The sequence below is a fragment of the Drosophila suzukii genome (assembly GCF_043229965.1).
Source record: "Drosophila suzukii chromosome 2 unlocalized genomic scaffold, CBGP_Dsuzu_IsoJpt1.0 scf_2c, whole genome shotgun sequence".
NCBI lineage: Eukaryota > Metazoa > Arthropoda > Insecta > Diptera > Drosophilidae > Drosophila > Drosophila suzukii.
In genome coordinates, this window is record NW_027255896.1 from 33343025 (window position 1) to 33415113 (window position 72089).

The 72089-nt window shown below is 36.5% G+C and overlaps 2 protein-coding genes across 2 annotated transcripts; one reads left to right on the forward strand and one right to left on the reverse strand.

Moving 5' to 3' along the window:
* Window positions 1–15737: 15737 nt before the first annotated feature.
* Window positions 15738–17684, forward strand: LOC139354418 (uncharacterized). Its single transcript, XM_070998649.1, has 3 exons — window positions 15738–15745; window positions 15820–17548; window positions 17601–17684. The coding sequence occupies exons 1-3, from the start codon at window positions 15738–15740 to the stop codon at window positions 17682–17684; spliced, it is 1821 nt and encodes a 606-aa protein (XP_070854750.1).
* Window positions 17685–28884: 11200 nt separating this feature from the next.
* On the reverse strand, window positions 28885–30263 carry LOC139354419 (uncharacterized). Its single transcript, XM_070998650.1, has 2 exons — window positions 29013–30263; window positions 28885–28957 (listed from the first exon to the last, which is right to left on the reverse strand). The coding sequence occupies exons 1-2, from the start codon at window positions 30261–30263 to the stop codon at window positions 28949–28951; spliced, it is 1260 nt and encodes a 419-aa protein (XP_070854751.1). The 3' UTR covers window positions 28885–28948.
* Window positions 30264–72089: the final 41826 nt, after the last annotated feature.

Consider the following 72089-nt stretch of genomic DNA (forward strand, 5'->3'; position numbering starts at 1 on the left):
AAACATATTTCAACCAAAAGCAAAGACAACAAAACAACAATTACAATAACCAGCGAAATAGTAATAATTTAAGGTTTAACCATGACAACAACCAGAACAAAAATAATTATGGTTATTATAATCAGAACAAAAATAATTCCTGGAACCAGGGTAGATTTAATAATAACCAACAAAATCAGTGGAACACCTATAGGCAGCCACAAAATAAGCCAGAACCAATGGAGGTAGACGAATCTATCCAGGTTCAGAATAGGGCTAACAACGGCAGTAGTAGGGAAAGACGGGTTCTGGGACAATTAGCATATTAATGCCCCCGGCCGCCCCTCCCCCCATCATTAACGTATGCGGGTTCTGGGACAATTAGCATAATCCAATAAATTTTAATGGGCTTTGAAGTCATAAAAATGTCACGATCATGTCTATAAAGAGTATACTTAATTGCCCCCATCGCCCCCACATCCCCATGTGACAATATTGATCATGTATCCTTCCCCTCATTATGTGCAATTAATAGTCAGGTGAGAAAGGTGCACGTGAGAAAGGTCGCACAACCATAGTATCCAAAGGTTGTTATCTTAGAGGAACATATCCGATCATGTTGGGGAAAGGTGTGATCACGTACCCTTTTGCCTCATTATCACAGGTGTTGCTGTGCAAGTTATATGACACATTATTTAGGGGCTCTTACCCAATTTATAAACAACTTTGAGCCGAGAGCTAATTTCCAAAGAACTCTGACAGACCCGAGATAAATCCGTGGTCAGCTATTTCTGCCAAGCAGGCCTCCAAATCATTCCCACCCAGATCAATTTCACGCAGTCCGAATCAAACGGATGCTGTAAACATCCAAACCGATATTGTAAACAATCGGAGACCCAAGCGAGCCCTGAGTCCGCTAACGTAAACAAAAGATCCCCAAAGCGAGTCCCGAGTCCGCTAACGTAAACAAAAAGATCCCCAAAGCGGTCCCTAAACTCCGCTAATGTAAACACCAATTTCCGGCCAAGATTGGACTTCGAATTTAATTGGCAAATTGCATCATCCTATTTTCCGACTCTCTTGAGTCACTCTCTTTATCAATTTTTGGGGATAAAATCTCTTAAGCCGAGGTTTGATTATTGATCATTGAACCAGAGAGCAGGCAGTCCGTTTTTGAGATCCGAATCGAGCAGAACAAATATTCGAGAATAAATACAAGAGCAGTGAATTAAATAAGTTCGACCTATTGTAAAATCGTAATAGTGAATAAGTGATTGTTAAAAATAAAAATAAATTTTTTTAATCAATTCACTAGTGAGAAACTTAATTGGCGCCCAACGTGGGGCCGTGTGATTAAAAAATTCTAAAGCAAAGCTTTTAAATAAACCCCAAAAAAGTTTAAAAGTGAAAAAGGAATTTTGCGCGGCCAACAACCCGATACAACCGACGAAAATATAAAGCCTGTGTTGAAAAAAATAAGGTGGAAATTAATAAATGCAATAATCCCCTTAAACTCTATACAACCGGCAAAAAAATAAAAAGTTTGTGTTGATCAAAAAATAATAAGGTGGAAAATAATTAATGGAATAATCCCCTTAAAATCTCACATTACAAAATAGTGTTCGTAACATAAATTCACTGCTCGGACAAAATAAAAAAATTAAAAAGTGACAACAAAATTCATCGAAATAAATAACCATTGTGGAAAACAATTTAATTAAAAAAATATCTAAAAACAAAAATCTACAAACAAATCTTCGAAAAGACATTTAAAGACAAAAAGGCTGAAGGGCAATCCCTCGCCAAGAAATAAACACTGTAGAAAGAAGGAAGACATCAATTTAAAAACCCGAAGAAGGAAGGAAGACCCCAAGATACAAAAAAGGGAAGGACGACCCCAAGCAGGATCATCCAAGAAAAACAACAACCCCAAAAACAACGACAAGAAAAATAAGGAGGACGATTCGTGAGCGATATAATCTTTTTTTTTATTATTATTATTATTTAATAAGAAATTTGTAAAAAAAAAAAAAATATAATTATACAAAGTGGAAGAATTAATTTCTGATTTCGAAAATATTCTCAAAATGTCAGAACCTTCAACAAGCCAGAACGGAGCAAATAAAAGACTCCACATAAGTTCGCCTCAAGAACATCATCAGGCGATAACAAACAATACCATGTTAAATGTAGGAGTTTTAATTAAACAAATTGTAAATTTTGAATTGAATCCATTAAAGGAAGAGATCGTTAACTTAAGATCGCAGCTTTCTCATAAAATTAAAACGGTTGAAGATTATCAGATAGAGATTATAGATCCAAATATAAAGTGCGACACATCTTATGAGATCATCAAATCTGTTAGGGAATATAAAGGAGAAGAAGATAAATATGTAAGCTGGAGAGAATCGGCTGAAATAGCCATGGGGCAATATGCCAGAGGGAGTGAAAGATTTTATTCCGCCCTATCGATATTAAGAAACAAAATAACGGGAATGGCAAACGATGCCTTAACCCATAACGGTACGGTATTAAATTTCGATGCCATAATGGCCAGACTTGACTTTGTCTTTAGCGACAAACGTCCTATTCATATTATTGAACAGGAACTAAGTGTTTTGAGTCAGGGAAAATTATCAATTATGGATTATTATGGTACAGTTAATAGAAAGTTAACTCTACTTATTAATAAAACAATTATGACCTACGGGAGAAACAAACCGATAACAGCAGAAATGAATGAAAAACATAGGAAGACTGCTCTTAGAGTTTTCATTACCGGCCTAAACGGCCAAATTTCAGACACAATTTTCTCAATGAATCCACCTGACCTACCGAATGCAATGGTCATAGTTCAGGAATTGGAAAGCAACAACATGAGGGCGCATTTCGCAAACAGTTTCTCAACCACTCAGAGAAAAAATAGTGAGCAAAACTCTGTTGGAAATGGACAAACACATTTCAACCAAAAGCAAAGACAACAAAACAACAATTACAATAACCAGCGAAATAGTAATAATTTAAGGTTTAACCATGACAACAACCAGAACAAAAATAATTATGGTTATTATAATCAGAACAAAAATAATTCCTGGAACCAGGGTAGATTTAATAATAACCAACAAAATCAGTGGAACACCTATAGGCAGCCACAAAATAAGCCAGAACCAATGGAGGTAGACGAGTCTATCCAGGTTCAGAATAGGGCTAACGACGGCTATAATCAAAACTATAATAAATATCAAAATAACAATTATAGCCAAAACAAGTGGGATCAGACAAAAAAGTTTGAGACCCAGAATACTCAGCAAGGACAAGCCCAAAATAAAAGGGTACCAACTGGAACTGTTAACCAACCGGCTAACAAGACAATGAGACTAAACAACATTGAGGAGAACCATTTTTTAGACAAAAGTCAGGAGTAGGCTTACCCTACTTATTTAGAAATGACCCGAAAATAAATAAGAAATTAAAAATATTAATTGACACTGGGGCAACCTCGTGTTATATTAGAACTGGAGTTTACAAAAATAAGAATGAGCTTCCAATATACAAAAGAGTATCCACAGTGAATGGATATTCAATAATTAAATATTATCATATTATAACTATTTTGGATACACGGTATACTTTTTATGAAATAGAAGGGCTAGACTCAGATCTACTGATCGGCTATAACCTATTGAAAAAAATAGGAGCTGTGATTGATACAGCTAAGGGAGTTATTAAATATAACGGAATAGAAGAGAAATTAAATTATGACAACGGAAACAATTTAAACCAACATTCTTTAACAGAAGAAAACACCATACTTCCATTAAAGGAATTTATATTAAAAAAATACTTTGATGAAAAGGCTCAAATCAGATCCGAATCTGAAATGGGTAATCAAAGCGAATTTAGTTTGGGATATACAAATCCTGAACACGCCGTCGTCGAAATATCCGACAAAAATAAAAGTTTGGAATTGAAAAATTCTGAACACGCCGTCGTTGAAATATCCGACAAAAATAAAAGTTTGGAATTGAAAAATTCTGAACACGCCGTCGTTGAAATATCCGACAAAAATAAAAGTTTGGAATTGAAAAATTCTGAACACGCCGTCGTTGAACTATCCGACAATCAAAAAATAAACAACATAAAAATATCATCTGCAGATCAAAGAAAAGATCTGGAGAATGAAATATTAAATATTATAAATGAAGAGCATTCAAAAATAAATATGCAGATTCCTTTTAGGACAGATATACGCGGTGAAATAAACACCGTAAATGATAGGGCCATTTACAGCAAACAATACCCTTATGCTTTATCAGCTTCAGATTTTGTAAATTCTGAAATAAGTCGAATGCTAAAAGAAGAAATTATAAGGCCAAGTAGAAGTCCTTATAATTCCCCTGTACTAGTGGTACCAAAAAAGGGTTTCAATGAAGATGGAACTCCAAAACTAAGACTCGTAATTGACTATAAAAAACTAAATGAAAATACTATACCTGATAGGTATCCAATGCAGGACCCTTCAGTGATTTTATCAAATCTCGGAAAAGCCAAATACTTTTCAACAATTGACTTGGAATCTGGATTTCATCAGATTCTCATGAACGAACCTGACATACAAAAAACCTCATTTTCAATAAATAATGGGAAATACGAATTCCTAAGAATGCCTTTCGGCTTGACAAACGCTCCTAGAATATTCCAACGAGCGATGGACGATATTTTGAGAGAACAAGTGGGTAAAACATGTCATGTTTATATGGATGACATAATCATATTTTCAAAAACAATTGAGCAACATTACAAAGACCTAATTGTCATTATTAAAATTTTGCTGAACGCAAACATGAAAATTTCGATTGAAAAATCAAAGTTCTTTAAATTAGAAACAAACTTTCTCGGTTACGTTGTTTCTAACAATGTGATCAAAACCGATCCCGAAAAAATTTCAACAATTGTAAAATATCCGATCCCTAAAAATATTCGAGAGCTTAGAAGCTTCCTAGGCCTTACAGGATATTACAGGAAATTTGTGCAAAATTACGCAAAGATAGCTAAACCATTAACAAAATATTTAGAAGGCCAAAACGGCAAAGTATCTAAAAAAGCATCACGTAAAACTTTAATACAGTTTGATGATTCAGCTGTAAGAGCTTTTAACGAGCTCAAAGAAAATTTAATTGCACAAGTAGAACTAGTACAACCGGACTATAATAAAAAATTTACCCTAACAACTGACGCGTCTGACTTAGCAATTGGTGCGGTTCTTTCTCAGGAAGGAAAACCAATCACATTTATTTCAAAAACTCTAACCAAAACTGAACAATTATACGCGACAAATAAAAAGGAACTTTTAGCCATAGTATGGGCTTTTAAAAACCTTCGTAATTACTTATATGGGGTTAACAACATCGAGATCTATACCGATCACCAACCTCTTTCATTTTCCATTTCTCAAAAAAATCCAAATATCGAAATGAAAAGATGGTATTCTTTTATTGAAAGCTATTCACCCAAAATAATTTATAAGCCAGGAGCAACAAATGTTGTTGCGGACGCTTTATCAAGGATACAAATTAATAACTTAACGGAAAGTAATGAATCGGTCTCAGATCAAAATACTCAGCATTCAGCAGAGAGTAGTTTTGAGAATGTTATACAAGAAACCCGAAAACCCTTAAACCAGTTTAAGCAACAATTGCTAATAGCAACGGGGAGGTATACAATACATGAGTCGATTAATGTATTCGGAAATACTAGACATATAATAGAGTATGATACTCCAGAAAATTTAATATCAATATTAAGAGAATATATTCCACCCAATATAACAATAGGAGTTCACTGTACTCTAGAAGATTTTTATAGAATTCAAAAACCACTTAAAGACAATTTTATAAATACATTTTTATACACTAAGACATTTGTCCAGGATGTCGAAGACGCTGAAGACAGATCCGTGATTATCACAGAAACTCATTGTAGAGCTCATAGAGGGCTTGATGAAAATTATAAGCAAATAACTAGACTCTATTATTGGCCTAATTTATACAAAAAGCTTAAGGAATTTATAAAGAATTGCACAATCTGCAATCAAAACAAATACAACAGACACCCAGTACAGATTCCTATCGGTCAAGCGCCTATTCCAGAAAGAGAAGGTGAAAATTTGCATCTTGACATATATTACGCCCAAAATCTTATATTCATTACTTGTATAGATTCCTATTCGAAATATTTGGTCGTAAAAGAAATCCCTAATAAACTAAATATAGAAAATAAAGTTTCAGAAATTTTACAACAATTTCCATTAGCCAAATCGTTGATGATAGATAACGAACCAAGTTTCTCTTCATCCCAATTCAAATCCTTTGCTCAAAGAAATGGGATATCTCTATTCTTTGCAGATCCTCGACATAGTACGTCCAACGGACAAATAGAAAGGGCACACTCTACTTTAACAGAAATTGCCCGCTGCATTAAAGATGAGCTTAATTTAGTTGACTATTCCGAAATTATTATTAAAGCAGCACAAAAATATAATTTAACAATTCACTCAATAACCAACCAACGACCTTTTGACATACTATTTAATAAAATCAAACACGAAGATATGCCTAAATTATTGCAACAAGCTCAAGAGAAAATGTTGCATTCCCACAATAAAGATAGACAAAATAAGAATTATCACGTAGGAGAGGTAATTTACGAAAAGAAACATGGGGAAAGAAACAAGCTAAATTCTAGATACAAAAAACAAGTAGTTAAGGAAAATCTCCCTAATAAAGTTATTATAAATAACAGAAACCGTACGATTCATAAAGATAATATAAAATAATTTGTTTCAAATTACGGATAATGATTTCAATAATGTACTTATTACTGCTGGTAGCTACAACCAAATCCGAAATTATGGATTACACGAACCATGATTTCCTTCTTTACAAGGATACCAAAGATGTTCTTATTTATGAATCATACGCAGATTTATTTCATATAACTAATATAAGTCTTTATAGAGATATAATTAATCTTGAAACAGAATTTCTGAAGAGTCACGACAGCAACAATTTTCTTTGGGAAATATCCCACGATTTAAAAATTATCCAAATACTTATCTCCCAAATTATACCCAGTAGATCGAAAAGAGGCATTAATGAAATAGGCACTATTTGGAAATGGATAGCGGGAACACCAGATCATGATGATTTCATAACTGTTCAAAATAAAATCGATGATTTAATACAAAATAATAACGATCAATACGTTATTAATTCTAAAATATTTAAAGAGATAAAATCTTTATCTGAAGAATTCAAAACAGCCTTTAAAGATCAAGAAATTCCGCTTAGAAAATATCGTCTGCGTTTGCTTACTTACGATCTTATGAATTTAATGGACACAATTACACTCGCCAAAATCGATGTATTTAATACTAAAATTCTAAACAACGACGATATACAAGAAATTTATAAACACGAAAATAGACCTGTAGTTATAACAGACCTTTTAGATATATCTGAATTTAAAATCGCTTTGCATCAAGATCTTATTATAATTTACATAAAATACCCTATTATTACCGATCGCTGTGACGTTTACAATTCAAGATCCATTTCACATGATGATGGAAAATTATTAATTGATAATCACGTCGCAAAATGTAGAAATAAGTACTATGTAATGTCTAATTTTAAGACAGAAATATTTAACAATTATTGCACACTTAACCCAGAAGGTTCTTGTTTCACCAGATTACTAAATGGAGAAAAATCTTTTTGTAACAAAATCAGAGAAAAAAATAAAAAAGTAGATGTAATCCAAGATGGAGCCATTTTTGTAAATGGAGAAAATACGGTTAATGACACTCATTTAAATGGGTCATATTTAATTACTTTTAATGGCACCTCTATAATTAATAATATTTCCTACACCAATGTAGACAATAAGATATTGGAATACATCACAGCTCGAAAATATACAGATTTTTTAATATCCGAATATATTATATCTAATGATTCGGAACTCTCATTTGATAATATTAACGTACTAAATCCATTTATTCAAATTAAACAAACTCAAATACCAATTACGTTAATATTAATCATATTAGCATTAATATATTTAATTATTATGATTATAATCAAATTCAGAAAATTTTTAATATTCAAACCATGGCAAATTCGTATAGAAATCGAACCAGAAAGCAATATTTCCGATATTGAGATAAATAATACACCCGACAATGAAAATACCCTAGAAGAAAATATCATTGTCGAATTAACCAATCAATTTCATTCAATATACCCAACAGTTCCAATGAATCGGGACGATTCAATTTAGAATGGGGGGAGTTATATGACACATTATTTAGGGGCTCTTACCCAATTTATAAACAACTTTGAGCCGAGAGCTAATTTCCAAAGAACTCTGACAGACCCGAGATAAATCCGTGGTCAGCTATTTCTGCCAAGCAGGCCTCCAAATCATTCCCACCCAGATCAATTTCACGCAGTCCGAATCAAACGGATGCTGTAAACATCCAAACCGATATTGTAAACAATCGGAGACCCAAGCGAGCCCTGAGTCCGCTAACGTAAACAAAAGATCCCCAAAGCGAGTCCCGAGTCCGCTAACGTAAACAAAAAGATCCCCAAAGCGGTCCCTAAACTCCGCTAATGTAAACACCAATTTCCGGCCAAGATTGGACTTCGAATTTAATTGGCAAATTGCATCATCCTATTTTCCGACTCTCTTGAGTCACTCTCTTTATCAATTTTTGGGGATAAAATCTCTTAAGCCGAGGTTTGATTATTGATCATTGAACCAGAGAGCAGGCAGTCCGTTTTTGAGATCCGAATCGAGCAGAACAAATATTCGAGAATAAATACAAGAGCAGTGAATTAAATAAGTTCGACCTATTGTAAAATTGTAATAGTGAATAAGTGATTGTTAAAAATAAAAATAAATTTTTTTAATCAATTCACTAGTGAGAAACTTAATTTGCACGTGTGAAAGGTCGCACACCCAAAGTATTCAAAGATGGTTATCTTAGAGGAACATGTCCGATCATGTTGGGGAATAATGTTTCCTCTGATTGTAAAACTAATTTAGAAATCAAAAGGACCCCAATAAAATAAATCTCACAAGTTAATGATTCTCAGATGTGGAATATTTTCAAATACACATTTTTGTTTCCGCCCCAGAACGTTTAACTGGTAAATTGTCTAAGATTCTCTCCTTTCCACAAATGGGTCATAAACATGTCATAAAAGAGATTCAAGCAAGAGCTACCCGAACATGCGCACCTGTCAATTACCTGACCGCAATAAAAGGGACACATGCACAACCCAGAAAGCGCACGCTCATTGACAAGATCATGGGCCTCACGCCAACGACCTCATACGAGCTCATACGACGTTCCCATAATAGGGGTTGAAATCACGACCGCGCAACAACTCGCAAGTAGCCGACATATCTCAGTCAAGGAAATATTTTCCATTCGCCGTACCTGTAATTTTAACTCGAAATAAAAAGTCAGAAGTTTATTTTGGTTCTGCGAACATGTTTTATTATGTTATTTAATCATTTTCATTCTTTTTTCTAGATTATAGTATTTATTCATAATGTTGAGTGCCTCCCTTTTGTAATCCGAAATTCGATGGCATACACAAGTATCAACTCCCTCAGTGGCTGCATCATTGCTCCACACGCAGGTGTCCATATGATTTCCATGAATAGATGTTTTTATATTACCTCGTTGACATTCAAAGAGTTTTGATTGTATGAACTGGAGCCGTACGTATACATTCAAAAAGTTATTTATTTTAACTGAATGCATGTTGTCTATCTAAGTCAACAATCTCGTCTTACCCTTTTAAATATGCTTACACGATTTATAAGGAAATTTCTACAGGTTTTCATCTTCTTCTTTTACCCAAAAATATGCATTCTCCAAATTCAACAAATGAAAATCTTTGATTTTTCCTCTTCTTTTACCCAAAAATGTGCATTCTCGAAATTCAACAAATGAAAATCTTTGTTTTTTCCCAAACTCGAAATGATTTTTTCCAAACTGTCCCCTATTGGCTGCCTGAATGATGGTGTGTATAAAAAATGACCTTTCCTTTCCCACCTGCAGCAAAGTATGTGCGACCTCTTCTAACCAACACTCTCCTTAATTCTATGATTTTGTGTCTCCTTTATCGATTTGATGGTGTCCGATTGGTTACACATGTATCAAATATTTTTCAAAATCAATACTTCTCATCTCTTCTAACCAATGAATAGTCGATGTAACCTACTAGAATTACCTTAGTTTTTGAATTTAAAAAAATCTTAAGTATGCATCTCTCATCTTCAATATTAACGTTCACGCCCACTTCAAACACTATAAATGATCGAGGACAATAGTTAGTCTACCAAAAATAGTCTTGAAGTGGGATACTCTGCTACGTCAAACACAACTTGAGTAAAAGTGAAAAAAGTGATCGTGAAAAAAGAATTTTACCAAAACGAATAAAATAAAATGAATAACCAAAATCAGTTTTGTCAATCCTGCAAGTGTTTCTTGCTAAAGAATAAGTGGGCAAATCATGTCCGTTCGGAGTTGCATAAGCGAAATGCAATTCAACCCCTTGACGGAAGAGTCAAAAAAATTTCTGAGGGATTCAAGGTAAGAATACTACATTACATGTATGTAAACGATGGATCGGACTTGATCTTACCAGAGAGTTTCTTGAGTGAAGCTGGATTGTCCCTGCTACCTCATCTCAGCATTCTGTTAGAAAGTTATAATTCAGCAAAAGTCAACTTTGAACTGTTTGCAGAGTATATACTTTTTAAAGATGAATCTGAAGAAATTGATATGAAAAGCTTTCAAAGTAAAATGACGATCATGAACAAAGATTCTGACTTAGAAAATATCTTCCATGAACATACCATGGAAATAATTTCAAAAACACAAGAATTTCAAGAGAGAGATAGTGGATGGTCTCTTATAAAATTGATTCGCTTGGAAATGAATGTGAATCATTATACACCGATGGCTGGTTCATCTTTCATACCACTACCTCGTTTCCTTTTAACGAAAAAAGCAATAGTTAACGTTTGTAACGAAAATGACCACTATTGTTTTAAATGGGCTTTGATTTCTGCCTTGAAAATTGTTAACAGGCCGCAAAGATGTTCGGCATATAATATTGATATATCGCTGGAGATAATTCGTATAAGTGATGAAATAATATTAGATTTCACAGGGTTGACTTTCCCCCTTGAAATAAAATGTATAAAAAATTTTTTAAAGAAGAATACTCATATGAGTTTAAACGGATATAATGAAGAGACGAGGGAAATAATTGGACCACTTTTTCAATCGGAAGTGGAAAAGCCTCTTCATATCAATATGATGTTTTTGGAAGAAGGTGGAAATGGACATTACATGTACATTAAAAATATTTCAAGGTAAATTCTTTTATTCATTTTTATCTCTTTTAAGCAATTAAATAATTTGTATATATTTCTCTTTCAAAGACTAATGACTGCTCAGAGAGGAAATCAGAAGAGGGCGCAATATTTCTGCAATGTGTGTTTAAATTTTTCCAAAACTGAGGAAGCTGCATTGAAACACAAAACGCTCTGCAGTAAAAAGGTCTCAAAGATGCCACACCCACAGAAAAACACATTGGAATTTACCCAGGTTCAACATCAGCTTCAAGTTCCATTCTTTGTCTACGCGGATTTTGAATGCATTCTGGAACCGAAAAATCTTGAAGTGAGCTCTAAATTATTTAATATTAATGAACATATTCCAATATCATATGCGTATTATACAAAGTGTGCTTTTGATTCTAGACTACATAAATTTGTTTTAGAAACAGGAAAAAATTAAGTAAGTTTTGTAGATTCATTGATAAAAAATTTAACTAAATTGAGTGATGACTACTTAAATAAAATAGTTCCTATGAGAATGACTTTGGATGACCAGAAAATATTTGATAATTCATTGAATTGTTCTATTTGTCAGAAAGATTTAGGGACTGATAGGGTAAGAGATCATTGTCATTTCACAGGTCGCTTTAGAGGTGCAGCCCACTCTAAGTGTAACTTGGATTATAAAGTTAACAAATTCCTACCAGTATTTTTTCATAATTTTTCAAAATACGACTGTCATTTGTTTATTCAAGAGTTGGGAAAGATTCCCGGTGAAATTTCCGTAATACCAATAAATAAGGAAAACTATATTTCTGTCTCAAAGAAAATAAAAAGGTTAAGTGGAAATAGTTTTGAAATTCGTTTTCTCGATACATATAGATTTATACCATCAAGTTTAGATACCCTAGCTTCTAATTTAGTTGATGATCAATTGAACACTGTAAAATCGTTTTTCAGTAATGATATAGAATTTCGACTAATGCGTAAGAAGGGTATATTTCCCTATGAATATTTAGATTCCGCTAGTAGACTCGAGGAAACTTCCCTCCCACCAAGGGAAGCATTCTATAGTAATTTAACGGAAAGGGAATGCTCTCAGGAAGATTATGATCAAGCTCTTAAAGTTTGGTCGCATTTCTCTTGTTCCACTCTTAAAGATTATTTAGAATTATATTTAAAAACTGATGTATTTCTTTTAAATGACATTTCTGAAAACTTCCGAAAAATTTGTATGCAAATTTATTCACTTGACCCAGCTCAGTATTTTATGACACCAGGTCTATCTTGGGAGGCAATGTTGAAATCTACAAATATTCAACTTGAATTGCTGACAGATATAAATATGTATAGAATTATTCAAAGTAGCATTCGAGGTGGTTTAGTTCAATGTTGTCATAGATATACAAAAGCAAATAACAAATATTTGTCAGATTATGATTCCTCGAAGGAGTCTTCATTTTTAATGTATGTAGATGCGAATAACTTGTATGGTTGGGCAATGTCACAGCCTTTACCATATAAAGATTTTAAGTGGATGTCTACCACAGACATAGACAATTTTGATATTAATAATATTCCAATCGATAGCAAATACGGTTATTTTTTGGAAGTGGACTTAATATATCCATACCGTTTACATGATCTTCATAATGATCTTCCATTTTGTCCGTCAAATTGTCTGGCCTCAAAAGAGGATAAGGTAAAAAAATTAATTGCTGACCTGGGAAATAAGAAAAATTATGTAATACATTATCGGAATTTGCAACAATGTATACAGAATGGGTTAGTATTGAAAAAGATCCATAGAGGTGTTCAGTTTTTACAAAAGCCTTGGTTAAAGAATTACATTGATCTAAATACTTTACATAGACAAAATGCAAAAAATAAATTTGAAAAAGATTTTTTTAAATTAATGAATAATTCTGTTTACGGAAAAACAATGGAAGATCCCGAGTGCAGGGTCGATATTAAGCTTATTAGTTCATGGGAAGCTCCGGATAACTCCAAGACGACGAAAAGCACATTGTGCCAAAACTTTAATTTCAAAATCCAATTTTCATAGTGCAACTAAAATTAATGATAATTTCTATGCAATTCAAATGAAAAGATTGTCCATTCTATTTAATAAGCCAATGTATTTAGGATTTGCAGTATTAGACTTATCGAAATGGAAAATGTATGATTTTCACTATCAATATATGAAGCCAAAGTTTTAAGAAAAGTTACTCTTAAATTATATGGATACTGATTCATTTATCTATACAATAAAAACTGAAGATTTTTATAAAGATATTCGTAATGATCTTGAAGCAAAATTTGATACATCGGACTATTCAGATGAAAGAATTAATCTATATAACTTTAAAAGAGTTAACAAAAAAAGTTTAGGGTTTTTTAAAGATGAGCTTAACGGTAAACTCATGACAGAATTTGTAGGTCTGTGCTCAAAGGTTTATTGTTATAGAATAGATCAAGTTAAATCTTCACATAATAAAGCAAAGGGAGTGAGTTCACGAAATCTTACAATCGAAGACTATAAAAACGTTTTATTAACTGGGGCCTCACTATATGGTAATAGAACAATGTTTAGATCAAAAGCACATAAAATAACTACAGTTAAAGTAAATAAAAAAATTCTTTGTGGCAAAGATAACAAAAGAAAACGTAATGTTAATGAAACACAATTTTTAGAGTTAAGTAATGAAGACCATGGTACGACATCAATAAAACATCAGAGATTAATTGAAAAAGATATTTTAGAAAATGTTGAATGGCTAGAATCAAATTCATTTTGCTTGGGTGAGATGATACAAAATAATTATGTGAACGATGGAGAATCATTAGATAGCCTTAAATTTCAAAAGGAACATATTGAAAAAGAACTATTTTATAAATCAGTTGAATTGGAGATGTTTTATTATGATCGAGACTTTGGAAAATATTAATGAAAATGATTTTGAGTTTGTAAAAAGTATTTTTATTATATTAAATTTTAATTTAAAACATTGTAAAAAAATATTAATATTAAACTTAATATAAGATAAGATAATATGTAAATAAAAATTAATTAAATAAATCATTTATTATACTACAAAATGTCTTCCTTGTTTATCCAGCTAGTCTTTGAAAACCCAAGCCACTTAACCAAAACCTTATTTTCTTTTCGCCTTACAATTTTTTCAACTAGGTATGTGTGGGGAAATCGTGTTTTTTTCAGTTCTTCTTTGTAGAATCCGCCTGAATCGGGCTACCATCTAAATCTTCAAGTAAGTATGTTTTAGGGTATGTATTCTTCACCATTCTAATTTTAAAGATTTCAGTTGTATAGTTTGGTGTATACCCTTTCTCAAAGACATGTTTATATTTACTGATACGAACGTGGTCCCCCTTACGGAATTTACTTGCAACAAATATTTTCAGGTGATTATACGATGTTTGTAATATTTGTTTTTCATTGGAAGAATTGACTTTACTTGGACTCATTTTTATTGTTCTATGCTCTCTATTATTATATTTATTAATTAATTGTTTATACATGTGGGAAAGGAAAAGAAGACAAGGAGTGGTCATGTCTACAACAGCTCTGCCTAAACTTATTTTACTTTATTTACATTAAGGTATATTCAAATCTGTTAACGTAAAATTATCGCTTGCAACTCTGTTAAAATATTATATTCGATACCGCACGAAAAGAATCGTCGCATAGAGTACTCGCTTTTGCTTTCTGTTTTTTTTCCGAGGAAGAAGATGTAAAACGGAATATCTTATTGTCTATCAATTAAATAAAGTCATTAAACTTAATTGTTGAGATTATCTTTGAACCATCACCGGCGATCCTACAAATTTGGTGTCAGAAGTGGGATTTACTTGGAAAAACGGCAGAAAAGCGGACGTGCCACACAGATTCATTAAAATCAGAGTGCGGACAACATTGTTCTAGAAGGAGGGAAAGCAGTTCACTGGCAGATCGTATACACCTGAGAGGTAAAGTAAGGTGCGCAACCTGCGCAAAGGTTCTGCAAGTGAGCGAGGAGGCGTCAAAATCTTGCTTTGGGAAAGCGCAAATTGGGTGAAAAAGCCTGAAAAGAAGCGTCACCTTGGCCACAGGGTGTGTCGTGCCAAAGAAGGAAGACTTGAGACTACCAGCAAGTACCAGAACTGCGCTGTTCGCAGAAGAGGACAGTGAGCGATCTGGATCATTTTTTTTTGTATTTTTATACCTATAACCTATAATATTTCACAAAATTTAACCATTAAGTTAAGTACAATAATTTGTTATAATTGAAAATTTCTACTATATGTAAGCAGAGAGTAACAACGAGTACAGAATGCGGAGGTAAACGAGCTAAAAGAGCAATTATCACAGCTTAATTTAGCTACAAGTGGTAGAAAGCAAACATTGCAGGACAGACTTCTCGACCACTACAACTTACCGGCTGACGACATCGAAGATGAGGAATCTGACTACGGGGATGCAAGTTCAATGCACAACCCAAGACCCAAATCAGACGAAGGCCGTAGTTCATTTACACTGCGCGACATTGAGGACTCACTTTCTCAGTTTAATGGTTCGAGCCAGCCGTCTGTTCACAGCTGGATCCAAGAGTTTGAAGATAATGCCGCAGCAGTCCAATGGAATAGTCTTCAAATGTTTATCTATTCGAAGCAATTGTTAAAGGGAGCAGCTAAAATATTTGTTCGAAGTCAGCCAGGTATTTCCAACTGGTCAACTCTCAAGCGAGCTTTAGAAGCTGAGTTCGGCTCAGAGGTATCGGCAATTGAAGTCCACCGAACATTAAAAAACCGGCGAAAAGGACCAAATGAGGATTACAAGGAGTATCTCTATTCACTCATGGAAATAGGAAAGCCTGTCAATCTGGACGACCCCAGCCTTATAGAGTACTTCATCGAAGGGATACCCGACTCGAGAGCCAACAAAAGCAACTTATACCAGGCCAGGACTCTGCAGGAACTGAAGGAGCAAATAAAGGTATATGAGAAAATTCGCTGCAGTCGCCCTCAATTGCTTAATACGCCTAAATCTCATTATACCAATGAAGACAAGAAACCTGATGTGATCAAACAGCATGCCAAAAAATGTTTTAAGTGTGGTAATCCTTCGCATTTTGCCAGGGAGTGTAAACAGCCCATTAAATGCTACAGATGCGAACAGCTTGGCCACAAGGCATCGAATTGTCCAGGCAATAGGATCGCTGAAAAGAAGGAGGGAAAAAGTGCCAACTCCATGACGAACCATATCAGTAGCAGTGGCAAATGTATATTTAAGGAAATTTCCTGTAATGGCGTTCGATTTTCCGCTTTGATCGATACAGGCTGTGATCTTTGCCTTATCCGTGATGACGTAGTTGAGAAGCTAGGAAATATCGAGCTTACAAACGAAAAACACTGTTTATTGGGTATTTGTAACAGCGAGCTAAATACGCTTGGCAGTTTCGCAACCACAGTTGTGGTAGACAACGCTTGTTTGGACTTAAACTTTCACGTTACCAGCAGGAATGATATTAAGTACTCAGCAGTCATCGGGAATAGCGTCCTGAAGCTGGTGGACTTGATATTCTCAGAGAATTCGGTAACATTTCAACAAAAAGGGAACCACAACATCCTGGAATCTTTTGACGGAGAGAAAGCAGTCCAGTCTGAGTTACACATATTCCAGGAATACCCCCAGATGTGTCTTTTTGCTGAAGGTGAGGATCCCGAGATCGACGTCGCTCACCTGGAGAGACCAATTGCTAAAACTGTAAGAGATTTGATCAACAACTACAAGCCAGAGAAGAAAAAGGACAGTCCCATTCAGATGAAGATATTGCTAAATGACGAATACCCAGTCTATGAACGCCCTCGGCGCATTTCACCTGCAGACAAGACAATTATCGACAACCAGGTAGAGAAATGGTTAGAAGAGAAGATTGTCCAACCAAGTTCATCTGAGTATGCCTCGCCGGTTGTCTTGGTACCGAAAAAGGATGGCAGCAAGCGCCTTTGCTGCGATTATAGACTACTAAACGCTAAGATTGCCAAGGATCACTTTCCGATGCCACTTATAGACGATGTCATTGAAAAACTGCAAGGAAACAGCCTCTTCACAACACTTGACTTAGCGAATGGATTTTTCCATGTACCAGTTGAGCAAAATTCGAGAAAATATACATCTTTCGTGACACATGCAGGGCAATTCGAGTTTTTATATGTCCCTTTTGGAATTTCGAACTCACCAGCCGTATTTTCAAGATACATTTATGCGATTCTACTAGATATGGTGCAAGATGGTACAGTCGCAGGATGAATGGGTTCGGGCAGTAATGGCCGCCCTCGAAAACAGCACATATGGTGACTTCTTTATTAAGCATGGCATATTGTACAAGGATCCTGTCAAAGAACTGATTGTGGTGCCGACATTAATGGAGGAAGAAATCATTCGTATGGCCCATAAGCAAGGACATTTCTCAGTAAAAAGAACTCAAGAGGCTGTCGAGAAGACATTTTACATACCGAACTTATCGAAAAAAGTAATAAGAGTGGTCAAGAGTTGCGTCGAATGTATTATTTCTGAAGGCAAGGCAGGCAAAAAGGAAGGTTTCTTAACACCCATTAACAAAGATGACAAGCCGTTGGAAACATATCATGTTGATCATGTAGGACCAATAGAGCAGACCAGCAAGAACTACAACTACATTCTCGTCGTGATCGATGCGTTCTCTAAGTTTGTCTGGCTCCACCCGACAAAAAATACAACCGCTGAAGGAGTTATCGATCGACTTACCCGTCAAGCGGCAGTGTTTGGAAACCCTAAGCGCATAATATCAGATAGAGGGGCAGCGTTTGTTGCAAACACATTTAGGCAATACTGCGACGAGAACGGGATACAGCATCTAATGATAGCCACTGGAGTTCCCCGAGGGAATGGTCAGGTGGAGCGAATCCATAAAATCGTAATCCCAATGTTGGCCAAGCTTTGTCAAGAGAAATCGTCCAGCTGGTATAAACATCTTGAGGTTGTGCAGCAAGTAATGAACAGCACACCCCCAAGAAGCACGAAACTATCACCCTTCAGGATATTAACAGGGGTTGAAATGAGGACCAACAAACTATCCGAGCTCAACACGTTCCTTGAAGACGCCGCTATCGAAGAATTGGACCAAGAGAGAGAGAGCGTTCGTATGGAAGCGAAGAGTAACATCTCCAAAATTCAGCAAGAGAATCGTAGGTCCTTTAACAAGGGTCGTAAGAAGGAGCTAAATTACAAAATCAACGAACTCGTCGCCATAAAGCGCACACAGTACGGGACCGGCTTAAAGTTAAAACCAAAATTCTTTGGACCTTACAAAGTAGTCAGGACTCTTCCCCATGGCCGATATGACGTGGAGAAAGTTGGTGACCATGAAGGTCCAGGGAAAACATCAACCGTCGCTGAATATATGAAGAAATGGAATCCTCAGTCAGACTCAGCAGAAGAACCATCATTCGAGCCGAATGATGAATCAGGATGGCCGATTGTGGGAAAGGAAAAGAAGACAAGGAGTGGTCATGTCTACAACAGCTCTGCCTAAACTTATTTTACTTTATTTACATTAAGGTATATTCAAATCTGTTAACGTAAAATTATCGCTTGCAACTCTGTTAAAATATTATATTCGATACCGCACGAAAAGAATCGTCGCATAGAGTACTCGCTTTTGCTTTCTGTTTTTTTTCCGAGGAAGAAGATGTAAAACGGAATATCTTATTGTCTATCAATTAAATAAAGTCATTAAACCTAATTGTTGAGATTATCTTTGAACCATCACCGGCGATCCTACATACATATCTATCCACTTATATTTTCCATTGAAACTAAACTCACGCCACATTAACTCTTTAAGAGTTCTATTGAAACGTTCAACTATTGATGCTTTTAGAGTACTGAAGGTTGAATAATGATTTATCCTATAACTTTTCATTAATACCTTAAATTTGGAATTAAAGAATTCAGTGCCATCATCAGTTTGCAGGTTTCTTGGTGTTCCATGACCCGATTTAAATATTCTCTCCATGGCTTGGGAAACATCATTTGCATTTTTTGATTTTAATGCCTCACCCCAAGCATATTTCGAAAATGTGTCTATAACAGTCAACAAGTATCGGTACCCATCATTAGATTTTGAAAAGGCTCCCATTTCAACCAAATCTGCTTGCCACAGATCGTTTATACCCCTTGTAATAACTCGTCTTCGTTGAAAGTGTTTTCGAGATGGTCCGTGCAACTCATTTACGATTTCTCGCTTAATCATATTCTTCTAATAGGCTGAAAAGCAACACCTTCTAACTCAATTGTGGTTTTTTTCGGTAATGATATCGGTTTTGTTACATATTTAAATATATAGTCCTCAATGGTTTTAATCTTTTCCAGAATTTTGCCAAAAATTTGATCAGCGCTGTCTGCCCTCTTACTATTCAATTCAATTTTATTTTCTAAGGTTGAAATTTTTGTGAGTCGACGATTAACATTTTGAGTTATAATTTTTCTTAAATCTTCTCCCAACTTTCCGAGGATCTCATCAGTATATTGTTTCGTTGCTAGATCATTGTTGTCTAAAGGCTTAGATGCGTTTTTGATACGTTTATTTTGAGCATTTAGATTACCGTCCTCATCGATGAATAATCCCTCAGTAGAACTAACACGTCTTTTCAAATTTTCTGATCGTTCCTTATCAACAGAAAAATGTCCAAACTTGTCGACAGACATGATGTTTATAAATCTAAAACATATTTGTCCTTCCTATTTATACTCATTAAAATATAATCCTTTCTTCACGCAATTCCTCTAATATTGAAAAAATTTCGTTGTTGTGGCTGGTGTTACCCGCTCCTTTTGATGCTACTAAAATTTCCAATCGTTCGACTAACTCATTTAGATCATTCCAATATACATAGTTTGGATTTGATTTCTGAAGAGTCATGTAACCAAAGCCTGTTTTTGAGCGAAGTGGAGTAGACGTTGTAGGACTGAAATCGTTGTCTATCAACTTCTTAATAATATGGCTATATTTGTATGCTCGTGTACCCTTGATTCTGTTATTAGGTTTAAAGCCTACTCTATGTATATTCGTTTCTAAAATAATTTTTTTATACATTTTCAAGTCATGATCATCATAGTTTTCAGGTTTACTAAGAAAAATTAGAGAGTACAGACCAGGAGTCAGATCACAACTCATTCCACTAGAAAATGTTATTTTATTATTTTTAATTTTTAATTCTTTATTTCCCAAAGTTAATGAATTGTTTGCGCTTTTTTTAGGTCCATAACCCTTATCCAACACATTTCCTCTGGTCAAATTACTGATATTAAAATCATAATTATAACTAGTGTTATTATCTTCTAGCTCTGCATCCACACCCATATCGGCCTCTCCTGTATACATTGGTAAAGGTGTTGTCCCTTCTTCTTCACTCTTTTCCGTCTCCTTTTTCTCATCTTTTATATCTTCCTCTATATTCGTTTGTGAAAAGAATTGATTATAGGAATCACTATCATCGAAAGACCTTGGTGGAGTTATGTTTCGATTAGACTGCGGATCTTTCTCATTAGTTGTAAAGTAGAAATCGTCAAGCTCTCTCTCATCATCATCGTATTTCTTAATTTGCTTCATTTCACGCTTTACTTTTATACTATCTTTTACATTAGAAATCTTTTGTTTTTTATTTTCCTTAACAAGTTCATGTAAGGGTTCAGTAATAGGTTTAAAAGTTTCCTCCAATTGTAAATTCGTATGATTTTTGACTTGTTTGAGATCATCGAATTTTCGCTTCAAAGCAAATCTAGCTTTCGTTAACTGTGACAAAATATTCATTTTAGTATATTTTACAAACTTTATAGGTGAAAGATTTAAAATCACTCATCAGTTACTAAACAAATACTGTTTAGGGAACGCCATAATCTGTAATATTAATATACCATTTCCGAATAAAAAAAGATTCGATACATTTTCTTCATTATATTTAGAAAAGTGTATTTATTGTTATATACTTAAAATCTCAATCTTTTTATTGATTATTGACTTATTTCTAAATACAAATTGTCATTACTTTTATAAATATTAAAATTTCCATCAACCATTTCATTGATGATATCATCCTGAAGAGAGGTGTACCTTTCCGGCATGTACAGAATGTGCTCCTCCAACTCGAGAGCAATAGATTCTCCAACCTTTGTTGTTTTGCGCTCCGCCTTGAGGATCGGGAATCTTACATTTTCAGGCATCCTTGCCTTCGATAGCAGAGTCTTTTTATTAAATTCATTGAACTCTTTAACTACAATGTTCATCTGGTTTTCCTGATTCATGATGGTTGTTGAGTTTTTTGGACTTGGTACAGTTGTTCCACGTTGTTTTTAGCTGTATTTTGATGTTTACTACCTGTTTAGCAGTTGTTCAGTACTTGTTTCGTAGTTCCTTACTACTTGTTTTAGCTGGTTAATAGCTGTTATTAGATGGTTATTATCTGTTTAGTAGCTGTTAACTAGTTGTTTACTAGTTGTTATAAGCTGGTCACCAGCTGTTTTGAGCTGTTATGAGCAGTTATAGTCTTTTTTTGTTAAGAATGATCAAAAATTCTTGTCCTCTAGATGACGTTCGATGTGAAGTAGAAACTTAGACTGTGAATTTGAACGCGTGCAGGTCCACTTCTTATACCATACAGAGTTCACACATACTCGTACCCATACATTGATTTTTAACCCTCCAAATGTAAATTAACCATTTAAATATACCGGTTTTGACTCCACATTTTCTACGAAAGAAAGTAGAAAAGCGAGGCACAGGTGTCCACAGTTGTATGTATCAAACCTCGCTTTTGCCACGTGCCATCACCGGAAACAGTCAAATTTTCAGTATTTTCTATTTCTTGTGCTTCGCACGTTTCTTCTTTTTCTTGTGCAGCAGCCATGGAATACAGTGATTTTGCGACGGATTTTATTTGATCACACATGTTTTTTAAATAAAAATTATACACTGCTTTACTTACAAAATTACTTGATATCCATCAATCCGCAAAATTTATTGCAGCCTGCCAAGCCTAAGCCTAACATACGCATAACGAAAGCAAATCTATAATTTACCTCGTACATACGGCCTATTCTTTCACTTGACGGAATATACACAGGCATTTTGCAGTTGTCACATTTTACTTGAATGTTAAGGGGGGGGGGGGGGGGGGGGGTATGGTATAACAGGCGAAAAAAGAGCACTTTTTAAACAATTTTTTTTTAGGAAACTACTAAATATTTTTCAATTCTTTTTATTTTTACATTATCTAGTAACTTTTGAAGTATTTTTAAGAATTTAAAAATATATATATATCCAGAAATAACGGAGTTGCTGCTGCTTCAGTCAGGCCATGTCAAGAGTTCATCCTTTTACGGTGCCCCGGATTAAAAATCGTAGAATCATCTGAAACACATGGGATTCAAAAAAATTAGTTATTTAGAAGTGTACCTGCCAGCCAACGATGCCCTTTCATTAAAAAAAATTTCTTAAATTTTTTTTACGGGCGTTTAAGGTAAAAGTACGTTTTTTAGCCTAAAAAAGGCGCCATTTTGTCGTTGTACAATCGATAAGAAGCAAAAAATAAATAAAAGGGGATCGTTGGCTGGTAGTCAAATATATATTTAATGAAGTGTATTAAACTTCAAACCGATCGGTGCAGAATTTTTTGAGTTATCGTGGGCACCGTCTTCAAAAAAGTCGTTTTGAGAAAAACGCGTTTAAAGTTTGTAGTAAGGAAATTTGAAGAATAAAAATTGTTTCATGGCACTTACATAGAGTCGTCGATGCCAGCACCATAAAGCAATGTTCCTGCTGCATCTGCGAGATCTAAAGCATCTTTTTCCTCCATTCTTCTCAGAATTCTAGCTTTTTTTGTCTGAAGCGCAGCCTTTTCTTCAGCTTTCAAAATTCGAGATTCGTCGAATGTTTTTACATATTCATGAGCACTTGGGCCGACGTTGATTTTCATCTCTTCAAGAAATGCTAGCAATGCAATATAACCTTCATTGAAGGTGCAAGCAGCTGCATTTGCTGCAATTTCTATTATCGTAGGGCTGCTGGCTAAAACTTTTGGACTAATTCTCCAAATAAGTTGATTAAGGCTTTCATTGTTGTTCTGGGTAAATCCACCAAGACAACGTTGTAGAAGCTCGTCTTTGCTCAAATCTTCATAAATTGGCTCGATTGCTGTTATCACCTCATCCGGAAAAGGTTCATAGCTGTGGTGAAAATCTTCTATTCCAGTGGTGGCCAAAGCTTTTTGATATTCGCACCAAGACTCAGCGCCGGCAGGACATTTATGATGCTGTGGATCGTCGTTCGTGGACTTGTAATGAAGAAAGGTCGCCCAAATCGCATCATTCATTTTTTTCACCGAATCACAATTTCTTCTGATTGCTAAGCCATAATATACCGTTAATTTGTCTATTGTTTTTCCAGTAAGTTTTCCTTTTCCGCTGAGACTTTTGCTCCTTCTTTTTTGACCAGCTTTTTTTCCTGTTTTTATTTCCTTCTGTACTGTTGTGTTTTTAACAACATCACGTAATCGTTTGCCCATTCTTTTTTGAACGTGGCCGACACACTCTTTTTTATGTATTATAAAATCTTCGTCGTATGGTTGAGATTGAACTACGCCGGTGTACGTCTTGCTATCTCCGTCTCCGACATAATATTTATACTTGACGCCGTACTTTTCTTCCGATCGTTGGAACATTTCTTTTATTGCTGAAACTTCCATATTTCCTGCAGGTCCCTCGTGATTTGCTTCACATTCACCAAGTTCTACGTGATTCTCGTGCCATTCTTCGAATTCCACTGAATTTAATTTTGTATCCCAAATTTTACACGTTTGACAGACCCCACTTTTCACGCAAATATCTATCACTTTTCCCGTGTAATATCCAATTAACGAAGAAACACAGTACAATGACGAAAAACCTCGCTTTTGCCACGTGCCATCACCGGAAACAGTCAAATTTGCAGTATTTTCTATTTCTTGTGCTTCGCACGTTTCTTCTTTTTCTTGTGCAGCAGCCATGGAATACAGTGATTTTGCGACGGATTTTATTTGATCACACATGTTTTTTAAATAAAAATTATACACTGCTTTACTTACAAAATTACTTGATATATCCATCAATCCGCAAAATTTATTGCAGCCTGCCAAGCCTAAGCCTAACATACGCATAACGAAAGCAAATCTATAATTTACCTCGTACATACGGCCTATTCTTTCACTTGACGGAATATACACAGGCATTTTGCAGTTGTCACATTTTACTTGAATGTTAAGGGGGGGTATGGTATAACATGCGAAAAAAGAGCACTTTTTAAACAATTTTTTTTTAGGAAACTACTAAATATTTGTAGACGGCACTTTCTAGGTCTTTCTTGTTCGGCGGTCGCAGCAAAAGTGATCTTTATTGTGCAGATTTGTACAGGCTTAACCTATGTTACAAGAGTTGGGGGTACACAATATGAGGGAGTGAGACAAGCATAGTGTTTCTTAAGAGTAACAGGGATGTATGTATGTGTTTAATAATAGTGTGACCTAACTTAATGTAGAACAGATGCTTAGGGATATGTATGTGTGTGTGTGTGTGTGTGTGTCTGCTTGCTACAATTCGGCCATCCTGACCAGAGAGCTCCTGATCTCTTAACTATTTGCATTATTAATCCATGGTCGTATATTTGCTACTGCCCAAACTCCCTTATAAGGAAGCCTCGACTGTTGAAAACCTTCAACATCCTCCAAGACATACCTATCATTACGAAGAACCTTTGTCACTCTGTAAGGGCCTTTGAATTTTGGAATTAGTTTTTTGGATACGCCTACATGAGAATCGAAGTTTTTGATCATTACTAAATCGTCCGTCTGGTATTCTTTAGCAATCTTTCTCTTAAGGTCTGTGCGTAACTTATTGTATTCTTGCAGCTTCTCGATGCTCTGAGTAGCTTTTTCTCTAATTACTTCTAAATTCCTACTTTCTCTATCTTTATTTAACTCTTCTAATTTCTCTTTTAAGCTATCTATAACTTTTCCTTTTTGAGACACTCCGAATAAGACTTGTCTTGGGTGCTGACTAACTGATCTTTGAATCGTATTATTAAGTGCGTGTTCAACTGTTTCTAAAACTGTATCCCAGAACAATCCCTTGTCTGGATCAGTCAATTTAGCGATCATGGGTCCTATGCTTCTATTAACTCCTTCGACTTGCCCATTAGCCTGCGGCGATCCAGTGGCTATCTTAATGTGTTTTACTTCGTTTTCCTCTAAGAAGTCATGAAATTCTTTAGATGTCCCACGGTCTGAAATCACGCATCGCGGCCTACTATACGACCTGAAATAGTCCTTTAATGCTACTATTGCTTCCCTAGACTTTGTAGTTTTTGCCGGATAAAGTCTTACAAACTTTGTAAATGCGTTTATAATCACACCCAGAAAAAAAAGAACGAAAAAAATCAAGAACATTTTTCATGAAATGCGAACAATCCGTTCTCCATTTTTAGTTCTCACATTTCGAACGTTTGTTCACGAAAATCGAACGGTGTTGGTAACAATTTTTACCGACGAACAACTTGGTTCCAAATTGCGAAAAATGTTCTCAGATATCGAACGCCGTTCATGAAAAAGCTGGGAAAGACACGTTAAAGTCTATCGAAATCGATAATTTTTCGCCACATGGTTAATGTTTGTTTATTGCAACAAAATGTAGGTCTAGTGTCCCGATTTTCCGCACTCGAAAAATTCGCTCGGTGGTCCAGCTGCTAGAGCGTCCGCCTCCGACACATGGTAGCACAGGTTCGAGTCCGCGAGAAGACGGTTGTGAATTGTAAGTTTTATAAAAATATTATTTCTAACGTTTATATGTACTTCTATTAATAAATAAATTCTCTTTGTCTTAGTAAAATATCCAAAATACATTGAATTCTAGCAATAACAAAACATAAGGTGGGAAATTAAATAAATATCTACCAGGCGTCCAGAAAGTCTAGCGTGTACACAAACCTCGTTTTTTTTAGATTTTTATGTTCTCAGGCTAAGACCGTAATGTTCTTAAACTGACACCATTCGTTCGGAACCCGACCTAAAGTTTCGGTCACATTTTACGAACGACCGTTCATGAACTGTCAACAAACGGGCTCACGCACTTTTTGACAACGTTTGGTCTTGATTTTTGAACGTTTCGAACGGATTTTTTTCTGGGTGCACCAGTACGTGTTTGTTAGCTCTACTCTTGTCTACCGGTCCATAATGGTCTATGTGTATGACATCAAAGGGAATGCTTACTTTGGGGATGCTATGAAGGAAACCTTCGTCTTTACCAGACTTATCAGAATAGGCGATACATTTCAAACAATTATTAATGTGCCGCTTGCATTTTTCACGAACTTTGGGGAACCAGTAACTTTTTGAGATAACTTCTACCATCTTATCTATTCCAACATGTCCTAACTGATCATGGTAACTAAAAAGAACGTGGCTTTCCATTTCGCTTGGCACATAAAATAAAAGACCATTCTTATCCTTTTTTCTGTAAATTATTCCATTCCGCATCTCATAATCCTTTAATTCTGTTTCCTGAAGTTTCTCAGCTATACTTTTGATTTTCTCATCTCTACTTTGACATATAACTAAGTTTTCTTCAAATGAATTAGAATCGATTGACAGTATGTGTGTGTTCCTGCTAAGTGCATCGACATGTTGCATACGCTTGCCGGCTCTATGTTCTAAGGTGTAGTCATAATCTTGAAGAAAAAGTGCCCACCTGGCAATTCTTGGGCATAATTCCTTTTTATTTAACGCCAGGGTAAGAGCACTACAATCTGTAACTATTTTGAACTGTATTCTTTGAAGATAGATTCTAAAGCGTTGTAACGAGTAAACTACAGCGAGCGTTTCTAATTCAAAACTGTGGTACTTCGCCTCCACATCCGTCGTGCGTTTGGAAAAATAGAATACGGGGTGAAACTTACTATCTTTCTTTTTCTGCATTAAAATTGAACCAAAACCTAGGGCGCTAGCATCGCAATGTAACTCTGTTGGGTCTTTTGGATTGTACAAGGCCAGAATAGGGGCTTCCAAAAGATTTACTTTTAATATTTCAAAACACTCTAACTCTTTCGCACCAAATTCGAACTTTCTGTCCTTTCTTACAAGATCATACAACGGCTTTGCTTTTGTTGAGAAATCTTTGACAAAGCGTCTGAAATAGGAGCACAGTCCAAGAAAACTTTGAACCTCATGCGTTTTTGTCGGTACAGGGAAGTCTTTTACTGCTTGCATACCTTTCGAATCAGGTTTAATACCCTCTCCCGATATTATATATCCTAAATACTTTATTTCTCTTTGAAGGAATTCACACTTGTCTAACCTAAGCTCAAGCTTGTTATCTACCAGTCGTTTAAATACCTCCGTTAATATCTCCATATGACTCTTACTATCTTTCGTTGCTATTAAAATATCATCCATATAAATTAAAACCTTATCTTCTTTAACCAAATCGGCAAAGATTTTGTTCACAAATCTTTGAAAAACTGCTGGTGCGTTTCGTAAACCAAACGGCATTCTAAGCCATTCATACTGACCCATAGGTGTTGTAAAAGCGGTATACTTAATTGAATCCTCATGCATGTGCACGTGAAAGAACCCATTTTTAAGGTCTAACTTGGTAAAAATAGTTTTTTCAGACAGTTTATCAATAAGGTCATCTATTAAGGGGGTAGGGTAGTTATCTTTAAGCATGTTTTTGTTAAGGGTTCGGTAATCTACGCACATTCTTAATTCTCCAGACTTTTTCTTTACTAGAACTATAGGTGATGCATACTCAGACTCGCTTACTCGAATAATACCGTTTTTTATGTAATCGTCTAATAAATTTTGAACTTGACTTTTCTCTGCGTATGATAGACGCCTTGGAGGGTAATTGAACGGTTTAGTTGTATCAAAATTCAGTTTCATTTCCCATTTTACTAAGGGGATCTCCGGCCGTTCCGGTTTCGTATAAAACTTATCAAAAATATCTATCAGTTTTTTTATTAACGCAAACTCACACTTATCGCTAATATTTAACAGGTTGCATTCGGCTGGATCAGGGAATTCAATTGACATAATTTCTGACTCGAAATGATCGCTCGGCTGGACACTTAAATTTTGACTTGACGATCATTAACAAAACTATCATTTGAACAATCATTAGCAAAACTATCATTTGAACAATCATTTTCCCTAACAATCTTAAAGTTACAAATGTTCATAAAATCTCTTCCCAAAACAGTGCTATATGCCATCGATTTGTTTGCCACAATAAGTAATTCGAAATTAAACTTCACTTTATTCATAATAACAAAACATGACATCTTTCCATGTATATCTAAAGGGCTGTGGTTCAAGCCAAAGTAATGCAAAAAGTTGTTTTCATTAACGTTAACGTTACTACTTAGAATGTTTTCAACACAGGATAACTTCGTAAAACTAATTGGACTCCCAGAATCGATTAGGCATTCTGTAAATAGGCACTGATTAGGCTGTGAATTAAAGTAAATTTTAAACGGTCTCACATATTCATTTTTGGTTGCGTTCTTCTTCTCGTTGCAATGAGATATCAGGTGCTCCAAGCTTCCACAACCGTAGCAAGCGCCGTACGCGCGCTTAGGCTTGCGGCAGTCGGCCGCGAAGTGGCCCTCGGAGTTACAGTTGAAGCATCTTACAGCGGGTCCGGGCTGATTTCCGGAAACGTCTTTGTGGCGTCCAAATGCGAGAGATGGTTTCCGCAATGTTACTTTGGAGAATGCCTGCAACAGCTGGGCAGACAAATTAAAACAGTGCATGTGTGCCTGTTGGCGTAGAAGAGTATCCGGTATTCCTTCGATGATACTGTCGATTAATTCCTCGTCGTCTATCCGGATGTGTGCAGCCAACAGGGTCTTGTCGTTGAAGTACGTAGCAAAGTCTTCAGCTGGTTGCCACTTTCGCTCCTGGAACTTACGTCTGGACATTATCTTGCTCTCTTTTGACTGAAAAGCCTCTGCGAGTTGAGTTAATAGGTCCTGGACTGGCAAGGACAGAAAGTTCTCAGAAGAGTGCAACCAAATTTGAGCGCGGTCTTTCAACTTTGACATAACCAGTATGCGCGTTATGTCTTCACTCAGCTTGTACATTTTTATGATCGCGTTGAGCTGTGCGATCCACGTGTTAACTGGCACTTTGCTGTTAACAGCACCGTCGAAAGGTGGAAGCATTTCCTTAACCATGGTCACCAAAGAATTGTTGTTAAAAATGGCTGTATTAGGCCTGGCAGCCTCTGCAACAATATTCCCCAAATCCGATAGGGTGACATTGGTTTGATTTGGTGTGGAAACATTGTTCTGGATTTCTGGCAAATTGCTCGTCGAAGGTGCGGTCACTCTATTCAATGGCTGACGCCGGGAAACTTCGAATTTGAGAAACTCGTTTTCCAATTGGACGACTTCTAAATGGCGCTTCAGAGATTCCAATTGCATGGAAATTTCTGGAACGCACATGTTGTTGTTGGCGGTTTCGTCGTTGTTTTGGGCATCCAGCGATGTAGCCCCGACATCGTCCTGATCGGTTCCTTGAACTGCAGAACTATTTGACCTTTCCTCAGGCCCAGCTTCAATGTCGGTCATGTCCTTCGGGTCCAGTACTGGAAAATCTCCTCGGGCTTCGGGGGGCACACCATTCAACCGCGCTGCTAGTGTTGCCTTGGTGCCGCTTTTCGGCAACCCAAGTTTTTCCAGCCAACATCGAAGTTCTGATGCTGTGTAGTCGTCTGCAGCGATGGTGTCCATGATTACGCACAATTTTCAAGTAATAGCTTTTGCTTTATTTTGCTCGTAGGCAGAGTTAGGGACGCGAGAAAAAATATTTCGCGGTAATCCCACTTCTGAAATTGTAGACGGCACTTTCTAGGTCTTTCTTGTTCGGCGGTCGCAGCAAAAGTGATCTTTATTGTGCAGATTTGTACAGGCTTAACCTATGTTACAAGAGTTGGGGGTACACAATATGAGGGAGTGAGACAAGCATAGTGTTTCTTAAGAGTAACAGGGATGTATGTATGTGTTTAATAATAGTGTGACCTAACTTAATGTAGAACAGGTGCTTAGGGATATGTATGTGTGTGTGTGTGTGTGTGTCTGCTTGCTACATATTTTTTTTTTAATTCTTTTTATTTTTACATTATCTAGTAACTTTTGAAGTATTTTTAAGAATTTAAAAATATATATATATCCAGAAATAACGGAGTTGCTGCTGCTTCAGTCAGGCCATGTCAAGAGTTCATCCTTTTACGGTGCCCCGGATTAAAAATCGTAGAATCATCTGAAACACATGGGATTAAAAAAAATTAGTTATTTAGAAGTATACCTGCCAGCCAACAATGCCCTTTCATTGAAAAAAATTTTTTAAATTTTTTTTACGGGCGGTTAAGGTAAAAGTACGTTTTTTAGCCTAAAAAGGCGCCATTTTGTCGTTGTACAATCGATTAGAAGCAAAAAACAAGGAAGTACGCTATAGTCGAGTACCTCGACTATCAGATACCCGTTACTCAAAGGGAAATGGAGATATGCAAGCAGCAAAGCGAAATTAAAATGCGCCACCTACCGGCGGTAGACAGATTTAAGCGTTATGAGCGTTAGAGTGGGCGTGGCAAATTTATTTTTGGATCAATCGATAGGTATTGACGACACCAATACATTTCAGTTAAAATTTTTCATCTAGCATCCAAATTGTGGGCGTCACAAGTTTTCGCGGTTTGTGGGCGTTAAAGTCGGCGTGGCAAGCTTTTTTTTGGGTCAATCGATAGGTATTGATGAGAACAATACATTTCAGTTTAAATTTATTATCTAGCATGAAAATTGTGGGCGTCACAGGTTTTCGCGGTTTGTGGGCGTTAAAGTGGGCGTGGCCAATTTTTTTTTAGGTCAATCGATAGGTATTGATGAGAACAATACATTTCAGTTAAAATTTTCTAACAAGCATCAAAACTGTGGGAGCCACAGTTTTGGGCGGTTTGTGGGCGTTAGAGTGGGCGTGGCAGTCTACTGAAACAAACTTGTGCTGCGTAAGAAGCTCAGGAATCTGCACGCCAAATCTCAATAGCCTAGCTCTCATAGTTTCCGAGATCTCAGCGTTCATCCGGACAGACGGACAGACGGACAGACGGTCAGACGGACAGACGGACAGACGGACATGGCTAGATCGACTCGGCTAGTGATCCTGATCAAGAATATATATACTTTATGGGGTCGGAAACGCTTCCTTCTGCCTGTTACATACTTTCCGACGAATCTAGTATACCCCTTTACTCTACGAGTAACGGGTATAATAAATAAAAGGGGATCGTTGGATGGTAGTCAAATATATATTTAATGAAGTGTATTAAACTTCAAACCGATCGGTGCAGAATTTTTTGAGTTATCGTGGGCACCGTCTTCAAAAAAGTCGTTTTCAGAAAAACGCGTTTAAAGTTTGTAGTAAGGAAATTTGAAGAATAAAAATTGTTTCATGGCACTTACATAGAGTCGTCGATGCCAGCACCATAAAGCAATGTTCCTGCTGCATCTGCGAGATCTAAAGCATCTTTTTGCTCCATTCTTTTCAGAATTCTAGCTTCTTTTGTCTGAAGCGCAGCCTTTTCTTCAGCTTTCAAAATTCGAGATTCGTCGAATGTTTTTACATATTCATGAGCACTTGGGCCGACGTTGATTTTCATCTCTTCAAGAAATGCTAGCGAACGAATCGGAGTCAGAAGAGCTTCCCGAAGTAAACCTCAAAATAGAAGATGAAGATTTAAATAATCTTACTATTCCGGCGGTATACACTGATCTGGACAATTCAACAGATTCAGATTCTTCAAGTGTAATAGAAAACAAAATAAGTAACTCTATCACAATGGCACAATCAAATATTGACTTTATTAATACAGCATCCAAGCTTATACCAGTTTTTGATGGTAAGGCTGAAAATTTAACAAGTTTCATTGATGCTTTACAAATAATAGAATCAATAAAAGGCGAGCACGAAGAATTAGCTGTTTCCATAATTAAAACAAAGCTAAAAGGTGTCGCCAGAAATCTAATCGGTAATGAAACAACAATTACTGAAGTGATTTCCAGACTAAGAGGCAACGTCAAAGGCGAAACTGTTGAAGTATTATCAGCGAAGCTGATGAACCTACAGCAGCGCAATAAAACTGCTAACCAATACACACAAGAAATTGAGCAGATGACGAAAGCCTTAGAAGGTGCATTTATAACAGATGGTTTATCTTTAGAGCTAGCCAGAAGTTATTCCACGCAGCATGCAGTCAAGGCAATGAATAAAAATTGCACTATCGATAAGGTAAAACTTATCATGCAAGCTGGCACCTTTAGTACTATGAACGATGCCGTTTCCAAATTTGTCAATAGTGTCACTGAAGCAACTGGACAGTCAAACACCGTCCTATATTTCAAGAACTATCCACAGCGCGGCTCAAATCGCGGCCGTGGAAATTATAGAGGTAATTTTCGTGGTAATCACAATAACTATAACAACAATTACCAAAATAACAATAGAGGACGAGGCCAATATAGAGGAAACTCTAGAGGTGGTAGTAACTCGAACCGAGGCCACAATGGCAATAACCAAAGCAATGTCAGAATTACCCAAAATACTAACCAAAACACATCGGAAAACTCCCGAAGCCCTTTAAATACTCAACAATAAAAGAAGTCAGAGTTCACACTATTAATCTCAGCCAAAATATATTCGTTTCATTTTTCAATGTAGCTACTGGAAAAGAACTTATCTTTTTAATAGACACAGGTGCAGACATTTCCATTTTAAAAGAAACTTCGGATAACTTCCAAAACATCCAAGATGATTACATCATAGACATAAAAGGCATAAGTAACGAAATAACCAAATCCCAAGGTTTAGTTTCTATAGAGATACAGACAACTAAATACATAATCCCACACGATTTTCATATCGTAAATTCACATTTCCCTATTCCATGCGATGGAATATTAGGCATCCACTTTACTAAAAAATACAACTGTCAATTAGACTTCAAGCCATCTGAAGATTGGCTTATAATTAGACCCAATAATTTAAAATTTCCAATTAATGTACCAATAGCTCATAGTGCTGGCAATAATTCAATACGTCTGCCAGCAAGATTCCAAGTTATTCGGAAAATTGAACTTAATTCAAAAGAAGACAGTGTATTAATTCCAAATCAGGAAATTCAGTATGGTATTTACGTTGCAAATACCATAGCAACATCCAATAATGCCTTCATAATGCTATAAACACAACAAATACCGACCAAGTAGTCAGTACAGATAACCTAACATATGAACCACTTTCGAACTACGATGTAGTCAACACAAATCCAGACAATAGAAAAAAATCCGTACTATCACAACTTTCAAAAAACCTCCCTACACAGTTCAAGTCACAGCTTTCTAGCTTATGCACCCAGTATAGCGATATATTCGGATTGGAAACCGAATCAATAACCACAAATAATTTTTATAAACAAAGACTGAGATTAAAAGATGATGAACCAGTCTATATAAAGAACTATCGAAGCCCACATAGTCAGGTGAACGAAATACAAAAGCAAGTAGGAAAATTAATCTCTGACGGTATTGTCGAACCGTCAGTATCCGAATATAATAGCCCATTGTTACTTGTTCCTAAGAAATCATCCCCCGGGTCAAATGTAAAGAAATGGCGATTAGTAATTGACTACCGCCAAATTAATAAAAAATTACTTTCTGATAAATTCCCATTACCTAGAATTGATGATATTTTAGATCAACTAGGTCGAGCTAAATACTTTTCATGTCTTGACTTAATGTCAGGATTCCATCAAATTGAACTAGAAAAAGGTTCAAGAGATATAACGTCTTTTTCAACGAGCAACGGCTCATATCGCTTCACGCGATTACCCTTCGGATTAAAAATAGCTCCTAATTCGTTTCAGAGAATGATGACTATTGCGTTCTCTGGTCTAGAACCTTCTCAAGCATTCCTTTATATGGATGACTTAATTGTAATTGGTTGTTCCGAAAAACATATGCTTAAGAACTTAACAGATGTTTTTGAGAAATGTAGGAAATACAACCTAAAGTTACATCCAGAAAAATGTTCATTTTTTATGCATGAAGTGACTTTTCTAGGTCATAAATGCACTGATAAAGGAATACTTCCAGATGACAAGAAATACGATGTCATTATGAACTACCCAGTTCCGCACGACGCGGACAGTGCTAGACGTTTCGTAGCATTCTGTAACTATTATAGACGTTTTATAAAAAATTTCGCCGACTATTCACGGCACATAACAAGATTATGTAAAAAGAATGTTCCTTTTAAATGGACGGATGAGTGTGAAAATGCATTTCAATATTTAAAAACAAAACTTATGAAACCTACATTGCTACAATATCCAGATTTCACTAAAGAATTCTGTATAATAACAGATGCAAGTAAGCAAGCATGTGGAGCGGTTTAACTCAAAACCACAATGGTCTCCAACTTCCCATTGCATACGCATCAAGAGCATTTACAAAAGGTGAAAGTAACAAATGTACTACTGAGCAGGAATTAGCTGCAATTCATTGGGCGATATTACATTTTAGACCATATATATATGGAAAACATTTCTTAATAAAAACAGACCATAGACCTTTAACATACCTTTTCTCAATGATCAATCCCAGTTCTAAACTATGAGGCTCGAACTAGAAGAATACGACTTTACAGTCGAATATTTAAAGGGAAAAGATAATTATGTAGCCGATGCGTTATCAAGGATAACCATCAAAGATCTACAAAATATAACTGGAAATATATTGAAAGTCACTACTAGATATCAAAATAGACAAAAATTCCGCGCGGAAAATCAAGAACAAGAATTGCCTATGCAATCCTTAAATAAAGCTTCTAAGCCCAACGTATACGACGTCATAAACAATGATGAAGTACGTAAAGTAGTGACCTTGCAGATAAAAAATACGTTATGTTTATTTAAACAAGGCAAAAAAATTACTGCAAGATATGATGTCAGCGATTTATATACTAATGGAGTTATTGACTTAGATCAATTTTTCCAAAGGCTTGAAATGCAAGCCGGTATACATAAAATCAGCCAACTCAAAGTGGCACCGTGGGAAAATATCTTTGAACATACTTCAATAGATAATTTCAAATTAATGGGCAATAAAATCTTGAAAACATTAAGAGTAGCGCTACTCAACCCGGTGACCCAAATAGCAAATTTAAAAGAAAAAGAAGCAATTTTGTCTGCATTTCATGACGATCCAATTCAAGGAGGTCATACTGGCATATCAAAAACTTTGGCCAAAGTAAAAAGACACTATTACTGGAAAAATATGTCTAAAGATATAACTGAGTACGTAAGAAAATGTCAAAAATGCCAAAAAGCCAAAATAACTAAACACACGAAGACCCCTTTAACAATTACTGACACACCAATAAATGCTTTCGACAGAGTGATAGTGGACACTATTGGTCCACTACCAAAATCAGAAAATGGCAATGAGTATGCAGTCACTTTAATATGTGACTTAACTAAGTATTTAGTTGCCATACCTGTTCCGAATAAAAATGCTAATACTGTCGCTAAAGCAATATTTGAATCTTTTATCCTGAAGTACGGTCCAATGAAGACGTTCATTACGGACATGGGAACAGAATATAAGAATTCAATTATAGACGATTTGTGCAAATATTTAAATATTGAAAATATTACATCCACAGCACACCACCACCAGACAGTTGGAACAATAGAAAGAAGTCATAGAACTTTCAATGAGTACATTCGATCTTACATATCGGTTGATAAAACTGATTGGGACGTATGGCTTCAATATTTTGTCTTTTGTTTCAACACGACCCCCTCTATGGCACATACTTATTGTCCATATGAGCTAGTATTCAGTAAAACAAGTAATTTACCAAAACATTTTAATAGCATAGATAGTGTAGAAGCACTATATAATATAGATGACTATGCTAAGGAGAGTAAGTATAGATTAGAAGTAGCCTATAAAAGAGCTAGAGTTATGTTAGAAGCAAATAAGAATAGAAATAAACTACTATACGATCATAAAGCAAATGATATAGATATATCAGTAGGTGACCAAGTTTTATTAAAAAACGAGACAGGTCATAAGTTAGATCATAAATATACAGGTCCGTATATAGTAACGGAAATAGGAGATAGAGATAACATAGTAATAACAAATAATAAACAAAAGAAACAAACAGTTCATAAGGATAGATTAAAAATCTTTATTTCATAAATTGCACTTAGTATGGCCATACAAAAACACACATACATAGATAAATAAATACACATATTCTCTTAATAATTTCATTTTCTTTGATTCTAATAACAAAATACAAAAAATAATATTAAAAAAAAAAAAAAAAAAAAAAAAAAGTGTATTAATTATTAATTAGAATTAAAGAATATTGTAAAAATCAGAGACTCTTCGATCGTTGGAGCGGCACCATTGCTGCTCCAAATAAACCCTAAAATAAAACTAAATGAAAATAAAATACAAACTTGAAACAATCTTATTTCATAGTCAAATATATATTTAATGAAGTGTATTAAACTTCAAACCGATCGGTGCAGAATTTTTTGAGTTATCGTGGGCACCGTCTTCAAAAAAGTCGTTTTGAGAAAAACGCGTTTAAAGTTTGTAGTAAGGAAATTTGAAGAATAAAAATTGTTTCATGGCACTTACATAGAGTCGTCGAGATCTAAAGCATCTTTTTGCTCCATTCTTCTCAGAATTCTAGCTTCTTTTGTCTGAAGCGCAGCCTTTTCTTCAGCTTTCAAAATTCGAGATTCGTCGAATGTTTTTACATATTCATGAGCACTTGGGCCGACGTTGATTTTCATCTCTTCAAGAAATGCTAGCAATGCAATATAACCTTCATTGAAGGTGCAAGCAGCTGCATTTGCTGCAATTTCTATTATCGTAGGGCTGCTGGCTAAAACTTTTGGACTAATTCTCCAAATAAGTTGATTAAGGCTTTCATTGTTGTTCTGGGTAAATCCACCAAGACAACGTGGTAGAAGCTCGTCTTTGCTCAAATCTTCATAAATTGGCTCGATTGCTGTTATCACCTCATCCGGAAAAGGTTCATAGCTGTGGTAAAAATCTTCTATTCCAGTGGTGGCCAAAGCTTTTTGATATTCGCACCAAGACTCAGCGCCGGCAGGACATTTATGATGCTGTGGATCGTCGTTCGTGGACTTGTAATGAAGAAAGGTCGCCCAAATCGCATCATTCATTTTTTTCACCGAATCACAATTTCTTCTGATTGCTAAGCCATAATATACCGTTAATTTGTCTATTGTTTTTCCAGTAAGTTTTCCTTTTCCGCCGAGACTTTTGCTCCTTCTTTTTTGACCAGCTTTTTTTCCTGTTTTTATTTCCTTCTCTACTGTTGTGTTTTTAACAACATCACGTAATCGTTTGCCCATTCTTTTTTGAACGTGGCCGACACATTCTTTTTTATGTATTATAAAATCTTCGCCGTATGGTTGAGATTGAACTACGCCGGTGTACGTCTTGCTATCTCCGTCTCCGACATAATATTTATACGTGACGCCGTACTTTTCTTCCGATCGTTGGAACATTTCTTTTATTGCTGAAACTTCCATATTTCCTGCAGGTCCCTCGTGATTTGCTTCACATTCACCAAGTTCTACGTGATTCTCGTGCCATTTTTTGAATTCCACTGAATTTAATTTTGTATCCCAAATTTTACACGTTTGACAGACCCCACTTTTCACGCAAATATCTATCACTTTTCCCGTGTAATATCCAATTAACGAAGAAACACCGTACAATGACGAAAAACCTCGCTTTTGCCACGTGCCATCACCGGAAACAGTCAAATTTTCAGTATTTTCTATTTCTTGTGCTTCGCACGTTTCTTCTTTTTCTTGTGCAGCAGCCATGGAATACAGTGATTTTGCGACGGATTTTATTTGATCACACATGTTTTTTAAATAAAAATTATACACTGCTTTACTTACAAAATTACTTGATATATCCATCAATCCGCAAAATTTATTGCAGCCTGCCAAGCCTAAGCCTAACATAACGAAAGCAAATCTATAATTTACCTCGTACATACGGCCTATTCTTTCACTTGACGGAATATACACAGGCATTTTGCAGTTGTCACATTTTACTTGAATGTTAAGGGGGGGGGGGGGGTATGGTATAACAGGCGAAAAAAGAGCACTTTTTAAACAATTTTTTTTTAGGAAACTACTAAATATTTTTCAATTCTTTTTATTTTTACATTATCTAGTAACTTTTGAAGTATTTTTAAGAATTTAAAAATATATATATATCCAGAAATAACGGAGTTGCTGCTGCTTCAGTCAGGCCATGTCAAGAGTTCATCTTTTTACGGTGCCCCGGATTAAAAATCGTAGAATCATCTGAAACACATGGGAATAAAAAAAATTAGTTATTTAGAAGTATACCTGCCAGCCAACGATGCCCTTTCATTAAAAAAAATTTTTCAAATTTTTTTTACGGGCGGTTAAGGTAAAAGTACGTTATTTAGCCTAAAAAAGGCGCCATTTTGTCGTTGTACAATCGATTAGAAGCAAAAAATAAATAAAAGGGGATCGTTGGCTGGTAGTCAAATATATATTTAATGAAGTGTATTAAACTTCAAACCGATCGGTGCAGAATTTTTTGAGTTATCGTGGGCACCGTCTTCAAAAAAGTCGTTTTGAGAAAAACGCGTTTAAAGTTTGTAGTAAGGAAATTTGAAGAATAAAAATTGTTTCATGGCACTTACATAGAGTCGTCGATGCCAGCACCATAAAGCAATGTTCCTGCTGCATCTGCGAGATCTAAAGCATCTTTTTGCTCCATTCTTCTCAGAATTCTAGCTTCTTTTGTCTGAAGCGCAGCCTTTTCTTCAGCTTTCAAAATTCGAGATTCGTCGAATATTTTTACATATTCATGAGCACTTGGGCCGACGTTGATTTTCATCTCTTCAAGAAATGCTAGCAATGCAATATAACCTTCATTGAAGGTGCAAGCAGCTGCATTTGCTGCAATTTCTATTATCGTAGGGCTGCTGGCTAAAACTTTTGGACTAATTCTCCAAATAAGTTGATTAAGGCTTTCATTGTTGTTCTGGGTAAATCCACCAAGACAACGTTGTAGAAGCTCGTCTTTGCTCAAATCTTCATAAATTGGCTCGATTGCTGTTATCACCTCATCCGGAAAAGGTTCATAGCTGTGGTGAAAATCTTCTATTCCAGTGGTGGCCAAAGCTTTTTGATATTCGCACCAAGACTCAGCGCCGGCAGGACATTTATGATGCTGTGGATCGTCGTTCGTGGACTTGTAATGAAGAAAGGTCGCCCAAATCGCATCATTCATTTTTTTCACCGAATCACAATTTCTTCTGATTGCTAAGCCATAATATACCGTTAAATTGTCTATTGTTTTTCCAGTAAGTTTTCCTTTTCCGCCGAGACTTTTGCTCCTTCTTTTTTGACCAGCTTTTTTTCCTGTTTTTATTTCCTTCTCAACTGTTGTGTCTTTAACAACATCACGTAATCGTTTGCCCATTCTTTTTTGAACGTGGCCGACACATTCTTTTTTATGTATTATCAAATCTTCGCCGTATGGTTGAGATTGAACTACGCCGGTGTACGTCTTGCTATCTCCGTCTCCGACATAATATTTATACTTGACGCCGTACTTTTCTTCCGATCGTTGGAACATTTCTTTTATTGCTGAAACTTCCATATTTCCTGCAGGTCCCTCGTGATTTGCTTCACATTCACCAAGTTCTACGTGATTCTCGTGCCATTCTTCGAATTCCACTGAATTTAATTTTGTATCCCAAATTTTACACGTTTGACAGACCCCACTTTTCACGCAAATATCTATCACTTTTCCCGTGTAATATCCAATTAACGAAGAAACACCGTACAATGACGAAAAACCTCGCTTTTGCCACGTGCCATCACCGGAAACAGTCAAATTTTCAGTATTTTCTATTTCTTGTGCTTCGCACGTTTCTTCTTTTTCTTGTGCAGCAGCCATAGAATACAGTGATTTTGCGACGGATTTTATTTGATCACACATGTTTTTTAAATAAAAATTATACACTGCTTTACTTACAAAATTACTTGATATATCCATCAATCCGCAAAATTTATTGCAGCCTGCCAAGCCTAAGCCTAACATACGCATAACGAAAGCAAATCTATAATTTGCCTCGAACATACGGCCTATTCTTTCACTTGACGGAATATACACAGGCATTTTGCAGTTGTCACATTTTACTTGAATGTTAAGGGGGGGTATGGTATAACAGGCGAAAAAACAGCACTTTTTAAACAATTTTTTTTTAGGAAACTACTAAATATTTTTCAATTTTTTTTATTTTTACATTATCTAGTAACTTTTGAAGTATTTTTAAGAATTTAAAAATATATATATATCCAGAAATAACGGAGTTGCTGCTGCTTCAGTCAGGCCATGTCAAGAGTTCATCCTTTTACGGTGCCCCGGATTAAAAATCGTAGAATCATCTGAAACACATGGGAATAAAAAAAATTAGTTATTTAGAAGTATACCTGCCAGCCAACGATGCCCTTTCATTAAAAAAAATTTTTTTAATTTTTTTTACGGGCGGTTAAGGTAAAAGTACGTTTTTTAGCCTAAAAAAGGCGCCATTTTGTCGTTGTACAATCGATTAGAAGCAAAAAATAAATAAAAGGGGATCATTGGCTGGTAGTCAAATATATATTTAATGAAGTGTATTAAACTTCAAACCGATCGGTGCAGAATTTTTTGAGTTATCGTGGGCACCGTCTTCAAAAAAGTCGTTTCGAGAAAAACGCGTTTAAAGTTTGTAGTAAGGAAATTTGAAGAATAAAAATTGTTTCATGGCACTTACATAGAGTCGTCGATGCCAGCACCATAAAGCAATGTTCCTGCTGCATCTGCGAGATCTAAAGCATCTTTTTGCTCCATTCTTCTCAGAATTCTAGCTTCTTTTGTCTGAAGCGCAGCCTTTTCTTCAGCTTTCAAAATTCGAGATTCGTCGAATGTTTTTACATATTCATGAGCACTTGGGCCGACGTTGATTTTCATCTCTTCAAGAAATGCTAGCAATGCAATATAACCTTCATTGAAGGTGCAAGCAGCTGCATTTGCTGCAATTTCTATTATCGTAGGGCTGCTGGCTAAAACTTTTGGACTAATTCTCCAAATAAGTTGATTAAGGCTTTCATTGTTGTTTTGGGTAAATCCACCAAGACAACGTTGTAGAAGCTCGATTTTGCTCAAATCTTCATAAATTGGCTCGATTGCTGTTATCACCTCATCCGGAAAAGGTTCATAGCTGTGGTGAAAATCTTCTATTCCAGTGGTGGCCAAAGCTTTTTGATATTCGCACCAAGACTCAGCGCCGGCAGGACATTTATGATGCTGTGGATCGTCGTTCGTGGACTTGTAATGAAGAAAGGTCGCCCAAATCGCATCATTCATTTTTTTCACCGAATCACAATTTCTTCTGATTGCTAAGCCATAATATACCGTTAATTTGTCTATTGTTTTTCCAGTAAGTTTTCCTTTTCCGCCGAGACTTTTGCTCCTTTCATTTTTGACCAGCTTTTTTTCCTGTTTTTATTTCCTTCTCTACTGTTGTGTTTTTAACAACATCACGTAATCGTTTGCCCATTCTTTTTTGAACGTGGCCGACACATTCTTTTTTATGTATTATAAAATCTTCGCCGTATGGTTGAGATTGAACTACGCCGGTGTACGTCTTGCTATCTCCGTCTCCGACGTAATATTTATACTTGATGCCGTACTTTTCTTCCGATCGTTGGAACATTTCTTTTATTGCTGAAACTTCCATATTTCCTGCAGGTCCCTCGTGATTTGCTTCACATTCACCAAGTTCTACGTGATTCTCGTGCCATTCTTTGAATTCCACTGAATTTAATTTTGTATCCCAAATTTTACACGTTTGACAGACCCCACTTTTCACGCAAATATCTATCACTTTTCCCGTGTAATATCCAATTAACGAAGAAACACCGTACAATGACGAAAAACCTCGCTTTTGCCACGTGCCATCACCGGAAACAGTCAAATTTTCAGTATTTTCTATTTCTTGTGCTTCGCACGTTTCTTCTTTTTCTTGTGCAGCAGCCATGGAATACAGTGATTTTGCGACGGATTTTATTTGATCACACATGTTTTTTAAATAAAAACAAGGGAGAACGCTATAGTCGAGTACCTCGACTATCAGATACCCGTTACTCAGCTAAATGGAGATATGCAAGCAGCAAAGCGAGATTAAAATGCGCCACCTACCGGCGGTATACAGATTTAAGCGTTATGGGCGTTAGAGTGGGCGTGGGCGTTTTTTTTTTGGATCAATCGATAGGTATTGACGAGACCAATATGGGGGGTATGGTATAACAGGCGAAAAAAGAGCACTTTTTAAACAATTTTTTTTTTAGGAAACTACTAAATATTTTTCAATTCTTTTTATTTTTACATTATCTAGTAACTTTTGAAGTATTTCTAAGAATTTAAAAATATATATATATCCAGAAATAACGGAGTTGCTGCTGCTTCAGTCAGGCCATGTCAAGAGTTCATCCTTTTACGGTGCCCCGGATTAAAAATCGTAGAATCATCTGAAACACATGGGATTCAAAAAAATTAGTTATTTAGAAGTATACCTGCCAGCCAACGATGCCCTTTCATTAAAAAAAATTTTTTTTATTTTTTTTACGGGTGGTTAAGGTAAAAGTACGTTTTTTAGCCTAAAAAAGGCGCCATTTTGTCGTTGTACAATCGATTAGAAGCAAAAAATAAATAAAAGGGGATCGTTGGCTGGTAGTAAAATATATATTTAATGAAGTGTATTAAACTTCAAACCGATCGGTGCAGAATTTTTTGAGTTATCGTGGGCACCGTCTTCAAAAAAGTCGTTTTGAGAAAAACGCGTTTAAAGTTTGTAGTAAGGAAATTTGAAGAATAAAAATTGTTTCATGGCACTTACATAGAGTCGTCGATGCCAGCACCATAAAGCAATGTTCCTGCTGCATCTGCGAGATCTAAAGCATCTTTTTGCTCCATTCTTCTCAGAATTCTAGCTTCTTTTGTCTGAAGCGCAGCCTTTTCTTCAGCTTTCAAAATTCGAGATTCGTCGAATGTTTTTACATATTCATGAGCACTTGGGCCGACGTTGATTTTCATCTCTTCAAGAAATGCTAGCAATGCAATATAACCTTCATTGAAGGTGCAAGCAGCTGCATTTGCTGCAATTTCTATTATCGTAGGGCTGCTGGATGGTATAACAGGCGAAAAAAGAGCACTTTTTAAACAATTTTTTTTTAGGAAACTACTAAATATTTTTCAATTCTTTTTATTTTTACATTATCTAGTAACTTTTGAAGTATTTTTAAGAATTTAAAAATATATATACATCCAGAAATAACGGAGTTGCTGCTGCTTCAGTCAGGCCATGTCAAGAGTTCATCCTTTTACGGTGCCCCGGATTAAAAATCGTAGAATCATCTGAAACACATGGGATTCAAAAAAATTAGTTATTTAGAAGTATACCTGCCAGCCAACGATGCCCTTTCATTAAAAAAAATTTTTTAAATTTTTTTTACGGGCGGTTAAGGTAAAAGTACGTTTTTTAGCCTAAAAAAGGCGCCATTTTGTCGTTGTACAATCGATTAGAAGCAAAAAATAAATAAAAGGGGATCGTTGGCTGGTAGTCAAATATATATTTAATGAAGTGTATTAAACTTCAAACCGATCGGTGCAGAATTTTTTGAGTTATCGTGGGCACCGTCTTCAAAAAAGTCGTTTTGAGAAAAACGCGTTTAAAGTTTGTAGTAAGGAAATTTGAAGAATAAAAATTGTTTCATGGCACTTACATAGAGTCGTCGATGCCAGCACCATAAAGCAATGTTCCTGCTGCATCTGCGAGATCTGAAGCATCTTTTTGCTCCATTCTTCTCAGAATTCTAGCTTCTTTTGTCTGAAGCGCAGCCTTTTCTTCAGCTTTCAAAATTCGAGATTCGTCGAATGTTTTTACATATTCATGAGCACTTGGGCCGACGTTGATTTTCATCTCTTCAAGAAATGCTAGCAATGCAATATAACCTTCATTGAAGGTGCAAGCAGCTGCATTTGCTGCAATTTCTATTATCGTAGGGCTGCTGGCTAAAACTTTTGCACTAATTCTCCAAATAAGTTGATTAAGGCTTTCATTGTTGTTCTGGGTAAATCCACCAAGACAACGTTGTAGAAGCTCGTCTTTGCTCAAATCTTCATAAATTGGCTCGATTGCTGTTATCACCTCATCCGGAAAAGGTTCATAGCTGTGGTGAAAATCTTCTATTCCAGTGGTGGCCAAAGTTTATTGATATTCGCACCAAGACTCAGCGCCGGCAGGACATTTATGATGCTGTGGATCGTCGTTCGTGGACTTGTAATGAAGAAAGGTCGCCCAAATCGCATCATTAATTTTTTTCACCGAATCACAATTTCTTCTGATTGCTAAGCCATAATATACCGTTAATTTGTCTATTGTTTTTCCAGTAGGTTTTCCTTTTCCGCCGAGACTTTTGCTCCTTCTTTTTTGACCAGCTTTTTTTTCCTGTTTTTATTTCCTTCTCTACTGTTGTGTTTTTAACAACATCACGTAATCGTTTGCCCATTCTTTTTTGAACGTGGCCGACACATTCTTTTTTATGTATTATAAAATCTTCGCCGTATGGTTGAGATTGAACTACGCCGGTGTACGTCTTGCTATCTCCGTCTCCGACATAATATTTATACTTGACGCCGTACTTTTCTTCCGATCGTTGGAACATTTCTTTTATTGCTGAAACTTCCATATTTCCTGCAGGTCCCTCGTGATTTGCTTCACATTCACCAAGTTCTACGTGATTCTCGTGCCATTCTTCGAATTCCACTGAATTTAATTTTGTATCCCAAATTTTACACGTTTGACAGACCCCACTTTTCACGCAAATATCTATCACTTTTCCCGTGTAATATCCAATTAACGAAGAAACACCGTACAATGACGAAAAACCTCGCTTTTGCCACGTGCCATCACCGGAAACAGTCAAATTTTCAGTATTTTCTATTTCTTGTGCTTCGCACGTTTCTTCTTTTTCTTGTGCAGCAGCCATGGAATACAGTGATTTTGCGACGGATTTTATTTGATCACACATGTTTTTTAAATAAAAACAAGGAAGAACGCTATAGTCGAGTACCTCGACTATCAGATACCCGTTACTCAGCTAAATAGAGATATGCAAGTAGCAAAGCGAGATTAAAATGCGCCACCTACCGGCGGTATACAGATTTAAGCGTTATGGGCGTTAGAGTGAGCGTGTCAAATTTTTTTTTGGATCAATCGATAGGTAATGACGAGACGAATACATTTCAGTTAAAATTTTTTATCTAGCATAAAAATTGTGGGCGTCACAGGTTTTCGCGGTTTGTGGGCGTTAAAGTGGGCGTGGCAAACTTTTTTTTAGGACAATCGATAGGTATTGATGAGAACATTACATTTCAGTTAAAATTTGTATTCTAGCATCAAAACTGTAGGAGCCACAGTTTTGGGCGGTTTGTGGGCGTTAGAGTGGGCGTGGCAGTCTACTGAAACAAACTTGCGCTGCGTAAGAAGCTCAGGAATCTTTACGCCAAATCTCAATAGCCTAGCTCTCATAGTTTCCGAGATCTCAGCGTTCATCCGGACAGACAGACGGACAGACGGACATGGCTAGATCGACTCGGCTAGTGATCCTGATCAAGAATATATATACTTTATGGGGTCGGAAACGCTTCCTTCTGCCTGTTACATACTTTCCGACGAATCTAGAATACCCTTTTACTCTACGAGTAACGGGTATAATTATACACTGCTTTACTTACAAAATTACTTGATATATCCATCAATCCGCAAAATTTTTTGCAGCCTGCCAAGCTTAAGCCTAACATACGCATAACGAAAGCAAATCTATAATTTACCTCGTACATACGGCCTATTCTTAAACTTGACGGAATATACACAGGCATTTTGCAGTTGTCACATTTTACTTGAATGTTAAGGGGGGGGGTATGGTATAACAGGCGAAAAAAGAGCACTTTTTAAACAATTTTTTTTTAGGAAACTACTAAATATTTTTCAATTCTTTTTATTTTTACATTATCTAGTAACTTTTGAAGTATTTTTAAGAATTTAAAAATATATATATATCCAGAAATAACGGAGTTGCTGCTGCTTCAGTCAGGCCATGTCAAGAGTTCATCCTTTTACGGTGCCCCGGATTAAAAATCGTAGAATCATCTGAAACACATGGGATTCAAAAAAATTAGTTATTTAGAAGTATACCTGCCAGCCAACGATGCCCTTTCATTAAAAAAAATTTTTTAAATTTTTTTTACGGGCGGTTAAGGTAAAAGTACGTTTTTTAGCCTAAAAAAGGCGCCATTTTGTCGTTGTACAATCGATTAGAAGCAAAAAATAAATAAAAGGGGATCGTTGGCTGGTAGTCAAATATATATTTAATGAAGTGTATTAAACTTCAAACCGATCGGTGCAGAATTTTTTGAGTTATCGTGGGCACCGTCTTCAAAAAAGTCGTTTTGAGAAAAACGCGTTTAAAGTTTGTAGTAAGGAAATTTGAAGAATAAAAATTGTTTCATGGCACTTACATAGAGTCGTCGATGCCAGCACCATAAAGCAATGTTCCTGCTGCATCTGCGAGATCTAAAGCATCTTTTTGCTCCATTCTTCTCAGAATTCTAGCTTCTTTTGTCTGAAGCGCAGCCTTTTCTTCAGCTTTCAAAATTCGAGATTCGTCGAATGTTTTTACATATTCATGAGCACTTGGGCCGACGTTGATTTTCATCTCTTCAAGAAATGCTAGCAATGCAATATAACCTTCATTGAACATACGCATAACGAAAGCAAATCTATAATTTACCTCGTACATACGGCCTATTCTTAAACTTGACGGAATATACACAGGCATTTTGCAGTTGTCACATTTTACTTGAATGTTAAGGGGGGGGGGGGGGGGGGGGGGTATGGTATAACAGGCGAAAAAAGAGCACTTTTTAAACAATTTTTTTTTAGGAAACTACTAAATATTTTTCAATTCTTTTTATTTTTACATTATCTAGTAACTTTTGAAGTATTTTTAAGAATTTAAAAATATATATATATCGAGAAATAACGGAGTTGCTGCTGCTTCAGTCAGGCCATGTCAAGAGTTCATCCTTTTACGGTGCCCCGGATTAAAAATCGTAGAATCATCTGAAACACATGGGATTCAAAAAAATTAGTTATTTAGAAGTATACCTGCCAGCCAACGATGCCCTTTCATTAAAAAAATTTTTTTTAATTTTTTTACGGGCGGTTAAGGTAAAAGTACGTTTTTTAGCCTAAAAAAGGCGCCATTTTGTCGTTGTACAATCGATTAGAAGCAAAAAATAAATAAAAGGGGATCGTTGGCTGGTAGTCAAATATATATTTAATGAAGTGTATTAAACTTCAAACCGATCGGTGCAGAATTTTTTGAGTTATCGTGGGCACCGTCTTCAAAAAAGTCGTTTTGAGAAAAACGCGTTTAAAGTTTGTAGTAAGGAAATTTGAAGAATAAAAATTGTTTCATGGCACTTACATAAAGTCGTCGATGCCAGCACCATAAAGCAATGTTCCTGCTGCATCTGCGAGATCTAAAGCATCTTTTTGCTCCCTTCTTCTCAGAATTCTAGCTTCTTTTGTCTGAAGCGCAGCCTTTTCTTCAGCTTTCAAAATTCGAGATTCGTCGAATGTTTTTACATATTCATGAGCACTTGGGCCGACGTTGATTTTCATCTCTTCAAGAAATGTTAGCAATGCAATATAACCTTCATTGAAGGTGCAAGCAGCTGCATTTGCTGCAATTTCTATTATCGTAGGGCTGCTGGCTAAAACTTTTGGACTAATTCTCCAAATAAGTTGATTAAGGCTTTCATTGTTGTTCTGGGTAAATCCACCAAGACAACGTTGTAGAAGCTCGTCTTTGCTCAAATCTTCATAAATTGGCTCGATTGCTGTTATCACCTCATCCGGAAAAGGTTCATAGCTGTGGTGAAAATCTTCTATTCCAGTGGTGGCCAAAGCTCTTTGATATTCGCACCAAGACTCAGCGCCGGCAGGACATTTATGATGCTGTGGATCGTCGTTCGTGGACTTGTAATGAAGAAAGGTCGCCCAAATCGCATCATTCATTTTTTTCACCGAATCACAATTTCTTCTGATTGCTAAGCCATAATATACCGTTAATTTGTCTATTGTTTTTCCAGTAAGTTTTCCTTTTCCGCCGAGACTTTTGCTCCTTTCATTTTTGACCAGCTTTTTTTCCTGTTTTTATTTCCTTCTCTACTGTTGTGTTTTTAACAACATCACGTAATCGTTTGCCCATTCTTTTTTGAACGTGGCCGACACATTCTTTTTTATGTATTATAAAATCTTCGCCGTATGGTTGAGATTGAACTACGCCGGTGTACGTCTTGCTATCTCCGTCTCCGACGTAATATTTATACTTGATGCCGTACTTTTCTTCCGATCGTTGGAACATTTCTTTTATTGCTGAAACTTCCATATTTCCTGCAGGTCCCTCGTGATTTGCTTCACATTCACCAAGTTCTACGTGATTCTCGTGCCATTCTTTGAATTCCACTGAATTTAATTTTGTATCCCAAATTTTACACGTTTGACAGACCCCACTTTTCACGCAAATATCTATCACTTTTCCCGTGTAATATCCAATTAACGAAGAAACACCGTACAATGACGAAAAACCTCGCTTTTGCCACGTGCCATCACCGGAAACAGTCAAATTTTCAGTATTTTCTATTTCTTGTGCTTCGCACGTTTCTTCTTTTTCTTGTGCAGCAGCCATGGAATACAGTGATTTTGCGACGGATTTTATTTGATCACACATGTTTTTTAAATAAAAACAAGGGAGAACGCTATAGTCGAGTACCTCGACTATCAGATACCCGTTACTCAGCTAAATGGAGATATGCAAGCAGCAAAGCGAGATTAAAATGCGCCACCTACCGGCGGTATACAGATTTAAGCGTTATGGGCGTTAGAGTGGGCGTGGGCGTTTTTTTTTGGATCAATCGATAGGTATTGACGAGACCAATATGGGGGGTATGGTATAACAGGCGAAAAAAGAGCACTTTTTAAACAATTTTTTTTTTAGGAAACTACTAAATATTTTTCAATTCTTTTTATTTTTACATTATCTAGTAACTTTTGAAGTATTTCTAAGAATTTAAAAATATATATATATCCAGAAATAACGGAGTTGCTGCTGCTTCAGTCAGGCCATGTCAAGAGTTCATCCTTTTACGGTGCCCCGGATTAAAAATCGTAGAATCATCTGAAACACATGGGATTCAAAAAAATTAGTTATTTAGAAGTATACCTGCCAGCCAACGATGCCCTTTCATTAAAAAAAATTTTTTTTATTTTTTTTACGGGTGGTTAAGGTAAAAGTACGTTTTTTAGCCTAAAAAAGGCGCCATTTTGTCGTTGTACAATCGATTAGAAGCAAAAAATAAATAAAAGGGGATCGTTGGCTGGTAGTAAAATATATATTTAATGAAGTGTATTAAACTTCAAACCGATCGGTGCAGAATTTTTTGAGTTATCGTGGGCACCGTCTTCAAAAAAGTCGTTTTGAGAAAAACGCGTTTAAAGTTTGTAGTAAGGAAATTTGAAGAATAAAAATTGTTTCATGGCACTTACATAGAGTCGTCGATGCCAGCACCATAAAGCAATGTTCCTGCTGCATCTGCGAGATCTAAAGCATCTTTTTGCTCCATTCTTCTCAGAATTCTAGCTTCTTTTGTCTGAAGCGCAGCCTTTTCTTCAGCTTTCAAAATTCGAGATTCGTCGAATGTTTTTACATATTCATGAGCACTTGGGCCGACGTTGATTTTCATCTCTTCAAGAAATGCTAGCAATGCAATATAACCTTCATTGAAGGTGCAAGCAGCTGCATTTGCTGCAATTTCTATTATCGTAGGGCTGCTGGATGGTATAACAGGCGAAAAAAGAGCACTTTTTAAACAATTTTTTTTTAGGAAACTACTAAATATTTTTCAATTCTTTTTATTTTTACATTATCTAGTAACTTTTGAAGTATTTTTAAGAATTTAAAAATATATATACATCCAGAAATAACGGAGTTGCTGCTGCTTCAGTCAGGCCATGTCAAGAGTTCATCCTTTTACGGTGCCCCGGATTAAAAATCGTAGAATCATCTGAAACACATGGGATTCAAAAAAATTAGTTATTTAGAAGTATACCTGCCAGCCAACGATGCCCTTTCATTAAAAAAAATTTTTTAAATTTTTTTTACGGGCGGTTAAGGTAAAAGTACGTTTTTTAGCCTAAAAAAGGCGCCATTTTGTCGTTGTACAATCGATTAGAAGCAAAAAATAAATAAAAGGGGATCGTTGGCTGGTAGTCAAATATATATTTAATGAAGTGTATTAAACTTCAAACCGATCGGTGCAGAATTTTTTGAGTTATCGTGGGCACCGTCTTCAAAAAAGTCGTTTTGAGAAAAACGCGTTTAAAGTTTGTAGTAAGGAAATTTGAAGAATAAAAATTGTTTCATGGCACTTACATAGAGTCGTCGATGCCAGCACCATAAAGCAATGTTCCTGCTGCATCTGCGAGATCTAAAGCATCTTTTTGCTCCATTCTTCTCAGAATTCTAGCTTCTTTTGTCTGAAGCGCAGCCTTTTCTTCAGCTTTCAAAATTCGAGATTCGTCGAATGTTTTTACATATTCATGAGCACTTGGGCCGACGTTGATTTTCATCTCTTCAAGAAATGCTAGCAATGCAATATAACCTTCATTGAAGGTGCAAGCAGCTGCATTTGCTGCAATTTCTATTATCGTAGGGCTGCTGGCTAAAACTTTTGCACTAATTCTCCAAATAAGTTGATTAAGGCTTTCATTGTTGTTCTGGGTAAATCCACCAAGACAACGTTGTAGAAGCTCGTCTTTGCTCAAATCTTCATAAATTGGCTCGATTGCTGTTATCACCTCATCCGGAAAAGGTTCATAGCTGTGGTGAAAATCTTCTATTCCAGTGGTGGCCAAAGTTTATTGATATTCGCACCAAGACTCAGCGCCGGCAGGACATTTATGATGCTGTGGATCGTCGTTCGTGGACTTGTAATGAAGAAAGGTCGCCCAAATCGCATCATTAATTTTTTTCACCGAATCACAATTTCTTCTGATTGCTAAGCCATAATATACCGTTAATTTGTCTATTGTTTTTCCAGTAGGTTTTCCTTTTCCGCCGAGACTTTTGCTCCTTCTTTTTTGACCAGCTTTTTTTTCCTGTTTTTATTTCCTTCTCTACTGTTGTGTTTTTAACAACATCACGTAATCGTTTGCCCATTCTTTTTTGAACGTGGCCGACACATTCTTTTTTATGTATTATAAAATCTTCGCCGTATGGTTGAGATTGAACTACGCCGGTGTACGTCTTGCTATCTCCGTCTCCGACATAATATTTATACTTGACGCCGTACTTTTCTTCCGATCGTTGGAACATTTCTTTTATTGCTGAAACTTCCATATTTCCTGCAGGTCCCTCGTGATTTGCTTCACATTCACCAAGTTCTACGTGATTCTCGTGCCATTCTTCGAATTCCACTGAATTTAATTTTGTATCCCAAATTTTACACGTTTGACAGACCCCACTTTTCACGCAAATATCTATCACTTTTCCCGTGTAATATCCAATTAACGAAGAAACACCGTACAATGACGAAAAACCTCGCTTTTGCCACGTGCCATCACCGGAAACAGTCAAATTTTCAGTATTTTCTATTTCTTGTGCTTCGCACGTTTCTTCTTTTTCTTGTGCAGCAGCCATGGAATACAGTGATTTTGCGACGGATTTTATTTGATCACACATGTTTTTTAAATAAAAACAAGGAAGAACGCTATAGTCGAGTACCTCGACTATCAGATACCCGTTACTCAGCTAAATAGAGATATGCAAGTAGCAAAGCGAGATTAAAATGCGCCACCTACCGGCGGTATACAGATTTAAGCGTTATGGGCGTTAGAGTGAGCGTGTCAAATTTTTTTTTGGATCAATCGATAGGTAATGACGAGACGAATACATTTCAGTTAAAATTTTTTATCTAGCATAAAAATTGTGGGCGTCACAGGTTTTCGCGGTTTGTGGGCGTTAAAGTGGGCGTGGCAAACTTTTTTTTAGGACAATCGATAGGTATTGATGAGAACATTACATTTCAGTTAAAATTTGTATTCTAGCATCAAAACTGTAGGAGCCACAGTTTTGGGCGGTTTGTGGGCGTTAGAGTGGGCGTGGCAGTCTACTGAAACAAACTTGCGCTGCGTAAGAAGCTCAGGAATCTTTACGCCAAATCTCAATAGCCTAGCTCTCATAGTTTCCGAGATCTCAGCGTTCATCCGGACAGACAGACGGACATGGCTAGATCGACTCGGCTAGTGATCCTGATCAAGAATATATATACTTTATGGGGTCGGAAACGCTTCCTTCTGCCTGTTACATACTTTCCGACGAATCTAGAATACCCTTTTACTCTACGAGTAACGGGTATAATTATACACTGCTTTACTTACAAAATTACTTGATATATCCATCAATCCGCAAAATTTTTTGCAGCCTGCCAAGCTTAAGCCTAACATACGCATAACGAAAGCAAATCTATAATTTACCTCGTACATACGGCCTATTCTTAAACTTGACGGAATATACACAGGCATTTTGCAGTTGTCACATTTTACTTGAATGTTAAGGGGGGGGGTATGGTATAACAGGCGAAAAAAGAGCACTTTTTAAACAATTTTTTTTTAGGAAACTACTAAATATTTTTCAATTCTTTTTATTTTTACATTATCTAGTAACTTTTGAAGTATTTTTAAGAATTTAAAAATATATATATATCCAGAAATAACGGAGTTGCTGCTGCTTCAGTCAGGCCATGTCAAGAGTTCATCCTTTTACGGTGCCCCGGATTAAAAATCGTAGAATCATCTGAAACACATGGGATTCAAAAAAATTAGTTATTTAGAAGTATACCTGCCAGCCAACGATGCCCTTTCATTAAAAAAAATTTTTTAAATTTTTTTTACGGGCGGTTAAGGTAAAAGTACGTTTTTTAGCCTAAAAAAGGCGCCATTTTGTCGTTGTACAATCGATTAGAAGCAAAAAATAAATAAAAGGGGATCGTTGGCTGGTAGTCAAATATATATTTAATGAAGTGTATTAAACTTCAAACCGATCGGTGCAGAATTTTTTGAGTTATCGTGGGCACCGTCTTCAAAAAAGTCGTTTTGAGAAAAACGCGTTTAAAGTTTGTAGTAAGGAAATTTGAAGAATAAAAATTGTTTCATGGCACTTACATAGAGTCGTCGATGCCAGCACCATAAAGCAATGTTCCTGCTGCATCTGCGAGATCTAAAGCATCTTTTTGCTCCATTCTTCTCAGAATTCTAGCTTCTTTTGTCTGAAGCGCAGCCTTTTCTTCAGCTTTCAAAATTCGAGATTCGTCGAATGTTTTTACATATTCATGAGCACTTGGGCCGACGTTGATTTTCATCTCTTCAAGAAATGCTAGCAATGCAATATAACCTTCATTGAACATACGCATAACGAAAGCAAATCTATAATTTACCTCGTACATACGGCCTATTCTTAAACTTGACGGAATATACACAGGCATTTTGCAGTTGTCACATTTTACTTGAATGTTAAGGGGGGGGGGGTATGGTATAACAGGCGAAAAAAGAGCACTTTTTAAACAATTTTTTTTTAGGAAACTACTAAATATTTTTCAATTCTTTTTATTTTTACATTATCTAGTAACTTTTGAAGTATTTTTAAGAATTTAAAAATATATATATATCGAGAAATAACGGAGTTGCTGCTGCTTCAGTCAGGCCATGTCAAGAGTTCATCCTTTTACGGTGCCCCGGATTAAAAATCGTAGAATCATCTGAAACACATGGGATTCAAAAAAATTAGTTATTTAGAAGTATACCTGCCAGCCAACGATGCCCTTTCATTAAAAAAATTTTTTTTAATTTTTTTACGGGCGGTTAAGGTAAAAGTACGTTTTTTAGCCTAAAAAAGGCGCCATTTTGTCGTTGTACAATCGATTAGAAGCAAAAAATAAATAAAAGGGGATCGTTGGCTGGTAGTCAAATATATATTTAATGAAGTGTATTAAACTTCAAACCGATCGGTGCAGAATTTTTTGAGTTATCGTGGGCACCGTCTTCAAAAAAGTCGTTTTGAGAAAAACGCGTTTAAAGTTTGTAGTAAGGAAATTTGAAGAATAAAAATTGTTTCATGGCACTTACATAAAGTCGTCGATGCCAGCACCATAAAGCAATGTTCCTGCTGCATCTGCGAGATCTAAAGCATCTTTTTGCTCCCTTCTTCTCAGAATTCTAGCTTCTTTTGTCTGAAGCGCAGCCTTTTCTTCAGCTTTCAAAATTCGAGATTCGTCGAATGTTTTTACATATTCATGAGCACTTGGGCCGACGTTGATTTTCATCTCTTCAAGAAATGTTAGCAATGCAATATAACCTTCATTGAAGGTGCAAGCAGCTGCATTTGCTGCAATTTCTATTATCGTAGGGCTGCTGGCTAAAACTTTTGGACTAATTCTCCAAATAAGTTGATTAAGGCTTTCATTGTTGTTCTGGGTAAATCCACCAAGACAACGTTGTAGAAGCTCGTCTTTGCTCAAATCTTCATAAATTGGCTCGATTGCTGTTATCACCTCATCCGGAAAAGGTTCATAGCTGTGGTGAAAATCTTCTATTCCAGTGGTGGCCAAAGCTTTTTGATATTCGCACCAAGACTCAGCGCCGGCAGGACATTTATGATGCTGTGGATCGTCGTTCGTGGACTTGTAATGAAGAAAGGTCGCCCAAATCGCATCATTCATTTTTTTCACCGAATCACAATTTCTTCTGATTGCTAAGCCATAATATACCGTTAATTTGTCTATTGTTTTTCCAGTAAGTTTTCCTTTTCCGCCGAGACTTTTGCTCCTTCTTTTTTGACCAGCTTTTTTTCCTGTTTTTATTTCCTTCTCTATTGTTGTGTTTTTAACAACATCACGTAATCGTTTGCCCATTCTTTTTTGAACGTGACACATTCTTTTTTATGTATTATAAAATCTTCGCCGTATGGTTGAGATTGAACTACGCCGGTGTACGTCTTGCTATCTCCGTCTCCGACATAATATTTATACGTGACGCCGTACTTTTCTTCCGATCGTTGGAACATTTCTTTTATTGCTGAAACTTCCATATTTCCTGCAGGTCCCTCGTGATTTGCTTCACATTCACCAAGTTCTACGTGATTCTCGTGCCATTCTTCGAATTCCACTGAATTTAATTTTGTATCCCAAATTTTACACGTTTGACAGACCCCACTTTTCACGCAAATATCTATCACTTTTCCCGTGTAATATCCAATTAACGAAGAAACACCGTACAATGACGAAAAACCTCGCTTTTGCCACGTGCCATCACCGGAAACACTCAAATTTTCAGTATTTTCTATTTCTTGTGCTTCGCACGTTTCTTCTTTTTCTTGTGCAGCAGCCATGGAATACAGTGATTTTGCGACGGATTTTATTTGATCACACATGTTTTTTAAATAAAAATTATACACTGCTTTACTTACAAAATTACTTGATATATCCATCAATCCGCAAAATTTATTGCAGCCTGCCAAGCCTAAGCCTAACATACGCATAACGAAAGCAAATCTATAATTTACCTCGTACACACGGCCTATTCTTTCACTTGACGGAATATACACAGGCATTTTGCAGTTGTCACATTTTACTTGAATGTTAAGGGGGGGGTATGGTATAACAGGCGAAAAAAGAGCACTTTTTAAACAATTTTTTTTTAGGAAACTACTAAATATTTTTCAATTCTTTTTATTTTTACATTATCTAGTAACTTTTGAAGTATTTTTAAGAATTTAAAAATATATATATATCCAGAAATAACGGAGTTGCTGCTGCTTCAGTCAGGCCATGTCAAGAGTTCATCCTTTTACGGTGCCCCGGATTAAAAATCGTAGAATCATCTGAAACACATGGGATTAAAAAAAATTAGTTATTTAGAAGTATACCAGCCAGCCAACGATGCCCTTTCATTAAAAAAAATTTTTTAAATTTTTTTTACGGGCGGTTAAGGTAAAAGTACGTTTTTTAGCCTAAAAAAGGCGCCATTTTGTCGTTGTACAATCGATTAGAAGCAAAAAATAAATAAAAGGGGATCGTTGGCTGGTAGTCAAATATATATTTAATGAAGTGTATTAAACTTCAAACCGATCGGTGAAGAATTTTTTGAGTTATCGTGGGCACCGTCTTCAAAAAAGTCGTTTTGAGAAAAACGCGTTTAAAGTTTGTAGTAAGGAAATTTGAAGAATAAAAATTGTTTCATGGCACTTACATAGAGTCGTCGATGCCAGCACCATAAAGCAATGTTCCTGCTGCATCTGCGAGATCTAAAGCATCTTTTTGCTCCATTCTTCTCAGAATTCTAGCTTCTTTTGTCTGAAGCGCAGCCTTTTCTTCAGCTTTCAAAATTCGAGATTCGTCGAATGTTTTTACATATTCATGAGCACTTGGGCCGACGTTGATTTTCATCTCTTCAAGAAATGCTAGCAATGCAATATAACCTTCATTGAAGGTGCAAGCAGCTGCATTTGCTGCAATTTCTATTATCGTAGGGCTGCTGGCTAAAACTTTTGGACTAATTCTCCAAATAAGTTGATTAAGGCTTTCATTGTTGTTCTGGGTAAATCCACCAAGACAACGTTGTAGAAGCTCGTCTTTGCTCAAATCTTCATAAATTGGCTCGATTGCTGTTATCACCTCATCCGGAAAAGGTTCATAGCTGTGGTGAAAATCTTCTATTCCAGTGGTGGCCAAAGCTTTTTGATATTCGCACCAAGACTCAGCGCCGGCAGGACATTTATGATGCTGTGGATCGTCGTTCGTGGACTTGTAATGAAGAAAGGTCGCCCAAATCGCATCATTAATTTTTTTCACCGAATCACAATTTCTTCTGATTGCTAAGCCATAATATACCGTTAATTTGTCTATTGTTTTTCCAGTAAGTTTTCCTGTTCCGCCGAGACTTTTGCTCCTTCTTTTTTGACCAGCTTTTTTTCCTGTTTTTATTTCCTTCTCTACTGTTGTGTTTTTAACAACATCACGTAATCGTTTGCCCATTCTTTTTTGAACGTGGCCGACACATTCTTTTTTATGTATTATAAAATATTCGCCGTGGGGTTGAGATTGAACTACGCCGGTGTACGTCTTGCTATCTCCGTCTCCGACATAATATTTATACGTGACGCCGTACTTTTCTTCCGATCGTTGGAACATTTCTTTTATTGCTGAAACTTCCATATTTCCTGCAGGTCCCTCGTGATTTGCTTCACATTCACCAAGTTCTACGTGATTCTCGTGCCATTCTTCGAATTCCACTGAATTTAATTTTGTATCCCAAATTTTACACGTTTGACAGACCCCACTTTTCACGCAAATATCTATCACTTTTCCCGTGTAATATCCAATTAACGAAGAAACACCGTACAATGACGAAAAACCTCGCTTTTGCCACGTGCCATCACCGGAAACAGTCAAATTTTCAGTATTTTCTATTTCTTGTGCTTCGCACGTTTCTTCTTTTTCTTGTGCAGCAGCCATGGAATACAGTGATTTTGCGACGGATTTTATTTGATCACACATGTTTTTTAAATAAAAACAAGGAAGAACGCTATAGTCGAGTACCTCGACTATCAGATACCCGTTACTCAGCTAAATAGAGATATGCAAGTAGCAAAGCGAGATTAAAATGCGCCACCTACCGGCGGTATACAGATTTAAGCGTTATGGGCGTTAGAGTGGGCGTGTCAAATTTTTTTTTGGATCAATCGATAGGTAATGACGAGACGAATACATTTCAGTTAAAATTTTTTATCTAGCATAAAAATTGTGGGCGTCACAGGTTTTCGCGGTTTGTGGGCGTTAAAGTGGGCGTGGCAAACTTTTTTTTAGGACAATCGATAGGTATTGATGAGAACATTACATTTCAGTTAAAATTTGTATTCTAGCATCAAAACTGTAGGAGCCACAGTTTTGGGCGGTTTGTGGGCGTTAGAGTGGGCGTGGCAGTCTACTGAAACAAACTTGCGCTGCGTAAGAAGCTCAGGAATCTTTACGCCAAATCTCAATAGCCTAGCTCTCATAGTTTCCGAGATCTCAGCGTTCATCCGGACAGACAGACGGACAGACGGACATGGCTAGATCGACTCGGCTAGTGATCCTGATCAAGAATATATATACTTTATGGGGTCGGAAACGCTTCCTTCTGCCTGTTACATACTTTCCGACGAATCTAGAATACCCTTTTACTCTACGAGTAACGGGTATAATTATACACTGCTTTACTTACAAAATTACTTGATATATCCATCAATCCGCAAAATTTTTTGCAGCCTGCCAAGCTTAAGCCTAACATACGCATAACGAAAGCAAATCTATAATTTACCTCGTACATACGGCCTATTCTTAAACTTGACGGAATATACACAGGCATTTTGCAGTTGTCACATTTTACTTGAATGTTAAGGGGGGGGGTATGGTATAACAGGCGAAAAAAGAGCACTTTTTAAACAATTTTTTTTTAGGAAACTACTAAATATTTTTCAATTCTTTTTATTTTTACATTATCTAGTAACTTTTGAAGTATTTTTAAGAATTTAAAAATATATATATATCCAGAAATAACGGAGTTGCTGCTGCTTCAGTCAGGCCATGTCAAGAGTTCATCCTTTTACGGTGCCCCGGATTAAAAATCGTAGAATCATCTGAAACACATGGGATTCAAAAAAATTAGTTATTTAGAAGTATACCAGCCAGCCAACGATGCCCTTTCATTAAAAAAAATTTTTTAAATTTTTTTTACGGGCGGTTAAGGTAAAAGTACGTTTTTTAGCCTAAAAAAGGCGCCATTTTGTCGTTGTACAATCGATTAGAAGCAAAAAATAAATAAAAGGGGATCGTTGGCTGGTAGTCAAATATATATTTAATGAAGTGTATTAAACTTCAAACCGATCGGTGCAGAATTTTTTGAGTTATCGTGGGCACCGTCTTCAAAAAAGTCGTTTTGAGAAAAACGCGTTTAAAGTTTGTAGTAAGGAAATTTGAAGAATAAAAATTGTTTCATGGCACTTACATAGAGTCGTCGATGCCAGCACCATAAAGCAATGTTCCTGCTGCATCTGCGAGATCTAAAGCATCTTTTTGCTCCATTCTTCTCAGAATTCTAGCTTCTTTTGTCTGAAGCGCAGCCTTTTCTTCAGCTTTCAAAATTCGAGATTCGTCGAATGTTTTTACATATTCATGAGCACTTGGGCCGACGTTGATTTTCATCTCTTCAAGAAATGCTAGCAATGCAATATAACCTTCATTGAACATACGCATAACGAAAGCAAATCTATAATTTACCTCGTACATACGGCCTATTCTTAAACTTGACGGAATATACACAGGCATTTTGCAGTTGTCACATTTTACTTGAATGTTAAGGGGGGGGTATGGTATAACAGGCGAAAAAAGAGCACTTTTTAAACAATTTTTTTTTAGGAAACTACTAAATATTTTTCAATTCTTTTTATTTTTACATTATCTAGTAACTTTTGAAGTATTTTTAAGAATTTAAAAATATATATATATCGAGAAATAACGGAGTTGCTGCTGCTTCAGTCAGGCCATGTCAAGAGTTCATCCTTTTACGGTGCCCCGGATTAAAAATCGTAGAATCATCTGAAACACATGGGATTAAAAAAAATTAGTTATTTAGAAGTATACCTGCCAGCCAACGATGCCCTTTCATTAAAAAAATTTTTTTTAATTTTTTTACGGGCGGTTAAGGTAAAAGTACGTTTTTTAGCCTAAAAAAGGCGCCATTTTGTCGTTGTACAATCGATTAGAAGCAAAAAATAAATAAAAGGGGATCGTTGGCTGGTAGTCAAATATATATTTAATGAAGTGTATTAAACTTCAAACCGATCGGTGCAGAATTTTTTGAGTTATCGTGGGCACCGTCTTCAAAAAAGTCGTTTTGAGAAAAACGCGTTTAAAGTTTGTAGTAAGGAAATTTGAAGAATAAAAATTGTTTCATGGCACTTACATAAAGTCGTCGATGCCAGCACCATAAAGCAATGTTCCTGCTGCATCTGCGAGATCTAAAGCATCTTTTTGCTCCCTTCTTCTCAGAATTCTAGCTTCTTTTGTCTGAAGCGCAGCCTTTTCTTCAGCTTTCAAAATTCGAGATTCGTCGAATGTTTTTACATATTCATGAGCACTTGGGCCGACGTTGATTTTCATCTCTTCAAGAAATGTTAGCAATGCAATATAACCTTCATTGAAGGTGCAAGCAGCTGCATTTGCTGCAATTTCTATTATCGTAGGGCTGCTGGCTAAAACTTTTGGACTAATTCTCCAAATAAGTTGATTAAGGCTTTCATTGTTGTTCTGGGTAAATCCACCAAGACAACGTTGTAGAAGCTCGTCTTTGCTCAAATCTTCATAAATTGGCTCGATTGCTGTTATCACCTCATCCGGAAAAGGTTCATAGCTGTGGTGAAAATCTTCTATTCCAGTGGTGGCCAAAGCTTTTTGATATTCGCACCAAGACTCAGCGCCGGCAGGACATTTATGATGCTGTGGATCGTCGTTCGTGGACTTGTAATGAAGAAAGGTCGCCCAAATCGCATCATTCATTTTTTTCACCGAATCACAATTTCTTCTGATTGCTAAGCCATAATATACCGTTAATTTGTCTATTGTTTTTCCAGTAAGTTTTCCTTTTCCGCCGAGACTTTTGCTCCTTCTTTTTTGACCAGCTTTTTTTCCTGTTTTTATTTCCTTCTCTATTGTTGTGTTTTTAACAACATCACGTAATCGTTTGCCCATTCTTTTTTGAACGTGACACATTCTTTTTTATGTATTATAAAATCTTCGCCGTATGGTTGAGATTGAACTACGCCGGTGTACGTCTTGCTATCTCCGTCTCCGACATAATATTTATACTTGACGCCGTACTTTTCTTCCGATCGTTGGAACATTTCTTTTATTGCTGAAACTTCCATATTTCCTGCAGGTCCCTCGTGATTTGCTTCACATTCACCAAGTTCTACGTGATTCTCGTGCCATTCTTCGAATTCCACTGAATTTAATTTTGTATCCCAAATTTTACACGTTTGACAGACCCCACTTTTCACGCAAATATATATCACTTTTCCCGTGTAATATCCAATTAACGAAGAAACACCGTACAATGACGAAAAACCTCGCTTTTGCCACGTGCCATCACCGGAAACAGTCAAATTTTCAGTATTTTCTATTTCTTGTGCTTCGCACGTTTCTTCTTTTTCTTGTGCAGCAGCCATGGAATACAGTGATTTTGCGACGGATTTTATTTGATCACACATGTTTTTTAAATAAAAATTATACACTGCTTTACTTACAAAATTACTTGATATATCCATCAATCCGCAAAATTTATTGCAGCCTGCCAAGCCTAAGCCTAACATACGCATAACGAAAGCAAATCTATAATTTACCTCGTACATACGGCCTATTCTTTCACTTGACGGAATATACACAGGCATTTTGCAGTTGTCACATTTTACTTGAATGTTAAGGGGGGGGTATGGTATAACAGGCGAAAAAAGAGCACTTTTTAAACAATTTTTTTTTAGGAAACTACTAAATATTTTTCAATTCTTTTTATTTTTACATTATCTAGTAACTTTTGAAGTATTTTTAAGAATTTAAAAATATATATATATCCAGAAATAACGGAGTTGCTGCTGCTTCAGTCAGGCCATGTCAAGAGTTCATCCTTTTACGGTGCCCCGGATTAAAAATCGTAGAATCATCTGAAACACATGGGATTAAAAAAAATTAGTTATTTAGAAGTATACCAGCCAGCCAACGATGCCCTTTCATTAAAAAAAATTTTTTAAATTTTTTTTACGGGCGGTTAAGGTAAAAGTACGTTTTTTAGCCTAAAAAAGGCGCCATTTTGTCGTTGTACAATCGATTAGAAGCAAAAAATAAATAAAAGGGGATCGTTGGCTGGTAGTCAAATATATATTTAATGAAGTGTATTAAACTTCAAACCGATCGGTGCAGAATTTTTTGAGTTATCGTGGGCACCGTCTTCAAAAAAGTCGTTTTGAGAAAAACGCGTTTAAAGTTTGTAGTAAGGAAATTTGAAGAATAAAAATTGTTTCATGGCACTTACATAGAGTCGTCGATGCCAGCACCATAAAGCAATGTTCCTGCTGCATCTGCGAGATCTAAAGCATCTTTTTGCTCCATTCTTCTCAGAATTCTAGCTTCTTTTGTCTGAAGCGCAGCCTTTTCTTCAGCTTTCAAAATTCGAGATTCGTCGAATGTTTTTACATATTCATGAGCACTTGGGCCGACGTTGATTTTCATCTCTTCAAGAAATGCTAGCAATGCAATATAACCTTCATTGAAGGTGCAAGCAGCTGCATTTGCTGCAATTTCTATTATCGTAGGGCTGCTGGCTAAAACTTTTGGGCTAATTCTCCAAATAAGTTGATTAAGGCTTTCATTGTTGTTCTGGGTAAATCCACCAAGACAACGTTGTAGAAGCTCGTCTTTGCTCAAATCTTCATAAATTGGCTCGATTGCTGTTATCACCTCATCCGGAAAAGGTTCATAGCTGTGGTGAAAATCTTCTATTCCAGTGGTGGCCAAAGCTTTTTGATATTCGCACCAAGACTCAGCGCCGGCAGGACATTTATGATGCTGTGGATCGTCGTTCGTGGACTTGTAATGAAGAAAGGTCGCCCAAATCGCATCATTAATTTTTTTCACCGAATCACAATTTCTTCTGATTGCTAAGCCATAATATACCGTTAATTTGTCTATTGTTTTTCCAGTAAGTTTTCCTGTTCCGCCGAGACTTTTGCTCCTTCTTTTTTGACCAGCTTTTTTTCCTGTTTTTATTTCCTTCTCTACTGTTGTGTTTTTAACAACATCACGTAATCGTTTGCCCATTCTTTTTTGAACGTGGCCGACACATTCTTTTTTATGTATTATAAAATATTCGCCGTGGGGTTGAGATTGAACTACGCCGGTGTACGTCTTGCTATCTCCGTCTCCGACATAATATTTATACGTGACGCCGTACTTTTCTTCCGATCGTTGGAACATTTCTTTTATTGCTGAAACTTCCATATTTCCTGCAGGTCCCTCGTGATTTGCTTCACATTCACCAAGTTCTACGTGATTCTCGTGCCATTTTTTGAATTCCACTGAATTTAATTTTGTATCCCAAATTTTACACGTTTGACAGACCCCACTTTTCACGCAAATATCTATCACTTTTCCCGTGTAATATCCAATTAACGAAGAAACACCGTACAATGACGAAAAACCTCGCTTTTGCCACGTGCCATCACCGGAAACAGTCAAATTTTCAGTATTTTCTATTTCTTGTGCTTCGCACGTTTCTTCTTTTTCTTGTGCAGCAGCCATGGAATACAGTGATTTTGCGACGGATTCTATTTGATCACACATGTTTTTTAAATAAAAACAAGGAAGAACGCTATAGTCGAGTACCTCGACTATCAGATACCCGTTACTCAGCTAAATAGAGATATGCAAGTAGCAAAGCGAGATTAAAATGCGCCACCTACCGGCGGTATACAGATTTAAGCGTTATGGGCGTTAGAGTGGGCGTGTCAAATTTTTTTTTTGATCAATCGATAGGTAATGACGAGACGAATACATTTCAGTTAAAATTTTTTATCTAGCATAAAAATTGTGGGCGTCACAGGTTTTCGCGGTTTGTGGGCGTTTAAGTGGGCGTGGCAAACTTTTTTTTACGTCAATCGATAGGTATTGATGAGAACAACACATTTCAGTTAAAAGCTATCTGGCATCAAAACTGTAGGAGTTACAGTTTTGGGCGGTTTGTGGGCGTTAGAGTGGGCGTGGCAGTCTACTGAAACAAACTTGCGTATAACAGGCGAAAAAAGAGCACTTTTAAAACAATTTTTTTTTAGGAAACTACTAAATATTTTTCAATTCTTTTTATTTTTACATTATCTAGTAACTATTGAAGTATTTTTAAGAATTTAAAAATATATATATATCCAGAAATAACGGAGTTGCTGCTGCTTCAGTCAGGCCATGTCAAGAGTTCATCCTTTTACGGTGCCCCGGATTAAAAATCGTAGAATCATCTGAAACACATGGGATTAAAAAAAATTAGTTATTTAGAAGTATACCTGCCAGCCAACGATGCCCTTTCATTAAAAAAATTTTTTTTAATTTTTTTACGGGCGGTTAAGGTAAAAGTACGTTTTTTAGCCTAAAAAAGGCGCCATTTTGTCGTTGTACAATCGATTAGAAGCAAAAAATAAATAAAAGGGGATCGTTGGCAGTTGGTAGTCAAATATATATTTAATGAAGTGTATTAAACTTCAAACCGATCGGTGCAGAATTTTTTGAGTTATCGTGGGCACCGTCTTCAAAAAAGTCGTTTTGAGAAAAACGCGTTTAAAGTTTGTAGTAAGGAAATTTGAAGAATAAAAATTGTTTCATGGCACTTACATAGAGTCGTCGATGCCAGCACCATAAAGCAATGTTCCTGCTGCATCTGCGAGATCTAAAGCATCTTTTTGCTCCATTCTTCTCAGAATTCTAGCTTCTTTTGTCTGAAGCGCAGCCTTTTCTTCAGCTTTCAAAATTCGAGATTCGTCGAATGTTTTTACATATTCATGAGCACTTGGGCCGACGTTGATTTTCATCTCTTCAAGAAATGCTAGCAATGCAATATAACCTTCATTGAAGGTGCAAGCAGCTGCATTTGCTGCAATTTCTATTATCGTAGGGCTGCTGGCTAAAACTTTTGGACTAGTTCTCCAAATAAGTTGATTAAGGCTTTCATTGTTGTTCTGGGTAAATCCACCAAGACAACGTTGTAGAAGCTCGTCTTTGCTCAAATCTTCATAAATTGGCTCGATTGCTGTTATCACCTCATCCGGAAAAGGTTCATAGCTGTGGTGAAAATCTTCTATTCCAGTGGTGGCCAAAGCTTTTTGATATTCGGACCAAGACTCAGCGCCGGCAGGACATTTATGATGCTGTGGATCGTCGTTCGTGGACTTGTAATGAAGAAAGGTCGCCCAAATCGCATCATTCATTTTTTTCACCGAATCACAATTTCTTCTGATTGCTAAGCCATAATATACCGTTAATTTGTCTATTGTTTTTCCAGTAAGTTTTCCTTTTCCGCCGAGACTTTTGCTCCTTCTTTTTTAACCAGCTTTTTTTCCTGTTTTTATTTCCTTCTCTACTGTTGTGTTTTTAACAACATCACGTAATCGTTTGCCCATTCTTTTTTGAACGTGGCCGACACATTCTTTTTTACAAGGGAGAACGCTATAGTCGAGTACCTCGACTATCAGATACCCGTTACTCAGCTAAATGGAGATATGCAAGCAGCAAAGCGAGATTAAAATGCGCCACCTACCGGCGGTATACAGATTTAAGCGTTATGGGCGTTAGAGTGGGCGTGGGCGTTTTTTTTTGGATCAATCGATAGGTATTGACGAGACCAATACATTTCAGTTAAAATTTTTTATCTAGCATGAAAATTGTGGGCGTCACAGGGTTTTGCGGTTTGTGGGCGTTAAAGTGGGCGTGGCAAACTTTTTTTCGGGTCGATAGGTATTGATGAGAACATTACATTTCAGTTAAAATTTTCTATCTAGCATCAAAACTGTAGGAGCCACAGTTTTGGGCGGTTTGTGGGCGTTAGAGTGGGCGTGGCAGTCTACTGAAACAAACTTGCGCTGCGTAGGAAGCTCAGGAATCTGCACGCCAAATCTCAATAGCCTAGCTCCCATAGTTTCCGAGATCTCAGCGTTCATCCGGACAGACGGACAGACGGACAGACGGACATGGCTAGATCGACTCGGGTAGTGATCCTGATCAAGAATATATATACTTTATGGGGTCGGAAACGCTTCCTTCTGCCTGTTACATACTTTCCGACGAATCTAGTATACCCTTTTACTCTACGAGTAACGGGTATAATTATACACTGCTTTACTTACAAAATTACTTGATATATCCATCAATCCGCAAAATTTATTGCAGCCTGCCAAGCCTAAGCCTAACATACGCATAACGAAAGCAAATCTATAATTTACCTCGTACATACGGCCTATTCTTTCACTTGACGGAATATACACAGGCATTTTGCAGTTGACACATTTTACTTGAATGTTAAGGGGGGGGTATGGTATAAAAGGCGAAAAAAGAGCACTTTTTAAACAATTTTTTTTTAGGAAACTACTAAATATTTTTCTATTCTTTTTATTTTTACATTATCTAGTAACTTTTGAAGTATTTTTAAGAATTTAAAAATATATATATATCCAGAAATAACGGAGTTGCTGCTGCTTCAGTCAGGCCATGTCAAGAGTTCATCCTTTTACGGTGCCCCGGATTAAAAATCGTAGAATCATCTGAAACACATGGGATTAAAAAAAATTAGTTATTTAGAAGTATACCAGCCAGCCAACGATGCCCTTTCATTAAAAAAAATTTTTTAAATTTTTTTTACGGGCGGTTAAGGTAAAAGTACGTTTTTTAGCCTAAAAAAGGCGCCATTTTGTCGTTGTACAATCGATTAGAAGCAAAAAACAAGGAAGAACGCTATAGTCGAGTACCTCGACTATCAGATACCCGTTACTCAGCTAAATGGAGATATGCAAGCAGCAAAGCGAGATTAAAATGCGCCACCTACCGGCGGTAGACAGATTTAAGCGTTATGGGCGTTAGAGTGGGCGTGGCAAATTTATTTTTGGATAAATCGATAGGTATTGACGATACCAATACATTTCAGTTAAAATTTTTTATGTAGCATGCAAATTGTGGGCGTCACAGGTTTTCGCGGTTTGTGGGCGTTTAAGTGGGCGTGGCAAACTTTTTTTAGGTCAATCGATAGGTATTGACGAGAACAATATATTTCAGTTAAAATTTTTTATCTAGCATCAAAACTGTTGGAGTTACAGTTTTGGGCGGTTTGTGGGCGTTAGAGTGGGCGTGGCAGTCTACTGAAACAAACTTGCGCTGCGTAAGAAGCTCAGGAATCTGTACGCCAAATCTCAATAGCCTAGCTCTCATAGTTTCCGAGATCTCAGCGTTCATCCGGACAGACAGACGGACAGACGGACAGACGGACAGACGGACATGGCTAGATCGACTCGGCTAGTGATCCTGATCAAGAATATATATACTTTATGGGGTCGGAAACGCTTCCTTCTGCCTGTTACATACTTTCCGACGAATCTAGTATACCCTTTTACTCTACGAGTAACGGGTATAATAAATAAAAGGGGATCGTTGGCTGGTAGTCAAATATATATTTAATGAAGTGTATTAAACTTCAAACCGATCGGTGCAGAATTTTTTGAGTTATCGTGGGCACCGTCTTCAAAAAAGTCGTTTTGAGAAAAACGCGTTTAAAGTTTGTAGTAAGGAAATTTGAAGAATAAAAATTGTTTCATGGCACTTACATAGAGTCGTCGATGCCAGCACCATAAAGCAATGTTCCTGCTGCATCTGCGAGATCTAAAGCATCTTTTTGCTCCATTCTTCTCAGAATTCTAGCTTCTTTTGTCTGAAGCGCAGCCTTTTCTTCAGCTTTCAAAATTCGAGATTCGTCGAATGTTTTTACATATTCATGAACACTTGGGCCGACGTTGATTTTCATCTCTTCAAGAAATGCTAGCAATGCAATATAACCTTCATTGAAGGTGCAAGCAGCTGCATTTGCTGCAATTTCTATTATCGTAGTGCTGCTGGCTAAAACTTTTGGACTAATTCTCCAAATAAGTTGATTAAGGCTTTCATTGTTGTTCTGGGTAAATCCACCAAGACAACGTTGTAGAAGCTCGTCTTTGCTCAAATCTTCATAAATTGGCTCGATTGCTGTTATCACCTCATCCGGAAAAGGTTCATAGCTGTGGTGAAAATCTTCTATTCCAGTGGTGGCCAAAGCTTTTTGATATTCGCACCAAGACTCAGCGCCGGCAGGACATTTATGATGCTGTGGATCGTCGTTCGTGGACTTGTAATGAAGAAAGGTCGCCCAAATCGCATCATTCATTTTTTTCACCGAATCACAATTTCTTCTGATTGCTAAGCCATAATATACCGTTAACACCAGTTTACAAAAAAAAATTGATGAAATACGCCTTTCAGGAAACCTTTGTTTTCCGGTAAGATACATCTCCCTGATTAAGAAAAGGGCACTTAAAATTTTTTCTATGGTACCAATTTTTTTTAAAGTGTAAAAAACGTTTTTTGCACTTTTTTATTTTATAACTTGAGTTGTGATAAACCGAATTCGGTCATTAAGGACTCATTTTACAGGTAATAGAATGCCCTTTAACTTTTTTATACACATCATTAAGTTCCATTCATTAGTTCAAAAGCTACACTTCGTCAAAGTTGAAAAATTTGGAAAAAAATCAAAAACGCTGGCATAAATGGCTTCTTTAAAAATACACGCGTAAAAACCGAAATTAGTTTTATGTTTTTTTCTTGATGGCTGAACCATAACGGAGAATATGCGCCATAGATCACGACAATCCGTTGGTAAATCGATTTTTAACAGATTTTTAAACGTATATACCCAAGTTCATTATTCGGGAGCAGCGGCCGTTAAACGTTATTTTAAATTTTCAGTGTTGGGGAACGTAAGAATTTGGTGCAAGTTGTTATGCATAACGTCAGTTTCCTTGCTAAAAATATATGAAAATGATTTCCTCGTAACTGCAATCGCATACTCTTTAGCTTGCCCAGCGCTATAGCAAAGAAACTGACGTTATGCATAACAACTTGCACCAAATTCTTACGTTCCCCAACACTGAAAATTTAAAATAACGTTTAACGGCCGCTGCTCCCGAATAATGAACTTGGGTATATACGTTTAAAAATCTGTTAAAAATCGATTTACCAACGGATTGTCGTGATCTATGGTTTATCGGTTTATCGCAACTCGAGTTAGAAAATAAAAAAGTGCTAAAAACGTTTTTTACACTTTAAAAAAAATTGGTACCATAGAAAAAATTTTAAGTGCCCTTTTCTTAATCAGGGAGATGTATCTTACCGGAAAACAAAGGTTTCCTGAAAGGCGTATTTCATCAATTTTCTTTTGTAAACTGGTGTAATTTGTCTATTGTTTTTCCAGTAAGTTTTCCTTTTCCGCCGAGACTTTTGCTCCTTCTTTTTGACCAGCTTTTTTTCCTGTTTTTATTTCCTTCTCTACTGTTGTGTTTTTAACAACATCACGTAATCGTTTGCCCATTCTTTTTTGAACGTGGCCGACACATTCTTTTTTATGTATTATAAAATCTTCGCCGTATGGTTGAGATTGAACTACGCCGGTGTACGTCGTACTTTTCTTCCGATCGTTGGAACATTTCTTTTGTTGCTGAAACTTCCATATTTCCTGCAGGTCCCTCGTGATTTGCTTCACATTCACCAAGTTCTACGTGATTCTCGTGCCATTCTTCGAATTCCACTGAATTTAATTTTGTATCCCAAATTTTACACGTTTGACAGACCCCACTTTTCACGCAAATATCTATCACTTTTCCCGTGTAATGTCCAATTAACGAAGAAACACCGTACAATGACGAAAAACCTCGCTTTTGCCACGTGCCATCACCGGAAACAGTCAAATTTTCAGTATTTTCTATTTCTTGTGCTTCGCACGTTTCTTCTTTTTCTTGTGCAGCAGCCATGGAATACAGTGATTTTGCGACGGATTTTATTTGATCACACATGTTTTTTAAATAAAAACAAGGGAGAACGCTATAGTCGAGTACCTCGACTATCAGATACCCGTTACTCAGCTAAATGGAGATATGCAAGCAGCAAAGCGAGATTAAAATGCGCCACCTACCGGCGGTATACAGATTTAAGCGTTATGGGTGTTAGAGTGGGCGTGGGCGTTTTTTTTTGGATCAATCGATAGGTATTGACGAGACCAATACATTTCAGTTAAAATTTTTTATCTAGCATGAAAATTGTGGGCGTCACAGGGTTTTGCGGTTTGTGGGCGTTAAAGTGGGCGTGGCAAACTTTTTTTCGGGTCGATAGGTATTGATGAGAACATTACATTTCAGTTAAAATTTTCTATCTAGCATCAAAACTGTAGGAGCCACAGTTTTGGGCGGTTTGTGGGCGTTAGAGTGGGCGTGGCAGTCTACTGAAACAAACTTGCGCTGCGTAGGAAGCTCAGGAATCTGCACGCCAAATCTCAATAGCCTAGCTCCCATAGTTTCCGAGATCTCAGCGTTCATCCGGACAGACGGACAGACGGACAGACGGACATGGCTAGATCGACTCGGCTAGTGATCCTGATCAAGAATATATATACTTTATGGGGTCGGAAACGCTTCCTTCTGCCTGTTACATACTTTCCGACGAATCTAGTATACCCTTTTACTCTACGAGTAACGGGTATAATTATACACTGCTTTACTTACAAAATTACTTGATATATCCATCAATCCGCAAAATTTATTGCAGCCTGCCAAGCCTAAGCCTAACATACGCATAACGAAAGCAAATCTATAATTTACCTCGTACATACGGCCTATTCTTTCACTTGACGGAATATACGCAGGCATTTTGCAGTTGTCACATTTTACTTGAATGTTAAGTACACTGTAACACAATGTTGGTGTCGGTACAGTGGGTACTTTATAGATAGTTTGTGGATATTGTTAATTTGTTTTTAATTTTAGAAATAATTTAAGCGTATTTGTAGGTCGAGAAAAGTAGTTGGAGTGGACTGTAATAGAAAGAGTAGTTAGAGTGGACTGTATTAGAATATTTATGTAAATATACGAGGTGTGTTCAAAAAGTAAGGTGATATTGTATTTTCAAGAAAAACTATTAATTTATTAAAAAAAAGTCACATGGGGCCAAATCCGGTGTTGTTTTTGGCCAAAAAAACTCTCACAAGCAAAGATGAGTGAGCAGGGGCATTATCGTGATGCAAAAGCCATGAATTGTTTTTCCACAATTCTGGACGCTTCTTTCGTATTGCCTCTCGCAAACGGCGCATAACTTCCAGATAATACTGTTTATTGACCGTACGACCATATGGTAAGAAAACCTGATGCACCACGCCATGGTAATCGAAGAATACAGTGATCAAAACTTTGACATTTGATCGAACTTGGCGTGCTTTTTTCGTGCTTGGCTCACCTGGGCTCTTCCATTGTGACGATTGGGCTTTGGTTTCGATATCATAACCATATATATATATATCCCAAAGAGGCAGTG

Bases quoted from the DNA above. Each gene is read 5' to 3' on its own strand.
- LOC139354418 (XM_070998649.1), top strand. The intron at 17,549-17,600 runs GTACCAGTTGAG...TGACACATGCAG, and splicing joins TAGCGAATGGATTTTTCCAT to GGCAATTCGAGTTTTTATAT.
- LOC139354419 (XM_070998650.1), bottom strand. From the start codon at position 30,263: ATGGACACCATCGCTGCAGACGACTACACAGCATCAGAACTTCGATGT.